We start from the raw sequence: 71,827 nt of genomic DNA, 5'->3' as shown, positions 1-71,827 counted from the left end.
TGCAGACGATGTGATTCTCGTGTTTTCATCATCATCCGGGTTTTACTGGAGCAGTGTGACGAGAATCTGCATCTCCAGATCTGAGACCGTCTCCTTCCGAAGTCCCGACCCGAGTGAAGGAGTTCAAGTATCTTGGGAACGAGAGAAAAATGATCGACGGAAAGGATTTCACCAACTTCCCACTCCCTCTCTCAATTTTTCTGCGCCTTAATATTTAGCAGCGGTTCAAAGAGCTGAACTCCTCACACCGCTTTTTGTTTCCCCCCTCTTTGTCACCTCTAAGTGGCAGCTTCAAGCGCTAACTGGAAAAGCACAGGAATTTAATAAGCCTTTTTAATAGTCCTCTTTATTTGCTTTAATCCTCACCCATGCATCGTTTTCCCCCCTTCAGCTGAACGCCCTCCACCCGCCCGCCCCAGCCCCATGCACGCGTTCATGCATGACAGTCTTAACTTCATAGACATACAAAGGCCATCAACGAGCGAGCTTTATATGCGTGGATACGTACGCGGGTGATGAATGTGTGGTCTCCTGATTGGTGTTTTTTTTCTCCCCCGTCTCCCGTCTTTTACATATTACGTTTCCACACATATGCGGCGGCGTTCAGATGTTGCCCCGCTTTCATCTCCCGCGCTCGTTTTATTCCCATCTACAGCAAAGAATGTGTTAGTTTTATGGGAAGTCAGCGCAAATGCCAACAGACTTGTGATGTGCCTGCCAAACTATGACGACTCTATTGACGCTGTATAGCTGTCAGGCATCGGCTCAGAATTGATTAGACCAGGCATTTGTGAGGAGGTGAGGAGCTGCGGGGAGAGGGATGGGGAGCCGGGGTGTCTGGGCTGTCACAGCTTAATGAAAGTCCTGGTTATCCCTGCAAGGGTGGGGGCAAAAAGATGAATGCAAAGTGTGTAATTTAGGTGGAGGTATTTTTAATGAGGGGTTGATCTCGGCAGGTAACTTCCTCCAATCCCCAAACCCTAAGCCACCCCCCAAACCTCCTGTTCCCCTCCAGTCCTCCCAGGTTTCCTCGGTATATGGGGGAAGAATCCCCATCTGGTTGGACTAAACAGCAGATTAGCACATTAGCACTGGAAGAGGCAGGCAGGCTCTGCAGGAAAAGACTCGGGCTTACACATGGGGCTGGCGCACATGCCGAACGACTCATTAGAAGCAAACATAAAAGTTGCACTAAATTAAAGGCAAACTCCGTGCACCTTCATTAACAGATGGTAAAAGTTTGACTCATGATTGGAGTATTTATATGCTGTGCACAGCCATCCCCGGAGCTGCACACATCTGAAACTTTGTCTTTTGTTTTTTTGTGTGTTTTTTCCAGCAAAATTATATCAACTTATTGCTTTTTTTGTCTTCTTCTTTTTTCAAAGAGGCCCTGCAGTGTTTGGGTTCTCTTATCCTTTTTTTTTTTGCCCCGGTTGAGACTTTCTTAGAAAAGTATAGGATTATTTCTTTCTGACAGTCGTGGACAGTTCTGGTTCGATTTTGCATTTGTAGAAATATTAATCGAAAGCATCTTGCAGAAATGCTGAACTTTTTCGCCTTTTGTCTCGTTACGACCACAAACGGTGTTTTTGCTCTGAATCACTAATGCAAAAACATGCGGACACAATACATTGTTTTACAAATTCTGCTCCTCTCTTAAAGGACAATGTGCAAAAAGTGACATTCTTACTCTGATAAGCCAAAATATCGTCCATTTGTCTTCTGAAGTATTGCTAACAGGATTCACATATGTGTAGCCTTACCTCCGGTTGTTCTGAAGTTTGTTAGAGAACATTAGTGGACAAATAGCTTCATGAACACCACCGCAGGCAGGTCAGGGAGAAAGTTGCGGAGAGGTTTATAGCTGGGTTGGGCTATAAAAACTATTCTGAGCCTCGAAGAGCTCCCAGAGATCTATTGGAATGGAAAAAAAAACAAGATAGTGCCAAACTGTAAACCTACCAATAAACTGGCAGACTTGAGAGGAAAACTTTGATCAGAAAAGCACCCGAGAGCTCCACCGGTAATGCTGGAGGAGCAGCAGAGATCCACAGCTCATGTGGGAGAATGTCAACGTTGGAACTATTATTCGTCCAGTCCGCAAATTTGCTCTTTATGTATCACAAAGAAAGCCATGAGACGCCCACGCCTGTCACAAACCAGGTTGGGAACACAGCAAGCATGTGGTCGAATGTGCTCTGGTAAGAACCAACCAAAATGCACATCACCCTGAACACACCATCTACATTTACTGAGGGAAAGCTGCTGAAACGCTTTCCTTCAATAGTGGAATGGTTTAGCAGGAAGAAAATTTGTGTGTTGGAATGGCCCAGTTAAAATTCACTCCACAATAAGACTGAGGATCTATTGGCAAGAGTTGAAAATTAACGTTCAAAGACACTTTTAATATTAAGACACTTGGAGAATTAGCTTGACCGAGGTCAAGCTACTTTGACCTCAGGCTAATTTGAACATCAACACACTTTCAAAGACACTTGAAAATTAGCTTGCAAAGCAGACTTGCTTGAATACAACTGCACACCACACATTTAAGATTTATTTTCAGAGACAAAATGCACTGTTTCGTCTTGGTCTGCCACGTAAAATCCTAGCAAAAATACATTCAAGTTTGTGGTTTTCATTTGGCAAAAGGGGTCAAAGTCCAAAGGTTACCAAGAGTTTCTCAAAACAGTGCATGTGATCCAGTTTGAATTGTCGTAGCATACATTCAAAATGTTCTTTAATGTTTCGTACCTCAAAAAGTAAGGTACAGTACAGTAAAAATGTGACACACTTTTTCTTTTTCATCTACACAAAAACCCTACGACCTCTACAGCGCCGACGGAAAAATTCAACAAAACCCGGGAGCACTGTTGAACCTTTTCCTTGTGTAAAATCTATGCATAGCATCTACGCTCTTGAGGTTAAGAAAATCCGAGGTTCAGCGAAAGCAGAACAAAACAAAATAATAAAAAGAAAGTAAGAAAGCAAACATACGGCACTGGAGCGTGATGACTTGGTAACTCCGGTCCGGTGGAGCCAGCCAGATGTGTTTGCTTTGGAAGTAGGTCATTGGATGCGGCATCGTCCAGGGTGGGTGTTGTTTTAGGAGATACCGAAGGTGCTTTTCGCAATGTGCCCTTTAACTTTTCCACATTTTGTTACATTAAAGCCACAAACTTCGAAGAATTTTTTTTATTGGGGTTTTATGTGATTGGCCAATAGACTGCGGCACATTATTCTGAAGGAATAGGGAAGCGATACGTGGTTTTCAGATTGTTTTTCCCCGAACAAAAAAAAATCTGAAAAGTGAAAGTTTCTATTTCGATTTAAGCCGCTCAAACTTAAACCCGGTGTTGGTCTCATTTGACCAAAACTCCGTCTCCTACATGGATTGTGTGACAAACTGCAAATTGGATGCTTTATTGCCTTCTTTCCTCCTCTGTCACGACACTGTGTGCTTAGCTAATATTTGATATTAACTCCTCCTGGCTGTTTTTCTGATGGACGTTTTTCTAGACCATTTTGTGTGTTTAGGGAAAAGGCCATGTTTTGGCAGGTTTGCAGTCGTGACATTATTTTCTTTTTCAGATGACGAACTTTACGAGACGTTCAAAGATGGTATTTTATGTCCTAACCCAGCTTTGTCCCAAACTGTCTGAAAAAGCTCACGTGGTATGAATGCTTTAGGGAGGCAAAATTAAATCTTTACCTCGATTATCTTCCACCTGACCTTTTAAGAACGGCTTATTAGTCATCCTCGCTCCCTATCCTTTCAAAAGACAGATTGGTTGAAGCTGGTCACAGGTTCCCAGGTTTTTTGTTTTGTTTTTTTCTAACCTCCTCTTTTAATGATTCCAGAATCAAGCTGTGAGAAACCACAAAGTTGCCAGTCATGGCAGGAAGGGGGTGCTGGGTGTGCACATGCCTGTGCGCTGGCGGTAATAAAGTGTATCCCATTGTGAAGTGCTGAGTTAGAAGTTGCTAAAATTTCCACTTCTGAGAAAACAGCTGGGGGAAACACGAGGTTATGTGTGGAGAAACTCCTCCTGATGCCCCGGTTCCTAGTACATCAGGACGACACACGGTCCGATTTGGGTATGACTCGCCAATTGACACCAAACTGGAGGATTATCGAGAATAAAAAGTGTAAGTCGATCGCCCGTTTCACATGCTACCCATCTCTCTTTTACTATCTTTGATTGAATTTAATTTCCTTTTGGGATTTGTAAAGTATTTTTTTATTCTTTTTAAATTGAATCTGAATTGAATTCGTTCACTAACAAAGGCCCGTCTGTCTACACAAACACGGTTTAACAGCCTCGTTTTGTCGAGCCAGCAAGGTGTGTTGTTAACAGCATAACACATGCCTAATGGAGACACACACACACACACACACACACACACACACACACACACACACACACACACACACTGGAGGCCAAGTTCATGCTGCCTCCACACACCTAATTAACAAACACAGTTGTTATTGCCTGCACCTAAACACACACACTAACTCTAAATAGTTTGGCCACACACTAATGAATGGGGAACAGACTTTAACAACTCTCTTTACCGAACAATAATCCACCTAATCATGTTCCCACATATTTTCTAACATGTATGACTCTTGAGACCGACTAAATATACAAACCAGATATTTACATACATTGCACAAAAAGATGCGCCGTGTTTTTCTCTCTTTCTATGTGACCTGAAACTTTTCCAAGCCACTCTTTAAAATTGGAAATAAGGAGATTTAGTTTTTATTAAGGAATGAATGATCGACTCTCTCACTAGTTTTCTGAGTTTCTTCTTGTTTCCTGCCCCCACCACACACCTACAGGCATTTGTTAATAACCCACCTGTTCCTCATCCAGTAATCACCCCCCCTCCTCGTACCAGGATGTATACCTCCATGTTTAGTCGCTCCTTTGTCGGATCCATCTGTTGGAGGTCTTTGCAGGGTGGCAATGGTGGACCCCCTTGGTGAAGTATGTGAAATAGTCTAATTAGACTATTTCACATACTAAATATATATATATATATATATATATATATATATATATATATATATATATATATATATACACTGCTCAAAAAAATAAAGGGAACACTCAAATAACACATCCTAGATCTGAATGAATGAAATATTCTCATTGAATACTTTGTTCTGTACAAAGTTGAATGTGCTGACAACAAAATCACACAAAAATCATCAATGGTAATCAAATTTATTAACCAATGGAGGCCTGGATTTGGAGCCACACACAAAATTAAAGTGAAATGTTCCCTTTATTTTTTTTGAGCAGTGTGTATATATATATATATATATATATATATATATATATATATATATATATAGAAACATTTACTAACTCAACTTGACTCAGTCTAGCTTCCTGGTTGCTTTCACTCAGTTAGGTTGTATTTAACTGTCAAGTTGCTACAACTTAAATTAAGTTGACTTAACAGTCTTTAGCAATTGCATGAAACTAAAAATGATTAGTTAAGAGAAATTAAAAAAAAAAAAGGTTTCCCCCATTTGTTTAAGTTTTCACATTACATTAAGTTGACTTACAACAAAAAGTCCATAAAACACTAAGAAAAATTTAATTGTCTCTTCCAAAGCAAGACAAATGTAGGTATAAAAGTCCTTTGTAATTTAATTAATTTATACTTGTTACTTATTTGTATTATTTTTTAATATTTGTCTTTTAAAATACCAGAATTTGCTCTCAACTTTCTACTTTTTTGGTGTGATTAAACAGGCACTCGTTATCTGAGCAGTTTCTTTTTAACACTTGCTTTTTTTTTTTGTTACACTCGAGTAATTTCTTAGACGGATACTTTTTACTTTTACTTGAGTAAAAATATGTTGAGGTTGTGCTACTTCTACCTGAGAGCAATTCTTGGTTAATTATTATTTATTTTGAAGGCTATAAAATACTTCTGGATATAAAAAAAAAAGAGTTTCATTTTCATAAGTGTGATTTGAAGGACATAAAATCAGAGGGGGCAGCTTGGCCCCCGCTTGCCCCTCCGTAGATCCGCCCCTCCTCTCTATCCTTTAGAAGAACACTATAACAGATGTGCAAAAACATTTATTTCACAACACTTTAACAAGCAGCTTGAAAAATTTTTGGTCCACATTTCAAACAAAAACACTCCTCACTCATCGGGCAGCCATGCGATGATGATTTGGGAAAAACATTCTGACCGGCGGCTTTTAAGGAGACAGAACGTAAAAAACGGAGAATGTAGCTCCGGGAGTTTGGGAATAAACGTTAACATGAAGTGGTCACGAAATCAAGGCGGGTGGAGCCCCCCGGGGATTTAATTGTCCCAATTAAAACAGCAGAAATCACCACAACAATTGAGAACAGATTTTCACCAAGGTGTCTTAATGACACTCTCACCATACACACATAAACACAAACAGCAATAATGGTCCATCTTTAAGGTTTAGAGCTCTTCCATCAGTTTAAAGATTATTACTCATAACCGTTTTAGTCGGGTTTGCACTGGGTAAATGTGTGTTTATGCCTGCGCAGCGCAGCATTTGCTAATGTGGTGCATGTTGTAGGCATCCAAATACACACCCCTGCTGTTCCAGTCTGTTTCCTCCCCATAAAAAGCAACAGTTAGCACTTCATTCTCAAGCAGTTCTGACAACATTATACAGGTTGGTTTAGGAAAAGAGGGTTTGTGGAACAAAGTCGTAGGATTAAAAAAAAAAAAGAGAGAGAGAGGAGGAAGAAGAGGTTGGGGTGAGGGGAAACGGAAGCCTGGTCACATAGCTGGGAATATTCACTGAATTGTTTTTAACGAGTTTAATAAATTTCACCACAAATGAGGTGAGGGAAGCAGAGCGGGGCAGGGGAAAATGGAGAGAGGTAGATTAGTTTGGGAGAAGGAGGTGAAACTGAAGCAGGCGCGCTTGGCTTAGTGTTAGGAATATTTTACAAGCTGCATTAATGGCTGTTCTTAAAACATGGCTATTACCAAACAACCGTGGCGTTGTATATCACAGGCAATTATGTTTGCTTGCACAGCTAAACACTTTGTCGTTGCGCTCGCAAGAAATGCAGTGCTGCTCTGACACCTTTTGAGTAAACAGCAGCCTGCAGCTCCTGCTGGAACAAACTGCACTTCATCTGAAGAATGCACAGTCCGGCTATTTCAAACCCATTAAGACGGATTTGTGGGACTGAAAATATTACATTGACTATTTGAGACACAGGCTCAGGCAAGAAGCTTTGACAAACTCAGAATAACAAAAATTTGCTTAATTTAGGACCGTTAGCTTGCTACGTTAACTTCATGTATAACAGAAAATATTTTGCTTATTTCTTGGGCACCAGCAACACTGACACACACACGCATACACAAGCGCTCACACACACACACACACACACACAAGGCACACACTCCTGCCCACAAGGGGTAGCGATGTGCCTAAAGTTAATACGCCAGCCATCAAGAAGATGCCCAGCCTCGAGGTTAGCATTCCATGTAGCTACATACAAACATTAAGAGAAAGTTGCCAATATAAAATATTTTACCAGAACTTCTGATGGTTTATTTCACATTAAGTTGTTACTCATACATAGTACTATTTGTTACCATAGTACTCTGATGTTTGAGTAGATGAAACAGAGAGAAATATATAGGCTTATATTGCTACTAGCATTAAAGACATCAAAGACTCTGAAGTGATTATTTAGTATTTGAATGGCCAAACAAAATTAATTTGAACTGAAAAACTTTCCTTAAATGTTACTATTTGATTTTTTTTAAAAAAGGTATTTATAAAAAAAAATAACCACAAAATCTCCAGCTAATTAAGTAATTTAATTTAAAGTCTCACATATAGTGGATTTACAGTGCTAACTTTAAGGTTAGCAACAGTTAGCTAATGTTTGCTTCTAGACCTAAGCAGTAAACATTGGTGTTACTTATTGAAGATTTTTTAATACTAATGGGTCCTTACTGAGTAATGGATAATGACCTAATTATAATTCTATGCAAAAAAAAAAAAACTGTAGAAATGATGGATATTAGCTGACTATGTTTGCTGTTTGGCATGGTTTCCTTTTAGCATGGATTTCCCTCGTATATTTGTTTAAGAACCACTAAAAACTCCTCCACTGCATAGCTTATAGGTGGGAAAAAATTAGACAGGAACCAATAGAAAGACTGGCACTGATTCACTCAATTTTTTTAAAATAAATATTAATTTGTGTCAGTAACTTAAACTTTGCGTGAATCGAGACTTGGTGAAGCGAATCTTTGGTGCCCCATTATGATCCTTTGGTGCTTTATTGTGGTAATATGCATCTTTAAAATATTTTCTAAACTCTAATTTTGTGTTTGTATGAAGTTAATTAGTAAAACACAAAATACAAAATAACATCAGCCTTGAAACAGCCCAAGGCTGAATCCCAAACTTGAATTTGGGATTCAGGTACCAAAATCAAAGGATCGTCATGTAACAAGGCCACTCTTGAAATTAAAAGCCAGAAGTATTTGTACATCAGGGGGAAAGGAAGGATTAGCAAATACACCACAGGGGATGAGCCCAAACCAAAGCCTGCCACTGCTCAACGTATCTTACCAATTTTCCACTACATAAAAGTCCTTGTTTCCACTGAGCAGCATGGCATGGGTCAGTGCTTTGGGCACGCTATTTTATGGTCGAAAATATTCAAGAGTATGTGTTCAATGCCAGTTGGACTCTCAGTGGACAGGTGGCGCTAAACCAGAACTTCTACGTTACTCACTAATGCGTCTCATGCTTGTCGCAAGCAGTGATGTTTTTCTGTCCCCTAATCAATGGATTGTGTTTGTGTATGAAGCCAGCAGGTCCACTCTAATCGTACCATTATCCTTTGGCCCTACAATTGAAGAAGGCCTAGGAATGGTGTGGTACGGTTCGGGTTTATGGGTCGCTTTTATGATGGAAGCAGAAAAAATAGTGTAGCGAACCCTAACCGTACTGATCAGTCGAAGCGAGGCATTGGACAATTGGACAAAGGTTTGGTGAGGTAAACAACCGTAGTGGTAGCTGTATTTCAAAAAGTCACTGAGGTTCCAATCTGTGCATTTACCGTCTTTCCACTGAAAAACACAAAGAGCAAACAATGACTGCACTACATTATTTCCTCACTCAGTAAGCGTCCTCGAATTGGCAAAAACAATACGAAGCAAGATCAAAATGTATTTTTCAGTCGTGATTCATGAGTCATGCATGTGTGTACATGTGAACGGAGGGACTTGGAAATATTAGACAACATAAAGCTGAATATTTCTCTTTGTTATTCCAGGCGCCAGGCCTTGCTACGAGAGGAAGTGGCAGACATTGTGGTCAGAGGGTGAATACAGTATGAAATAAATCTAGTGTGTGTTTCTGTGTGGCGATTAGAGGTGTGGCATCAATCTGTCTGGCTTTCTCCTCGTGTCTCCTTCATGTCTTTCTGGTCCAATTAGATCGAGCGTCGGCGGCTGAGGCGCGCGCGAAGGCAAACAGCACACGTAATTTGTGTGCGGACAGGTAAGCACGCGCTCCGAAAAACAGCTCCCTCACTTCCTGCCCCGCCATCTTCCCTCCTCCGCCCGGCTGAATAACCTGGTTATTAGGCAGCAATGTGCCGCGGATTTTCTGAGGCTCTGTGTGCGACACATCTGGCCCGGGCCTTCAGGAAATGACTGGTTCACTTCACTCTTGTCATCACCTTCCAACACGTTTCTTTCACATTTCAATTTGGGAGCGGCACAGCAGGCCACTACAGCACATAAACACACATCTGCGCATTGCAGACACACACACACACGCAGCCACACAAGGACGCACATCTGGGCACAGACACACACCAGGTCCAAATTAGGAGCGGCGGGGCCGTCGGAGAGCTCCGTTTTCAGCCTCGCGACTCAGAAAGGTGGGCTTATTCTTATTTCTGTGGCGTTTCACCGGAGGATTTCGATGTTTTTTATGGTTTGGTTTTGAGCCACAGCACAAGGTTAAAAGGCAGCGCAACTGAACTTTATAGGCAGTGAAAAATGAAATCTGTGCTTTAATGTCAGAAGGTTTCAAACCTTCTGACATTAAAATCATAATTATTGGGTCTTTATATCAGTCTGTGCATAACTGTAGTGGAAGGCAACTGCTGTAACATTTTAGTAGGAATCTGAAAAGTGTGCCATGAGAATGTATTCAACCTCTTTTAATTCTGATGCCCGTTAATAAAATCAGACGTTACCTGATCGGTGAACGGAGATGAATTTGGTGTGGAATTTAAATCCGGCTGCTCTGGAGGAACTGTGGAGATCCAGAGCTCAAGTGGAAAAATCAGCTGAAAGAACAGCCACTTTGTTGTTCCCGCCACTGATTCTGAACACATCATCATTAAACATGGTGGTGGAAGCATCATGATGTGGGGTTACTCTTCTTCAGCAAGGACGGAGAAGCTGCTCAAAATTCCTGGAAGGACAAAGGGAACTAAATGCAGGGTGATCCTGAGGAAAAACTCGGAAGAAAAAGCTGCTTTAGCTCAAACCGTGTTCATGTTGGGACAGCCTAGTCAAAGTCCAGGCCTAAACATAAGTGAGAATCTGTAACAAGGCTTTTAATTTGATTCGATTAGGACGGTGCACATTAGTCAACATTGCCGCAATTCATGGCGGCGTGAATATGCAGGAGTTAGCACGTTAGCTAAATTTCATCATTTGTTCTAAGACGAGTAACAAAACGCCTCACCGCACAATTCAGTTCACTTTGAAAATCGACATCCTCACATGTGCTTTTTCTGTTTAGTCTAATTGGACTTGAACCATTTTGCAAAGAAGAATGGCCAATTTTTTTTTTAGTAAGACGCAAGAAACTGATGGAGAACTTCCCCCAAAAACGTGACATCATGGCAGTGAAAAGTGTTTTTATTGGACTTTAATTCAAATCTACACGTTTTGAGATTTGATTAACTATTTAGACATTGCACCAAGTACAATTTAAAATGTGTTAGCTTGTTGAAAGGCGTTTCGATGCCCCCAAAGAGACACAATGTGGGCAGAAAATACAAAAGCATACTTCTTTAGTTTCAAATTAAATATTTAATGATTAAGTGCGATCAATGTTGAGCAGAATGGCTTCTCTCTTGCATTTTTAAATATTCCCTCCTCCCCCTAACAAAAAGGCGTGTTTTAACAATCCAATTAGTGTTGCTGAATTGTTTATACCTCAGTTTATGTCAGAACATGATGTTTTCACCAGACCCACATCCTCCTGCTGTTTCCAGACGGACTCGGCTCCGTTTCTGGTGGATCTCAGCGCTGAAGCAGCCTGACTTTAGCAGAAGGTTTCTGCGGGCAGCAGCGATGGTTTTGGGCCGCATCCTGTTGCCACGGCGTCTAACGCTGGAGACGGACCCCGAGATCGGCTCGCTGTTTGTCTGTCTAAAAAAAAAAAAAGAATAAAATAACCAACAGAACCATATCTAATCAACAACACGGCAGCCGAGACCACAAAACACAAAGATCTCAACCACAGGAACATGCAGGCAAACGACTCTGACAACTGCTGCCCGGCCCGGCCGCCCGGCCCGGTTCTAACTGATGATGACACGGTTAAGTCCTCGGCGGTGAGTGCGGCTGACTGATTGGGGACTTGCGAAGGAGGCCGCAGCCTCCGATAAGGTCTCCGGGGAGCGAGGGGTCGACCACATCCAGGCAGAACGACAAAACTAGAGCCGTGGTGATTTACGGAGAGATAGTGAGATCAGCAAAGATTAGCAGAGTTTAATCCAAGAAAAGGGAAACGTCTTTGTTGAGGCAGTAATTGAACACATACGAAGGAGCGCTTGTTTTCACTGTATCCGTGTGTCGTCTGTTCAATCACATTAAGCAGGAGGTTTTGCTGAAGCTGCAGCGTTAAGCTGAGTTCCGTCACGTTATCAAATCGCTTCTGAATCTGAACGATGACCTGACGACACGACAACTCCAAATATTCCGTACGCTTCGTTTTGGCTGTGGGATGGTGACGAACCTGGCTGCTATGGTTTTCGGTTTTTTTGGTCTGGCCCTTTACATTTTGCAAGGAAATTGTGGGAACAACGAGGACCTTTGGAAGGTCCGTGAAAAGCTGTGGGGGAAAAAAAAAGAACAGAAAGGTTAAATAAAGACGCAAACACAAAGGCCTTTTATTTTCACCTTCAACCTGCTGCCTTTTTGATTGTATTTATTTATTTATTTTTTTTGCAGAATTAAACTTGCAGTGTTATATTTTATCCACCAGAGGGCAGGAAGTGACAGCTGCCGCGGAGAAAACATCAGAGAGATTACAATGTTTTCACCACAACGTTTTATGTAAAGGCTGAAACTCTGCTTTCCTTCTTCGTGAACCACTTAGGAAATTTCTAAGTCAAGAGAATTGAGCATAAATCTGTTTCCTATCTGCAAATCTGGAACATTTCTGCCAGTGTTGTTTGTTCCGTATCTAATATGGAGACACAGCACAACCGCAAGCTTTGTAGGATATTTTTTCTTGTTAAACTGTTGGCTTACTAAACCATAATAGACAAAAAATAAATAAAAATGCTGCAATTAAAGCTGCATTGTGGTATTGTTTAAACTTCTAGAAACTGACATTTGTGCATGTTATTCTTTCGCAAAGTAGCTCAAGTTTGTCACAAATTCTCAATTGCCTTTCTATCTGGACTTTGATAAAATACTTTATCTTATCTGCTCCATTGTAACTCTGGTTGTTTGATTGTGGTTTGTTTCCCACTGGAAAGTCAAACTTTTTCCCCTGCTTAAAGTATTTTGCTGGTTCCAACATCTTCCAACTAATCGAGGTGAATCACTGCAGCTCCTCCAGAGCTGTCCGATACGTTAGCTTTAAGTAGATGGCCGAGTTTTGTGATAATTTTGAAAACCTGTGCCTCTATTAGGCTACTATTCATAGTAGCCTAAGATCAGCCACATAAAACCAAGAAAGCAGATCTACATTTAAGATTGAGGTTGAAACAGAACAAAAAGAAAAAACTGTGTCACTATTTCTAGATTGGTCTGAATATGTAAATCTGGTTACTCTGGTTCTTTTGGAAGTACTGGGAAATACTTTGTTTTGTAAATTCTCATCTACAAAACAGATTTATTTTTAGATATGGAATTATTTATACTAAAAAAAAAAATCCAAACCTTTAATCTCTTATTGCCGTTTTACACAACCATACATCTCTTTGTTTTTAGTGCCAGTCTTATCAGAACACTCACTTGTTCCTAGCAAATATTCTCTTTTTTTATCATCAGAAGTAATGAGTTAAAGACTTCAGGTTGTGATTAATAACTTCTTCCACTCTCATTAGTTGCGTGCAAGAGCAAAGAAAGACCTCAAAACACTTAAAGGAGATACTGTTTTGTTTTACAGCCTTTCTTTATTTTTCTTTTTTTTGTTGCAAATCTGTGTAAAAACCATTCCACCATTGAGCCGTGCCATTAAAAGAACCTTTAATTTTCATATTTGATCCCTTTTTTTCTTTTTCTTCTTCTTTTGAGCTAAATGACAGGAAAGTAGTGGAAACGAGAGCAAAGGGGCTGGTTGGAGGCCCGGGGTCGGCCAAGTCTGCCTTAGTGTGGTTTCGGGGAGTTATTTGGTGTTAAAATATGCCTTAATGGTTGCTGGGGATCCATTTATTACAGGCAGGAAGCAGAAGGGGGTTTCTCTTCTCATTTAATGCGACCGCCGAGAAGCTCGCCAAGTCCTACAAGGCTGGCCAGCATTCTTCTCTGCGTGCACACACGCCGAATATGTGCAAGCTCATAATTATATTTCTTGAATCATTCAAAAGAAGATTTTTTTCTTTTTTTTTCTTTTTTTTTTATGCATGCGTATCGATGGAAAAACATCATCTCGACAACAAACACGGACCGCAGAGCCGTAGGAAACAGTTTACAAATATATGTGCAGGCATGAAAGCTGCTCACACAAATAGACTGTGGTCTCTGGCAGTGAGAATGACCTTTTCTGAACCATGGAAACAGAGAGAGAGAGAGAGACTGAACAACCCCTGCAAAACATTTAAGCGAGGAAAAGCTGGGGTTATATATATATGTAAAAAACATCTCCTGAGGTCTTATTAATTCACATTTGTTTTGCAGTTGCAAAGCTCGGTTTCTCTCCTTCTCACTCGGCATGCCGATCACATTACTGGACTTGTTTTTCACTTTCCTCCATCTGATCGTCCCTCGCCCTGGATGCAGCAGGCGACTTCTGCCTCATCCAGCACACTCTCTCTCTTTCTCTTCTTCTCTCTCTCTACCCTCTTATTTCCTTCCTTTCTTCCTGTGTCTGTCCGGTGTGGACCCCAGGTAAAGCCTGACACCCTTCCGCGGCATTAGGGTGGATCTGTTAACACCTTCTCCCACATGGACGGCAGCAGAGGCGTGCACAGGCATTTGGGTGATTGAGTATTAAAAAGAAGAAAAAAAAAGGGCACCTTGTGTGCCACTTGGAACTCAGTGTGAGATTTACTGCAGGAAACACACAACGCTGTAAAAAATAAATAAATACAAATAGATTATTTCTGAAGGGGACCAGAGGAAAAAAGGCCAGATGCTCTCTAGCACCACCTACTGTCCACCTGTGGATGTCCCTGGGCTTTAACACACCTGTGACTCCCAACCTGCATTCAAGAGCAATTAAATTTTTCTGGAAATAAACCCACGGCTATAATTTTTTTTTATTTCTTTTCCTTTTCCAACACCAACAGATCTCGGTTGGTCTGTTTCTCATCTGAAACGTGTTTGGATTTCGATTCGGCTGCTGCTAAAGTCTAACTGAAGAGTGCGACCGTCCTCTAAACACGGTGACTTCAGGACTCGGCCGGCAGCTGCAGTGGCTTGTTTGCACGTTTTCTTTTTTTTATGCTCCCATTTCCGTCTCAACTGCTTCTAAAAATGACACAAGCGCTTCAAAAAACACCCAGACATTTTATTTGGCAATAAATAAATGTTTTTTGGTATCTGGAAAATGATCCTTTTCAAAAGCTTCCCGGTTGTTAAGTCCCAAATCCGCAGGCACTGCCACTCACCTAACAACACCAGTGAAGCCCCGCCCGTCACCTAGCAACCCAAGCGGAGCTCTAGCACATTTAGCCAGCTGATTTTACCACAGTATGTTCTGTACAATGGCTGCTGGAAAAGTTGTTGTGCAGAAACTCCTTGTTGCTTTCTTGTCGGTTGTGCAGGAGGCTCTACTTCTGCCTTTCAAAGATGAACCGTTGTAAAATTCCGAAACTGACCGGACCAAAATCTCATTATCCAAAGAATGATTTTGTGCAAATGTAGCGAACAAGTTTTGCATAGCCCATTCTAACCTGCTCAACGAAGAATAATAGGTCACCTTTAAAGGTTGTGTAAGAGAGAGTGTGTGTATGTGTGTGTGTGTGTGTGTGTGTGCATGTGCGTGTGTGTGTGTGTGTGTGAATGTATTGGGTTACATGCAGGATACAGGGCTCTGTCCTTCCTTTCATCAGCTGAGCGAGGGAAAAGCGCCCTCCAGCGTGGTGCAATCTGAGCCTCAGGTCCACACAGACATGGGAGCAAAACAGACGACACACTTCAGTACTGAGAGGTTCGGGGTATTATTGGCTCTGGCAAGGGCAGCGTTATTTAGAGAATCAGTGGAGGAGCTGCACAGATCTATAACTCTGGTGGGTTGAGGGGACAACTATTAGCTTGCACTCCACAAATCCTCTAGAAACCTTAACCCTAACCCTACCTTTATGAATGAGTGGCAGTAACAGAGCGTCTGCTGAAAGAAAGCCTGAAGACGAGTAGAGCTGCAGTTTGATTCGCCACTTGGGGTCACAAACACAAACTACTTATTCTTATTACTTAGAGAAACTCCTGTTAGGTTATAATTGTGAAGTACTTTGTTGTCATTTTGTTTTTCTTCTGTTTTTTGTTTTGTTTGTATTTACTCCAGTTCATGTAAAGCACTTTTAAATGCCTTGTTGCTGAAAATATGCTATATAAATTAAATTACCTTACCTTACAAAACAAAAGGGTGAGGTCCTGACATCATCCTCAGAAATCAAACTAATTAAATTGATAACAGAAATGCATGTTAGAAACCACAAATGACAATACTTACAAATACGTGAGTTAAAATGAATGTGTTTGCTGTTGTTGCTGCCTGTGTTAAGCAGAAATGTTAACTATTGTAGGGGACACAGCATGCATGTGGTCAGAAAACCACCAGGAGACTGGTGGCCAGGTTAAGTTTATGAAATAAAGATAAAAATGTGACCTGAACCTCCAGAGCCACATAAAGACTGTTACAAAGTCGGCCTTCTATCACCTGAAGAACGTTTCCAGGATCAACGGACTAATGTCTAAGCAAGATCTAGAGAAACTCATTCATGCATTTATCTTTAGTCGCATTGTTAACTGCAACAGTGTCGTCACAGATTCACTGATCCAGAGCGCTGCCGCCGGCATCCTCACTAAAACCAGGAGGATAGGGCACATCACAGCAGTTGTAAAGTCCTTCCACTGGCTCCCAGCAGCTCAAAGAATAGACTTTAAAATGCTGTTTCCAGTTTGTGAGTCATAAACTAACAACGATGTGGATACGGACAATAAGCGACGCCTCAGGGCGCCATGCTACAGAGGGCGCCAAAATGATGGCAGAATACTTATTCCTAGTTGGCTTTTATTTTTTATTTTATTATTTATTTATTTTTTTTACTTTTTGTGCATTAAAATCCCTCAGAGGGTTTTCAGTTAAAAAGTGTCACCAAAAGACACTTTTCAAAGTTTTATTTGTAAAAAAAAAAAAAAGAAAAGAAAAAAACTTAAAACTGAGGCACCATCTTGCTTCCTCTTCACATTGAAGATCTTCAATGTATTACGCAAAACCATAACAAAATACACTGAAGTTTTTGGTTGTAACATGACAAAAGTATGAAACTGTTTAAGCTAAAAATACATTTATAATCCATCCTTGTGTAAAAAAAAAAAAAAAAAAAAGTGGCCTCAGGAAGTAAATGAAGCCGTTACAAATGGTTACTGTGTAACTGTGCGTACCTGTGTGTGTGTGTGGGTGTGCGTGTGTGTACTGTCGCTGGGGCAGGGAGGAGGGTGATTAGGGTGTAGAATGTCCATCTCATCACCAGAGCTGACCTGAGAACACTCCGGTTAATCATCCACTAACCGGTAGAGAGACAGGACGGATCCGCCACCTGAAGAAACCAGCGGTTGAGTCAAAGCTGAATAATGTGAGGAAGGATCCACTGGGCAGTTCGGATTTGGGGACCTACACCTGAGCGTGGATCACACACATATCTGTGTCCGAGGCCTGAAACTCCTGAAACTCCTCCTGTCTTTCGGGGTTTGTTTGTTTTCTTTGGTGATATGCACCCTCTGCAAGAGCCGTTCTGCTTGTGGACCCAACCATGGCTGTGAGAGGGAGCCGCGCGGGGGCCCGGCCTCACCTGGGATGCCAGCTGCAGCAGTGAAGCCCACTCTGGAGGAGATAGTCCCAGAAGGAGGGGGGGTCGGCGAGTCCCGGCGGGAAGCCTCGGGGCTGCCCCTGCCCTCCCTGACGTTCACCAGGGAGCTGCTGAGGAGCTTCCCTCACACCAAGCGGGTCGGGTCCTACCTGATCGGGAAGATGATCAACAAAGGCTCCTTCGCCAAGGTGATGGAGGGGCTGCACATCGGCACCGGCGAGAAGGTGGGTGCTTTACTAGTGGTGTGGAAGCCGCACACTCTGGCAGGGTGGCACCCTGTCTAATGAAAGATCTCACACACTTTAAAATGATGATTACATGGTATCACCCAGAGTCTGGTGGCAGATAATTACACACAGAAGAGTCTGAAGGGAGTCAGTGGCCTGTTATTATAGCCTTGTAATGTTTGCAGAAATGTGTCAGATCCATCAACACTTGGCTATTTTATGAACAACTGCTCAATCAGCAGAGTTAATAGATCTGTGCTGTACTTCTATAGCATGTATATTGTTACATGTTAAAAATAACATTATATTAGTACAAAAACATTAACTAAAGAACTGATTTACCATCTGTTTTTTATCAAATGTTGTGATAAGAGAACAGAAACAAAGATTTTAGCCGAGTTTCCTTTGTCAATATTCCGCTAATGTGAAAAAAACCCACAATTTTGCAATTGCCATGTTTCCGTTACATAAGAAACGCAATTACAATCACTCAATAATACATTTGTTCATGCAATACACTGTTTAAAAAACACACTGCGCTTTCTTCCACTTCCTGTTGTCTTCTTCATCTTTTCCTCCAGCAGCAACATCCGGTTGTTGATCACGGGATTGGCCGACAAAAAGAGCTTTTGCATTGGTGAAATACACTCATTCTGATGCCAACTCAAAGTTGGGCAATAACTTTGTAGTGAAATCCGTGTGCATATCTCTTGTAATTTCAGTTTGCGCAATTTTAAGGCCAATGAAAATGCAGTTAGCATGTTAAAATAATCTAAATACCCATTCTCCTTGCAGTTTAATGCCAACACTGAGTGAACGCAAAGACATGTAGATTTTAAGGTTGGTTTATGTACTTCTTATTCTGTAGTGTTATTTATTATTGTGCTTTATCATCAACCTGCCAATGGGGCTTAGAGATGGAAATTCTCATGTATTTACATGTTAATGTTCATTCATACAAATTGTCCCGCTTTTAAAAATCAATTTGAGCTTGAAATTGAGCAACTTTACATGTGCTAATTTTGCTCTTCTTGTAGTCTTGCAAAAGTAGCAATGCTCCTTGAATATAACCACAGACTTGAATGAGTTTTATGTGGATTACATGTAATAACCAGACACAACATAATGCCTAAATGTAACATTGCCAACATTTTTCAGACTTTATTGACAAATAAAATCCTAGTGTCATTATTATGACACTTTTAATAACAATGACACTTTTAAAGACATTCATAAAGACTCCTTCATGTTCATGACAGGTGTTATGTCATGTTTATGACAGTGTCATGTGAGTCTTATGCACACCCCTTCAAATAAGGTATTATAAATTTTTAAAAAATCAAATTCCCTGCAATTTTTTATTTGCTTTTCTTTGTTTACATTTCAGAGGCCTTTGGATATCAAAATGTAATCTTGGTTGCATCTTAGAAACTGCTTATATTGCCAAGACATAAACAAAAACATCTCCTTTAAATCTGAAGAGTAACAAAAAGTTGCATGTTCTACTTTGGAGCATTAATTGTGTCCTCACTCACTTTTTGGCTCACTTTTCACCCAATAACTCATATAAACTTTGAAAGATAAGGGACTATGAATGCAACTGTGTTGAAAGTGTTGTCTAACTGTTTGCCATCATGTGTGCAGGTGGCCATTAAGGTGATAGACAAGAAAAAAGCACGCCAAGACTCCTACGTGCTGAAAAACATGAAAAGGGAACCTCGAATCCATCAAATGGTCCGACACCCTCACATTGTGGTTCTTCTGGAGGTAAAAGGAAAAAAACGCTCCTAAAAACAACACCTTCTTGTTAATAAGTGTCTGAACGTTAATGTACCGTGTAAATCCTGCGTGTCAGACCCTGGAGACGGAGAATAGTTACTACATGGCCATGGAGCTGTGTGCGGGAGGAGACCTGATGGACAGGATCTGCGACCGGAGGAGGCTGGGAGAGAGGGAGGTGCGGCGCTACACCCGCCAGATCCTCTCCGCGGTGGAGCACCTGCACAGACACGGCATTGTGCACAGGTCACTACACACACACACACACGCACCCACACACACTTGGAGAAACACAATGTGTCTGACATCCAGTCTACTTTTAAAGAGGCAGTATTATGTAAAATGTACTTTTTTTTTAGCTTTACATCATGTTATAAAGTGATTCCCTCACCAAAAACATACCTGGAGTTTTGCTTTAATCCTTTTGTGCATGTTTGAGAAATCCTTTAATCTCCCATGGCAACCATTCAGCTGTGCAGAACGCCTGGATGGACTTAGCTCCGCCTTCGAGAATGAAGCTCCTCCTCCAAGCTTCCGGGCATCTGCATTTTAAAGCAGGCCTCCCCTGTGACTGACTCTGTGAGCTCCTTCAGACTAGCCAGCAACAAGTAGCAAACACCTGGTGGAACTGTGCATCTACTTTTCAGTGAAATTCTTTTAAAAACTTTGTTAAAGAGTTAATAGACGTTGTGATGACTTCCTGAACGTGGAACTGCAGAAAGAGCAGGAGTTTCTTAAAGAGACAGATGCCCAATTTCAAGGCATTAAATTACAAAGTAAAATTACTTTTAAGTCATATTTGACTCATACGGCATTTTCATAACAACTGAAGGCAACATAGTTACCTGATAGTGCTATAAAATGGCACGATGTGTCTGGAAAACACACAATACTGCCTCTTTAACACAACTTATTCAGGTTAAAAATATATACAATAAAAAACAAAATCATAAAAATTTCCATATAAACTAACATCACAAGAATTTTTCACATTATTTTCATTCAAATTAAAAATATATCTTAAAGATTTACAAAACCCATTGGAAAAATTAAGTTGAATATAATTGAAAAGCTCATTTATTTTATATTTATTTTATGACAAAGTGAATCCCATTGTGCAGATTTCTATTGCATGTAGTGTAAATTAATACAGTATATCAATGCACATCATATAGGTTGTCAAACATGGCGGAGGTAGTCTCATGGTCTTGGACTATTTTGTTGCTTCCAGTTTTGGACAAAGTTTTGGTTTGATGGAGCCATAAAGTGCTGAAGGTGAATGTTGAGCCTTTGTAGCAGAAACAAAATGGTTTTGGAGTGACCTAGTCAAAGTCTGGATATAAATCTGACCAAGATCTAATTGAGAAGTCGAGAGAAATGGTAAAATATTTCTGTCCTTTTAATTTGGAACAGAGGTAAATCAAGAGGAAGGAAAACAAATTCTCCCCTTCCCTTAATTTGACTGGTTTTAACTATGAGTCCCGTGATAAACTATGGGACCAATCTGCTAACTTATGTACATAACTTAACTACAATGTCACTGTGAAGATGTGATATTTTACTTAAGGTTATCATAAAGACAAGATCACAGTGGAACAAACCTGTTAAGTCATATTTGTCAGAAAACACACATACACACACACACACATCGTAGTAGTTTGCAGGGCATTAACAGCCTTCAGAGTAAGACATGGAGTCGGTGTCAGGTAACCATTACTCTCACACTTTCACATCCACACACACATTTTGCTTCAGTTTGGATCCTTGGCTCTTCTCAAGGTGGGAATGTGATTACCAGGCGGTGACTTCATCATCCTGATCCGGCGCCATGATTCACACATCATCACAACATCATGGACTTCCTCTCTAATGAAGTCCCCGAACGACATCGCTTTCAACTCCTGAACAGCACCTCTCCCTGTCAAACCCACCCACGCATCCACACACATGCACACGCACACACACACGCACACACACTCTCTCTCTCGACACTACAGTGCTGTAGAGATGATCACACTGGAAATGGAGGGAAATTTTGCACTTAAACACACCTCCTGCCACCCACATTCAATAAGTTCACCACATACATTTTTCTGCTTTACGACATTGTGCGATCTCGCTCCTTCTCCTTCTCCTTCTTGCTGGTTTTCTTTCTCTCTTTTTTTCTCTCTTTCTTCCTCTTATTCTCTTTGAACCTCCCTCGAGCTGCTCAAGCAAGGATTTCTGGATTTTTGAGTGTCTGCTGCTTAGATGAAGGCAGATGAAAGAAACATGGCAGATTCCCAGGCTACAGTTTATGGGGTCTCTCTCACTCCTAACCGCAGATTTTCATTTAGCCAGTAGTTTTATAGCTCGAAGCCTTGCCTGATGGCGACGAGGCTGGGGCACAATGAGGGGAGTAATACAACTTTTTATCAACTAGATGCAGAGACCATTCTCTGCTGATGGTTGAAAATAAATCCAGAACATCAGCTGGTTATCCCAACTTGAAAATCGCTCAGTTTGGAGGGTTTTTTAAAAAGCGATTTAACGGTTTGAGCAAACTAATTTCCTAAATTACCAAATGGGAAAATAGACCTGAGTTCTACCCAAGACCCAAATTTAGCAGCTTAGCTTTCTTGCTGCTGCTGCTAACAGTCCTGTTCAATCAGATCTCCATAAATACACAGATAAAGTTGAGTAAGGCCAAACCAGTGTCGTCAGACTGGTTCCTTTAGCAGAAAATACTGACGGAAAACTCCAGAATTTTACTCCAGAAATCAGAATTTAGTGGCTGATTTCCAATCTTCTAAAGTTTAACATGTCAACACAGATCCTAACCGATTCCAGTTCAGAAATGTAGCATAAGAAACAGGAACAGTGTATTAGTAATGTTTCAAACATAGGCAAAAACATTGTAGAGACTGTTGCTAGCATCATGTCTTAGCAATTTGAGCAGCTTAGCACAACCAGTACTACCACACCAGGACTCACCATGTGTGTTCCCAAGAAAAGTAGACTCCTGAGAGAAGACAGAGGAGCTGAATTTATTTTAGCAGATTGTCTGATATTACACAGTCAAGACACAGTGACAGTTTTAGAAATGGATTTCTATAAACATCATAAGCTTTAAGCTGAAAATTGTCTCATCATAAACCGTTATTTCCTTGCGTCTTCCCAACAAAATTATGGACAAACCGTTTCAAAAAATACAATAATATATAAATGTATTCTTTTGATTCCTTAAAAAAACAGTGTGTTTTTTTTTCTTCTTCTTCTTTTCTAGAGATTTAAAGATTGAAAACTTCCTCCTGGACGAGCATAACAACATAAAAATTGTAGGTATGTTGAAACGTGTTCACGTCCCACATCCAGAAATTGAACTCTTTGTTTACTGCATCGCTGCATAAATACCGATTCCCCACAGACTTTGGCCTGAGCAACACTCTGAAGTCGGACTCTTTATCCCTGGAGCTCCTCAACACGCAGTGCGGAAGTCCTGCCTACGCCGCGCCTGAGCTGCTGGCTCACAAGAAGTACGACTCCAAAGTGGACGTCTGGTCCATGTATGTGACAAATTCTCACTGTGTTTGTCCCAACCGTGTCAAAACCAGCTCACTTTTCCTTCTGCTGTCATAGAAACAATAATGTTATCTCGTATTTTTGTTTCGCCTTGCTGTCGTACAGAGGCGTGAGCATGTTTGCGATGCTAACGGGAACCCTGCCCTTCACTGTCGAACCTTTCAACATCAAGCAGCTGCACCAGAAGATGGTCAATAAGGACATTAGCAACGTCCCTGGTGACATCAGCAAAGGTCAGAGCATTACTGCCTTCTGAAATAATAATTGTTTCTGATATTAATTAAAATCAAATTAAGCCATTCTTTTTATGCTCTTCATTCAATATTACATAAGTTTGACTTCTACACCTGCAGTGCTTTATTAGTTTGCTGTAATTATTTTTTTTCTTCATTTTTATTAAACAAATTCTATGACCAAAGTTTTTTTTTGTTTGTTTGTTTTTTTCACTCATTGTATAACATTTAAGCTCATGATATTCCTCTTTGAGTGATGGAGTTCAGCATGGCTCAGATCTTTTATTGTGACGAGATCAAATCAGTGACGTTGTAGAGGTAAACACAGGAAGCCCAGACATGTAATTTACTTTTTAAACCTCATCTTGTTCATTTTTTTTCTTAGCTGACTGAAATTTCTAAGTACTGTATAATTTGATTAAAGCAATAAATCTTTGCTCTCTTTCTCTTGAACTATTGAAAAGTAATAATTACTATTCGAGTTTTCTCTTTATAACTGAGCAAGTTATTTTGTTAAATTGCAGGGTTACCCTTCTGCTGTTTCTCATCCAGAACAAAAAAAAAATTAAAAAATACTTTTGTGATATTTAATCAAAGGTTCTGATTTGACTTTGCTCATGCTGCAGACGCCGTGTCATTCATGATGCTTCTCCTGGAGCCAGACCCAGATAAGAGACCCAGCATCAGAGAGGCGATGGAAGAGAGATGGATCAGCGAGGGATATGCCAAGAAACCGCTATACACACTCTCACATAAAAACAGGTAGTCGTACCACACGGCATCAGTTACCCTTAGAGTTGACTTAAACCTAACTGCGAAGTGTTTAACTCCTTTTCTAAATGTGACCGAGAAAAGGGAAAACACGAGTTCTCTCTTTTAGCTCTGGAAATGTTTTGCAGCAGTGTTTGGATGTGGGCAGAGGAACCAATAAGAAGAACTGAATGTATTCCAACAAATTGAACTTTTAAAAAAAAAATTTTATGGTCTGCATTGTGACAGCTCTGAATATTATAGCATGACTAAAACCCTTTTGTCACTTTACGCATTGTGGAAATGCAATCATGTATGGCTGCGGCTGGGAATAATCCGTTCTCTCTGGCCCACTTGAGTAACAGAAGCCTTCCAGTTCTGGTCTGCGCTCAACCAACATCCTCCAGTGACATGTCCTTCCTTACCAGTCCCAGTGGACCCATGGCTGCTCTCTCTCCTTTGTTTTTCAGGACGGTTTTCAACCCTTCTACGCTCTTATTTTCCCAGGTTGTGTCCGGAAGACCTTAACTCATCTGTGCTGGCTCACATGACAGAGACACTGGGTTATTCCCTCTCTGAAGTCATCAACACGGTCACCAGCAACAGACCCTCTGCTGTCATGGCCTCCTATCACCTGCTGCTCAACAAGTTCAACAGGAGTCACAAGGGGGCCAAGGCTAGCAAGGTTAATGCTTCACAACACATGGACACAAAAACACACCGGTCTGTGGACATGTCATGAAAATTTAGCTGAGTTAAGCTACCAAAGACTTTTCATCATGACAGATTTTAGGGATTTTGTTATGGTGTTTTTTTGTTTTTTTTTGTTTTTTTTTAGATGATGGTGAAATTAGGGAACACAATTGCTTCTTGATGTTCTATTATTGTTCATAGACTTATCAGGTTCAGAACGTTTTTAAACATTATTCTGAGAGATTAAAACGGTCCATACAACCAACCCATAACATGGCATTCCGGGGCCGCCTTCACTTATATGCCCATGGCTAGCTGGCTAGCTTGTCGTCGTCTTAGCTGTCGCACCAGCATGACGCAGTGTTGTGCGGGCCGTGAAATGGCGCGCTAAACCACACAGGCCCATGCCGTACCGCTCAGCGGAAACGAGGTAAAAGAGCCGGATTGGGTCGTACTGTACGTTCTGTCACAGGCTGTGGGACGGTCGGGTGGTTCCAGCTGAATGGATGGGTGCACAGTGAGAACAAATTACTCATGGTAAGGGAGAGACACTCTAGATTCGTTTTACTGGGTTCGGCCCCAGGTTTGTCTCCATGGTTCATAGAGGAAGAGAGTCTAAATGAATCATTTAATGATTCAACAAACCAAACTAACCAGACCTCGTTGCCATGAATTCCCTGTTCCTTGCACCCCGTCCTGCTGGCTGCTGATTGCTCCCACCTGTTCTGCTGACTGTATAAACTCCTGCTCTGCACTCACTCAGTGTGAGATTGTCTGTTGTCATCCCAGCCTTTGAGCGCTTCATATCTTTGTTGTGCATGACCCTTTCTGATGACACCCTGGGCAACTGCCTACATGGCCCATAATGAAATCTACCACTGGGAAAACATTGTTTCTATTGGTAAATACTTTGACTTCGCTCCCTTGGGTAATTTGAACAATTATCCATCTGGTGTTGGATAAACAGTTTGGGTCAATGAACTTAGACCTGTTGCATAGAATGATATATCCTATCTAAATTGAAGATTTGTTGACATTTCCGATGCCTTTTGTTTGACTTTGCAGAAGCTCGAGAACAACGACAGGACACCTCCAAGCAAAATGACATGGAGAAACAGAAGCAACACTGAAACCAAGACTCAGCAACAGGTGAAGCTGGTATCAGAGCTGTCCCTGTGGGGTGTTGGGGTAAATACATCTAAGCAAGTTGTTTGTCAGGAGACATTTCAAAAGACGACATTGCCTTCTCTCTAAATAACTTGTTATTGTGGTTGAAAGATGAAAATTAAAGAAATAGAATAGAAACTGAAAAGAAACCCCGTCAGAACAGATAAAAAAAGAAAAAAAACGAGCAACAAAATTTGCACTCAACAAGGTCCACTTAACACCTTTAAAGTCACATAAGTGAAGAATAATAAGTTTTAAAAAACATGCTTGTCACATGCATTAAAAAACACTCAAAATATTAAGTCACACCGAGTTTAAAAGCCTGATATAGCCTGCAGATAAAAACCATTTTTCAGGCTGTTTGTCCTTGTTTTCTGTAACGACTACCAGAAGGCAGAAGTGAGAACAAGTTGTGCTGTGGGTGAGTTTCAGTCCCAGATGAAGTTTTTAGCTCTGTTTCTGACCCGGGTGATGTAGATGTCCTGCAGTGAGTGAAGAGAGGTTCCGCAGATGATATGTGCTGTTTTTTAATGACATGCTGGAGAGCTTTCCTGTCCTGAACAGTGCTGTTCCCAAACCACTGATAGAGTTCGCCAGTTTGTGAGGTTGTGTACTAATGACCAGTTGTGGTAGAAATGTTGTTCAGACGGGCTAACTAAGCCTGCCTCTTAACATCTTTATTTAGGCTAAATTATGACCATCACACGGTCACAATTCCATGTCACGCAATTTGATTGAAATCTGAACAGTACATTTGTTTGCGTTGTCTACTCGTTTGTTTCCCTTCTTCATTGACTTCTGACCACAGAGTTTGACAATCATCTCCTTCCCATTGGCAGAACTCACCAAAAATGGAGAAGAGCTTGAAGCAATTCAACAAGTCGCCGAAGGTCCAGCAGACAAGCAGAAGTCAGAACAAGAGGAAGACCATGGATTTGCACAGGAAGGGCCACCGTGAGGATGACGAGAACTGTCCACCCTCTCCCGGTCTGCCCCACCTTCCCCGCTCTACTTCACCCCCTTCGCCCTCTGACCCTCCCTCCCCCGAACCTCTGTCCGCAGAAGACGGGACGACTGATGAGGAGGTGACCATTTCTATCAACACCAGGGATACGTTGTTTCCTGAAGGTAAAGAGTTCTGTGAAAGTATTCAAACCCGTTTAGCTTTTTACTAACATATATTTTAGGGTATCTTGTTAGGACTTGGTCATTATTGTGAGGTGGCAGCAACATTCTGCATGGTTTTCATTGACGTATATTAGAACTTGAAAAGTGTGTTGACATAGTCCTTTCCTAACTTGTTCTAGAAAGCACAATAGGTCACCTTTAGAATATCAACAAAATATGCCAAATGGTTGTGACATGACATGAGAATATTTTAGGGCTGTGAATCCTTTTGCTAGACACTATACTCAGTGGCCTTCTGTGTGTGCATGTCTGTTCCAGTGTCGGTGTTTGGAGACAGGGAACTCGTCCACGCTTCCCCTCCGAAAAGCTCAACATCGCAGCTCTGTGACTCCGCTCCCTGCCATGTCCCCTTACCAGCCGAGCCAACCAGAGACGGTGTCGCGTCCAGACCGATCCGACACTCCCACCCGCTCAGGACAACGCAGTCGGACGGCGCGGCAGACCCAGGGTCGGACTGCTTCCGGGAGAAGTGCCACCAGGACAACTCCCACCGCCTCAGCGTCAACGAGCGGCTGGAGAAGCTGCAGGCGTTTTACTCTGCCGAGAAAAATACCGTCTCTCCGGGAATCCTCCTGGAGACCGGACCCATACTCTCTGTGGACAGAGGGCAGCCGGGTTCCACCAAGACCGCACAGGCGACCCCCTCCGCTCGCCTGCCTCGCCTGCGCAACGTCGGGCCTAAAGACGGCCGAGGCAGGAAGGTGACGTGGACGGGCCTGAGTCGGCCTGGACCGCCTAGGCTTCTGGTGAATGGGTCGAAACCACCGGTTTTCCCTTCGCAGAGACAACACACGTTGATCATAAAGAGCCTCAGGCAGGAGAGGGGAAGGAGGAAAGAGCTCGCCTCGGTGGGGGAAGGTGAACCGGTGGGAGAAGGGATTGACGGCGACAAGAGGAACTCTGTTCAGTTGCGTTCTGAACAACGGCGGGTGGCGGACCTGAACCTGCCACTGCTTCCTGTGGCGCTGCAGGGGAAAGACATCAGGAAGAACCAGCTTCATAGCATGGACTACTGAGACTCAGTCCGGCTGGAGCGGCAGAGTCATGGACAGTTCAAGGAGAGCTGGTGGAAGTCAAAACAGTAGTCAATAGCAGTACAGCCAGAGACAACTGCAACAAACTACCATAAATGGCAGCTATAGAAGTGTACAGCCTTAAAGCTATGTTCTTGTTATACTGTTCTATTCATGCCACACTCAGAGGAGCCCATCCTAGATAAACACCATTCCGTTTGTTTGTCTTCAGCTGCAGTGCCAAAAATACTTCAGCTCATACCTCAACTGCTGCGTTCAGTCTCTAAAAGACCGGGTTCGATTTAAATCATGGGAAACGTCTCCAACATTTCCATTCCCTCTTCCCATCAGACTGCAGTTCAGTTTGTTCTGACCTTTTGGTTTCCTTACACAGAATCAGAAGCTAAGAAAGTAGATGACAAAAGAAAAATAAAGAATGTCAAGTCGCCTAAAACATTTCCTATCAGAATGGCATCATCCATCCACTTTCTGAAGCTGTTCTAACCATTTCAGGGGAAGGTGTCCATCTCCAGGGGTCAAAGGGTGAGTTTCCACAGCCACCTCAGTATCTCCGTTTTCTTTTAAAGGGGCAGTGTTATTTGTTTCCCAGCCACATAGAATAATTTTACAGCACAATCAAGTAATTGCTACCTTCAGTTGTCATAAAAATCTTGCATATATGAAATATGACTTAATGGCTTGAAATTGAGCCTGTGTCGCTTTAAGAATGTCCTCCTCTTTCCAACGCTCCACCTTCAGGAAGTCATCACAAAAAAAAAAAAAACACAACTTAATTGATTTCAAGCCACTACATTTGTCACAATTATGCGAATATAACATATGATTTGCAAAAATGGTAATTAAATAAGTAAGTAAACTTGTTAGTTTTGAGAAAGCTTGGAGTTTTATTTTTTCATAAATCTTTCATGTTAGCAGTTTGGTGCTCAGTTTGAGCATTTCTCAGTTTTCATATTATTATTATTATTTATTTATTTTTATTAAACCTTTATTTAACAAGATAAAATCCCACTGAGATTGATATCTCTTTCACTTGGGTGACCTGGTCAAGAAAGGCAGCAGCACAAATCATGACAAGACAAGTAAACAGAAATAACAAAAATACACATTATAAATATATAAACAACAATCTGAGAACGAAAGGCAATAGTTGTGACAATTCTAATAAAAAAACAATTTAAATTTAAAACTTAAAAATACTGTTGACATGACATCCATTCTCTTTATTTTAATTATTCAATCTTACAAAAAAGCGTTCAGTGAAACAACTTCAGTTGTTGTTTCAGTTTTAGTTCAGTTTTGCTCATGAAATCTCTAAAGTCATCAGATGGGTGTTATGTGACGTAACATAAAAACAGGCATGTTGCTCCCCTTAAATCTCATTTCAGTCACTTCCCCCTCCCTTCAAGTGGAGCTCTATGGATCATCAATATTTAGACACAAAGATGAGAAAGAATCTGGTAGCTGCTTTGTGGCAGTCATCACATTGGCTGAATAATTCACCTTCTGTTACATGACACCATGTTTTCAGTTGTGTGTGTGTGTGTGTGTGTGTGTGTTTTGGTGAGGCGCTTGCCCGATGAGGACAGATTGAACCCACTCAGGTGGATATATCTCCCACTCCAGTTACCACTTCGGCTACTTAACACTGATATGAACCGCTAAGCTCTGATACTATATCAGACATGAACACAAGCCATATAGCACAATGCTATCAGTAAGCATGTCATGATAAGTAGCTCTCTAAAGAGTACGAGGCAGCCATTTTTAATTAAAGTACACTTAAAGAGAAGTCAGCCTCTATCTGCTGCTAGCATCTTGCATTTACTAAATGTATTTAGTTTGTAATCTGGAGATGTCGGCCGGTGTTAATGACCCTTCCTCCGTGCCTCCGTCCTGCAATCGAGAACTAAGATCAGCCTTAATCTGAACTGAACATGCATGAAAGAAAAAAAAAGGTTTGGAAAATCAATTAATAATGCAGGTTGCGCATAAAGATCTGTCCATGACTGCTAGAACATTGTGTGCACGCTACATTGATTATTGTTCTCCCCGGACGTGATGTGCTTTCAACACTGACTTATCAACCTTTTAAAATGTGTCAGTGGGTTGACCTGCTGCCCTGATGCTAGCTAGGCCTAAGATGTTGCTTCAGTTAGTTTAATATTTCTATGAACACGTAGAAAAGTAATAATCATCTTGCTCATGCTGTCCTAATCCATTTTAGTCGTTCTGACAGGACGGTAGGGAAATGGTGTCAAATTGAGATGAAATTTTACTATGAAAATTTCAAGATGTACCTCTCCTCCGCGACAGGAACCACTGCCACCCAGACAGGAGTAATCAGATACAGGAAGCAGATAGATTGGTACATTTAGAAAATGACGTCAAACTAAAAAAAAAGTCATGGGTTCTCCCAACAAATGTCATTTTTTTAGATGATATTCTACATATAATCCTCATCTGTACCATTTATCTTCAAGCAACCTCAGTTTTGGAGCTTTAGGTGGAGATACTTCAACAGGATTAATGGTGTTCCACTTTGTCAAACACAGACAAAGGCTGTTAGTAAAGTTACTAAATTGTGTTTGCTCTGTCACACTAAACATGCCCGGACTCGTCTACTGGTAACTGATTGGTTTCATGTTAGATTAGCTTGGATTTAGTTATAACTTATTACTTATTAGAACAAGCCCAGAAAAACTTCGAGGTAGAAGTTCAGCTGTTTTGTTGAGTTTGGTAAAAGATCCTGTTGTTTAATCAAATATGCCCCACAAAGAGTAGTAAAGTGTATTCAGATATAAAGTTATGTTATTTTTGTGGTAAATGTACTATAAACTGGTACTCCAGTTCCCCATCTTAACTAGTGAACTATAATTGCCTTCAATTTGAGTCTTTGTTACTCTTTTAGGACCTTTCTTGCCATAACAACTAACCCTCTGAAGAAAGATATGCCTTATGGATCAACAACTTTGAAGTTAGGACCAATGTTGGAATTGAGTTTATCTTCAGGTTAGTGGTGTATTGGTTAATGTTATGTGTATGGGCTACACATAAACACGATCAGTCAAATGAAAGGAAGTTAATACTACGTCCCAATAAAGATAGACATACAAGCTTGTGTGTGCTGGGTCGGTCCGAGAGTGTTGGCCCCTGTCATCATCAGCTTAATCCTTGTGTTGATGGCCGTTGAGAGACGTCCTCTGTCTGCACTCACACCTGGAACATATGCAGGGTTAAAGGGTGATTCAACATGGCACATGCCCTCATCATCACCCTTCACATCTAATGAGATTAGCCCATTGTCTCAGTGATATAAAAGTATTCACACCCACTAAACATTTTTACGTATCCCATTCCAAGAATGAGTGTCAATGTGTTTTGAGCATTTTGTGTGACAGACCAACACATGATTAGGATGTGTTTGTATTTTCTAAATAAAATCCAATGCAACCAATTACTCGTGGAAGCTAGCTTTCAGGCCCAGCTTCCAATTCTTAGATTGATGTAGGCCTAGACATCTAAACCCTGCTAGTGAGGCTCTGGCTGTAGGGTTGCCATCGGCATTTTGCAGCTTCCATCCATCCATCGTCTTTACACCCTTGTCCCTCAGTGGGGTCGGGAGGGGTGTCTATCTCCAGCTAACGTTCCAGGTGAGAGGCGGGGTCACCCTGGACAGGTCACCAGTCTGTCGCAGGGCAACACAGAAACAAACAACCATGCACACACACACACACCTAGGGACAATTTGGAGAGGCCAATTAACCTGACATGTTTTTGGACTGTGGGAGGAAACTGGAGTACCCAGAGAAAACCCACACATGCACAGGGAGAACATGCAAACTCCATGCAGAAAGACTGGGACTCGAACCCAGAACCTTCTTGCTGCAAGGCAACAGTTCTACCAACTGCGCCACTGTGCAGCCCATTTTGCAGCTTCTAACAGGTTTTCTTCCACTGTCAGCCTGCTTTAAAAACAGCTTTCCCACATCATGATATTCCCACCACCATGTTTCGCTGTGGGGATGTTGTAATCAAGGCAATGTACAGTGCTGGTTTTTCTTCACACAGATGACCTTACTGATTGGATGACTTCTGAAAGCAGAGCATTTTATTCAAGGTTGTCATAGCAGTCGCTTTTCAGATTCTTTGTATTAAAGTTTGCAAGGCATGAGTTATTATCCTTCCACTACACAATTATGTGCTACTTTGTGTTGGTTTAACACAAATAAAGATCTGACCATGTTTTCCAGGCAATGTAAGCACAGATATATATTAACAGAAGGAAGATTTTATTTTTGTAGCACACAGTCTGGTGGTCATCTGAAGGTTACAGGAGCAGCGGCAGAATGAAACTGAAGCTGTTACTCTATTAGCACTCCAATAGTCTTGTCTCTGGGAATAATCGCCGTGCCCATCGCATTGTTTGCATGGGCATGTGTCTGTGTGGCCAAGCGTGTGTTGGCGAGTGTCTGGTTTCTAATGATGGTCATCCATAATTGAGTTCGGCCTCACAGCGTGGAGTGGGATGGCATTTAACCGGGCTTCGGCGGGACGGTGCGTTTGCGTCAGGGGGGTCAGCGGCGCACAAAACGTTCGGCAGCACTGGACAGTAACCCGAGCCCAGCGCTGTTTAATAGATGCCACGTCTGATTAACTGTCAGTTCAGGATCAACACCAGCCAATTCATTAAAAAGACGGCCTGACCAAGGGTGGGACGCGAGCGCTTGAAGCCCAACACATGACTGCTCAAAGCACTCAACTGGGTGGTGAGCAAAAAGAAAAGCAAGCTGGCAGAGAACAAAGGTGTGTATCTTCCTTTAAACCACCAAACACAGCAGAGTTCATAACATGCAGCACAGATTGGACTTTGGCGTCTAAATAAGACAAAACTAACTTATAAGGGACTTTCCAGAAAGATATAGGAGCTTGTTATAACATGGGAAAAGCGTCTTTCTATGAGTGAAATAATCAGACACATTTTTGTAAATGTTAAGGAATTACTTACTTAATACGAGCTTCTATATGTTGGTAAAAAATTACTTGTTAGTTAGTTTTGTTTTAATTCAAGTGTACTAAGACATTTGCATTACAAACTACACCAGAAACACTTGGTGTAGTTTGTAGTTGGTAGGATTTTGTTTTTGTTGTGAAGAAAAAGTGAGAGAGTCAGTGGACATCAATTCTCAAGTCTTTCCAATAGATTTAGATCTAGACTTTGACTAGACCATTCTAACCTAAACTGTATAAGATATGCTTTCTTTTGCATCTTCTAATAAGTTCCAGAACAGTCCTGTATTCAACGCCTTGAGCCTTCCTGTCCACTCTAACCAGCTTTCCTGTCCCTGCAGAAGAAAAGCACATCCTTTTACCACCACAGTGTCATTTTGATGAATTCTGGTTTCGGCTGACCAAAGCATCTTCTTCCACACGTTGATAATGTTCCCCAAATGGCCTGTAGCAAACTTCAAATGGGACTTTACCATGTTTTTCTTGCTACTTCTCCATTAAGGCCACGTTTGTGGAGAAGACAAAAAGTTGTCCTTCTGGAAAATCTCCTTTACTCTGGATCTCTCTGCTGCTATCAGCTATTGGCAGCTTCTCTGACAAATACTGTCCATGCCTTGATGGGGTTGCAATTGTGCTACACATGTTCTACTTTTAATCATCATGTAACGTAACTCTCCTTTAAACATCTCCACAACCTGCTGTGCTTCTTGATCTTCATCATACTGTTTGTTTCCTAATGCCAGAATATGGATGGATGGACTTTGTGTGAGAGGAAGTCTAAGGGTTATGGATACTCCTTAGACGCAATGACGCATTAGCCCCTTCTCTGAAAATCAATCCAACACACACACACACACACACACACACACACACACACACACACACACACACACACACACACACGCACACACACACACACACACACACACACACACACACACACACACACAGGAACCTCCTGGCTTGATCACAACTTTTGGTTTGGATGAATCCGCAAACAAACGAAGCATTTCTGAATGCTAATAATAAAAACCCTAATGAGATGTTATTTACATCAAACCCGCAAGTCATCTACCGCCAGTTTCTCTTCATTGTTCTTCGGGATGACTCCAACTCTCTCCTCTCTATCTGAATCGTATTCATCTTCACATCGACTTTCTCTGCTGGCCTTTCATATCTTCCCAGTGAGGCTGATTTAAACGTTTCTGTATGAGGACAATAAAAAGAAAAAAAGGGGGGAAAAAATTGGGATGGGGGAGGGAGGGAGAATAAATGTTTGCTGCCAGACAAGCTTGCAGGCACAAATACATATCAATTACTAATGAAGTCTGTAAAAGAGAGCAGAGCCACATGAGTCAGAGGTGTTAAGTTCAGCACATGTTGTTCATACTGTGAAGAAGATTGTAAAAATGCCAACGGCTGCATTATCTGTGAAACTCGTTCAGTGGAGGGGAAACGGTGCTGAAAAGACTTTAATGGTTTCCACTTTAAAGCGCTCGGCTTCAGTTATCAAAAATCTGCTGATCTGAAGCGCCATCTGCTGGACGTTCTCATAAGTGCAGGTTTTATTTTCAATCAGCAATGACTTTTTTTTTCTTGTTTTACGCATTATAACATCCTGATTATCACTCACGTATAATTTCTGCAGTATATCTAGTTTTGTTTTTATTTTCGTCAGTGTTTTTAGTAGTCTGTAGTAAAATATGAAGTTAACAAAAGAAAAAGAAAAAAATGCAGATATATTTGGATCCTTCCTAATGTCATCAATGACAACTTCAAGTAGAGACTAAAGTCCTGAATGATGATGAGACTGATAAAAAAATGTGGGGAAAAACAATGACTGTAATACAATGCCGTCGAAAGGTTGGATCAAAATACTGTTCATAAGCAACTTTTGCTAGCAACCTAGGTATTATTCGGTGATAATTGTTGGATTTTCCAGCATTATGAAACACCGTACGGTAAAAAGAAAAAAAGAAAAAAAAACTGCTAAACAATGGCTCAAAAATCAGACAATTTTGACTTGATGCCAGGAAACCTACGTAAGAGCTGAACTGTAGTGACTCACTCCAAAAAGCAGTAAGATGCGTCATCATCAACCGTGAATCCACTTTTCACATAAAAACCCTTCAGTATTATTTCAGTTGTTCCTCATAAAACCATGTTTTTATGTTTGTTGTGACAAAAGTTTATGACGCCACACAAACTTTTGACCTTGATCCCGTGTTAGTTTTCTGCAAAATAGCATTAGGGTAATACAATCGGCTGAGGTCTTATCTTACACTGACGACAACTCTCTGCAGCAGTAGAGTCCAAACCTTTTGTCACATGGGCCAAAATCATAAAGTCAAAAGGACTGGATGTTTTCCCTCTCCTTACTCAACCGTAAAATAACTATTGAATACTTTAATTAAACAAAAAAAAGTAGTCAGATTTGTTGGTGGAGAGGGATGTGTAAATTATCATAGACGTAAAATTTTAAAAGGGTTTTGCATGTTTGTCTTATTGAAATAAATTTCACAATTTTTCTAGGCATCAGTTGGGAAAAAAAAATCAGGATTTAGGTCTTTCTTGGAAAATGCTTGCTGTATTTAGAAACGTTTAATAAATAAATTAAAAGCAGGTTTGAGTGCACAACAACTTGCTTATTTTAAGTTAAAGTCACTGGATTACAATGGGAAATGCAAAAAATAAAAATCTGGTTATTTAAAGGGAGTCTGAACACTGTGAAATGGATTTTGGGTGCCTGCCTACATGTGGAATTGGTGTTGTTGCTAGCATTTTCTTTTGTAAGAATATTTGATTTTGTGTATAATAATTTCGTTCTCATTAAAAATATTAACTCTCCATCTACATCAAACACCTGTGCTGAGGGGACAAATTTGATTCATTCTTGAAGTATAGCCGGGAGACCACACACAATCAGTTCAGAAGCTGCAAATGGCCCCTGGGCCACACTTTGAACACCCCTACACTGCGGTGTTCCCCACAGAGAAGTATATAAATTTCAATATAGTTTCCTATTAAAATGTAACTAAATCATGGCTATATTTCAAAATAGATGCACATTAAATTTTTTTTCCCAGTATTTTTGATGGATGCCTCTCTGTCTTCTTTCAGAAACAAACTGAATATGAATCTAGTAATTTTGGACTTAACTGTAAATTTGATACATCCTCACCGTAGTATAATCAGACTGCAAACTTATAGCAACTAGCTCACTGCAGCCCTCTGCTGCCCACATGTGGAGACAAAAGGAAATACAAGTGGTCTAGAGGTGCAGTTCTATCTGAGAAGAATAGATCAAAAATGTTTTTAATAAAAACGATATTTTATTTGTGTTTGAGCAATCCCATCCTTCACTGGTTAACTACACCACCACCAAAAAAAAAAAAAAAAAAAAAAAAAAAAAAAAAGTCACAATGACACTGGAGTGTTTGCTTGAGCTGCAGTACACAACAGCCCAGGGTGTGATGAGACTTTTTTTTTCTTTTTTCAAGCAAAACAAAGCAAAGCTTACATAAAGGAACATTAGAGCAAGGACTGTAACTGCATGAAAATTTCATTTTTGTTTTATTGAATGGCACAGTTGTTCTCTCCCAGGTGATCCCTCACTGCATCCAAGCAGTGCTTGTAGTGTTCATACAAAGCAGGAATTCCCACCATTTCCCCCCCAGAAAATTCCACAGGAGGGAAAAAAACAACAAAAAAATGGATTTGATCCAATCAGTTGGTAACTCAGAAAAATAATAATAATAATAATAATGAAACATTCAAACAAACCAAAACAAAGTACATAGACAGTGTTAAGTGCTGCAGTGTAGACAGCTTTGTGGATTGCAGTACTGATTGGCATTGAGTCCAAGTTACAGGAGAAAATCTGCCTACCGTTAAACACTTGGTTTTAAAAATAAAATTAAATAATAAAACAGGTATTTACACACACACTCAAACATACAATCGTACTTCCTGAATAGACATGTAGACACGGAGCTGTACAGAGCAGACAGTGCATTTACCCATTACATCACGACGGCCGTTAGCGTCCCCACAGCGGGGGTTCGTTAAAGGACTACAGATTTCCCACAATACAGTGCAGCAGCTCTGTAAACCAAAACGAGCTGCTTGGCGTTGCTTAGTAACCGTTTAGTCACCTGCAAACATGAGCTATTAGCTATTTCTCTCGTTCAAAGCAATATTTCCTATGGCGCTTTTCCCTAAACGTGACCACAGACGGCTGTATGGGAACGGCTCGGGTTTTTCTTTTTGGAAGGTCACAGTTATTCCGTCAAACCAAACCTAGCGTTTAAAGTCATTTTTATGATAGCAAACGGCTGGAGTTTTCGGCTGGTATGTGAAGCCCCTTTCTCACCTGCTGCTGCCGCACGTTTGAGGTAAAAAAAAAAAAGAAAGCTAAATCGGCAGTTTGCTAATATTTCCGGTCACAAAACCTGCAGCCATGAGAAAGATGGCGGTTAAGCAGCTAGCAACAGGCTAGCTACTCGAGATTACCTCTTAAAAAATTTACATGACAATATCAGATTTTTATTGTCCATTTAAAAAACAAAAACAAAAAAACACAGAACAAATAAAATTCATTGAAATAATCAGTTAAAAACCACTAAATTTAGAGTGCGACTCTACTAAATTTCTGTATTGCATCAAAATATAAAAAAGGCTTATATATAATGGCATAATATTTTTTTATATTATAACACTAGATGCCTGAGCAGTTAGTAGATGAAGGGAAATTTTTGCTTTTCTGTTTTAAATAAAACAATCATGGTATATACTTTTGTTTATAACTTTTAACTGTATGAATCATGCAATATTTGCTCCCAGATTTAAAAGAGAAATGTATAACATTACTCAATTTCTATTTTAAACTCCACAAAAGAGCAAAAATGATTTCTATATGACACAACGTACAGATTACTAATGTCAAAACAGTGTAACATACATTTGTTTATAATTTCTTGGATTCTGATACACAGATCTGAGCTGAAAATTTTTAATAAAACCGCCTCTAAATTTAGCTGTAGTTTTCAAGTGCTAATTTCACAAAATATTCCTTTTCTTATCTGCTTTTCATGGACAAATGCAGATAAAACAAGATGCAAGCAGCTGGTTAATTAGTAAGGCTACCTGTTCAGGTAGCTACTTCCCAACATCCAAATCTGTACATCTTACATGTGCACAGCAACAGGTGGGGGAAGGGCCATTCTTTATACAACTGGAGAAAATTCTAACCGTTCCGGCATGTTGGGAAAAGAAAATAACTCTTTACGTATGGGATGACGGAAGGACATTTTAAAAACCCGGCATCCCGGTACCCAGCCTACACTCAGTATAGATAAACTGAACCGTGGATGGGTATTTGTATTCAGCTGCATTAATCACAAGTATTGAGACAATGTTAATAATATTCTAATTTTGTGATTCTAACTGATTCTGACACAGACACACATTAAATGATGCTACGTTGCTGACTTTTCAGCCCGTCAGAGACAAGTTGCATGTACAGATGCACCGATCGATCACACAGCATTAGGAACTGGGACGATTCTTCCCCAACTGGATCCGATCCGATTTTTTTTTTACCCCCTGTCCTTTAAGCGCATCAAAGCTATGAAATGCCCACAGTTTCAGGTAATAAACATAAACTTTGAGACACATTAGAGAAATGAAAGGAAAATGCCACTGATATTCCTTTATGCTCCGTTAAATTCGAAACTACCATCTCTATTAGAGAACCTGTGGAAGACATTTCTGCTTTATTCCTTAGAAGAAAGCGTAGCAATCAAACCTCCAAGAAAAAAAAAGAAAAAATATATATATTAAAAAAAAAAATCGGTATCGGCCAGGGAAGCCCCGACTGGTGCATCTTCAGTTGTGAGAAATGTCCGCCTCAACAAACTTAAACCGTGTTTTGTGAAAAAGTCAAACATAAAAACCCCGCCAACTTGGAGACAAAAAGACGGGTGGCGTTAAACATCCTGAAAAACAACAAAAGCGACGCTAGCTCTACGCCACATTGTAGAAAAAGAAATGAAAAGAAAACCCAAGACAACCAGCGGCGTTCAGAGGTTTTGCGCTGTCCTGTGCGGAGGCTTGGTCCCTCAGAGTGAGTCCGCTCCGCTGGCGGTTTTTGGACGCACTCTTCATTCAAGCGCTGCGCAACATAACAACTACCGCAGAGAGAAGCATAGCCAAAACGGATTAAAAAAAAAACATGAAATGAAAAAAAAAAAAAATGAAATAAAGAAGAAGTAGAAGAACGAATCAGCGTGAAAACACGACACCTCAGAGGGAAGGGAGAGCTGGTACTCGAGTAAAAACTAAGAAAGGGTTAGTAGAGGTCAACCTGATTTGAGTCTCGCCCCAGTTAGTCAATAATTAGTTAGAAGGGAAATGTTTACACTTTTTTAGGCTTCGTTACAGAAATTTCACCCCAAACAATGTTTTTAGAATATATACAAGAAGTTAACATTTACCACAGATGAGTCACTGGAAGATTGAAAAAAAAAAAAAAAAGGGGGTGGGAGGGGGAATTGACCAAACGTTTAAATTCTGGACAAAACTGGAGCTACAGTTTCCCAGTGTTCCCAGGTTTGATCAACAACACTCCGTCAGACATTCCTGTTCAGACATTTAAACTGAAATGGCGTTTTCCCAGGGCATTACTATACATTCATAATACTATGTGGCTTCAGAGATTACCCATATAATCTGTGTTTAGCTCACATGTCCGTCTTTGCGAGCCGACCCGATGGAGCAGACAGTTAAAGGTCTTGACTCGGAAAACTAGCTTCAGTTTAATTATTGAGGTTTGGACGAAGAGATCCTGAATGCTCCGGGTAATGACGGGGCCCCCCGGTAAAGTCTCGTGGCTCCTGCGGGCTTCCGTCCGCCGTGACGGAAGCGCATTTCCGTAGGAAACAATAGCACCTCATTGGCTCGACAAAGTCGGCCAATCACCAGTGACAAAAGCCAGAGGCCCCGGGGCCCAACCCCGTCGCCGTGACCGGACTCTGATCGGTTCGCTTTGGGAATGTGCGTTCGAGTGTGACTGCGTTTGTCGTGTGTGTGTTAGAGGAGGCCCACTGTCCGTTTCACTTGCAGCGTCCTTTTTGTGGAGGGGGCAGGGGGCTCTGTTTCCGCGGTGAGGGTGAAGTGTCGTTAGGTGGAACAGAGGAGCAGCTTAGACCTCTGCCGCCGTCAGGCCGATTCGTTCCTCCTCATGTCAGTCCCGGCTGGGCTTCTTCAGTGAGAAGGCAAAGATGCTAAAATGGTCGCTGAGCTGCTTCACCTGCCGATGACAACAACAAACGTCAAACTCCAAATTCAAAATATTGCAAAGCTGCAACACTGCTAAACCTTACCAAAGCTTTTGATCATGTTTTTAGTGGAAATATTAGAAATAAGACAAAGAGGCACTACATTGATGGAAAAAATACTAGTTAATCTGCCAGTAGAACAGCACATTTTAACTTATCATATTCAGTGTTTCCCCCAGTGTATTATAAGCCTTACGGACCACCAGGCTTTACTTGTGCCCCCACCAGGCTAGGCATTGCTTATTTCAAATTTTTTTTTTTTATGTTTCCATTTTTTAAGACTTTATAGTTGGTGTTCAGGTATCAATCTTCCAATCTTTTAATAACACATAATTATCAAGTGATATTTTCAAATTTACTGTCAACTTTAAACACTTTTTAACTCAAAAACATGATGGACCGCTGAATGAATGACTGCCATGGCACCCCGAGCATCGGGCTTAGCAGGTTTTCTGGAGAAATCCATGATTTGCAAAAAATATCTTATTCCACTGGCAGATTATTTCACTTCCAAGCAGGAATTTTTCCATCAATATTATGGAATTATGGACTTAACACAAGCTCCTGTTTGGTCAAACGGACGAAAACTTCAACAGATTTCAGCCGAGCTAAGATGGAAATCTTGGATTTCAGCCATTTACAAGTTAAGAATGTCTTTGTTCTTTTTTCTTATCTCCATATGGACCATGAGTCAGATGAATAAATCAATCCATCATAATTTAATTCAGAGCAAAAACATTGATTGGTCACTCCAAACCCGATGCCAGACTTCTTCATCTCAACAATAAATAACGAAATAACGTCGCATTTTTATCTCTAATCCCAGCACTTGTAATGCAGTTAGTGTGTGAGTTCTTACCACCGATACGCCGTAGTGTATGTGTGTGAGGATGACCGCGGCTGTCCATAAGTAAAGCAGCAGCGTCTCGTTGGTGAAGACCCCCGTGACGGCTCCGCCCACCACCACCGTCATCGGCAGCAGCAGCCAGGTCAGCGGCTCGCAGCGGGTGTTACTCATTTGACACACGATCAGCTTACACTGGAAAACAGACACATACAATTATGATTAAACACAGAAATTTGATGGAAAAACAGAAAAACAAAAAAGCTTACGCCTGGTACTCACTGTGACATTGGCGAACGCCGTCCCCACCATGAGGCAGTAGATCCTGGGCTGCAGGTCCAGGATCTTGGACGGGGAGAAGATGACCCAGGCAATGGACAAGACGAAGAGGAGGATGGGGGACAGGAAAGGCAGGAAGGCTTCGTACAGGCTGCTGTGCTTCAGAGTGTTGCTCCTGTAAGCCCTGAAACATCCGCAAGGCCGAGACGTCGTCACGTTGTAGCAAGGCAACCGCAGAATTCAGAGGTTTCATTTGAGAGCAAGAAATAGCGAACAACTGGGAGACGGAAGATTTCGCTTCTTTCTTGTTTTTAACAAATGAAACCTGAAAAGTGTGAAGTGCATTTGGATTCAGCCTCCTGAGTCAACACTTTGCTGAACCACATTTTGATGCAATTACCAACGCAAGCCAATAGGGGGCAGGTTTCTATCAGCTTTTGACAGCTTGACAGGAAAGTTCTGACAATTCTTTGCAAATCTCGGTCTTGCCACAGATTATCATGTGGATTGAGGTCTAGACTTTGACTAGGCCAATCCAGCACATGACTGTGCTCTGGTATAAACTATTCTACTTGAGCTCTGGCTGTATATTTAAGGGTCTTTTCCAGCCTCTGACAGGTTTTTGTTCAGGACTGCATTTATGCTGCGTTCCAGTTATACTCTGAACTGGGAAATTCCGACTTCCCAGTTGGAAAAAAATATCAACTGGGAAAGTAGGAGCAACTCTGACTAAGGTTGTGTTCAAAAGCTTCCTGATCCATTTTGTTTATGGTTTTGGCTATCTGTGGTTTTTATGTACCTTCTACCCACTCTTTTTGGTTATTGTGTTTTATTTTGCATATTTAAAATGTTTTCCTGTTCCAGTGTGAAGAGTACTGCAGAAAATGAAAGTATGATTAATCTTTAAGAAGGCAATTGTGCATTATTATGCTGTTGTCAACAAAATACTTGAAAATGGTCACAAAATAAAAATATTATCGTTTATCGCAATGCTTTCTGGGACAATTCTAGCAAAATTTATCATGACAGTCAATTACATGCTACTTAGTGTTGATTACCTAAAAATCTCAATAAAATATGACGAAGTTCATGGTTGGAATGTGGGAAAGTGTGAAAAAGTTCAAGCAGCATGAATACTTTTGCATTAAATACTCACTTCAAGACGTTGTAGAGGCTCATGGGTAACGTCACAGTAAACGAACAGCCTGGAAACCAGCAGAAGATCGTGTTAAAAGCAGCCGGAGCAAAAACACAAACAATACATTTTAATGCGACCAATCAGAGCCTACCTATGATCATGAAGGTGAAGAGGTCCCTGTAGAGAAGGTTAAAGATCACTGGCTGGTACCAGGTCTCCACTCCCACCACAGCAGTCACCAAGTAAACAAGGGAGATCGTCTAGAAGGAGACGGGACAAAAAGAACAATAATCTTTTGTGAGCCCAACATACTGAATCCATAATCTCTACATATGTGTGTGTGTGTGTGTGTGTTTGGGGGTCCTCACCACTTGGCTGACGTCGTAGCCCCAGGGCAAAAACAAGATGCCCGTGTTGTATTTCTCCCAGTGGGACAGGATGAAGGAGAACAGCACCACCCACAGGATGAAGTAGAGCGTGACCACGCCCACGCCGCTCTCCCCGCGCCCGAATATGGAGTACACGGTGGCCACGAAGAAGATGCACGCCCAGCTGTCCAGGCCGTGGTCGAACAGCTCCCCCAGTGGCGTCGAGGAGTTGGTGCGGCGGGCCTGTTTCCCGTCGACGCCGTCTGGTGAAAAAGGAAAGAGAAACGTTATGTGTTTACAGACAAGTGATACAAAGAGGCACAGATATGTGACACCTCCGACCGGATAAAGCTGCTGCCCACTCCAAATAAATTCTTTAGAGTGACACACATTCCTACGTCCCACTGCTGCTGCAGCACATATGGACTTCCACCCAAGAGTCCCCTGGAAATGGGTTAATATGATTTATGGAGCTAACCTCCGGACAAAGAGGTGCTTATGGAGAAACAGTTGACTGGGTTTCCCTTTAACTTAACAGCCACAAGGCGGCGTCTTTGGGAATTAAACTCGAGAAGTTGTGACTGAAGTCAAAAGGACTAACTTGTTTCAAGTGTCATGTTTTGCAGAGCGGAATGGAAATAACACAAAAACGTTCTATGAATTATATATATATATATATATATATATATATATATATATATATATATATAAAAAGAAAGTTGAATTTGTGGTGGATTTTCTATAACCCAAACATGTAACAGTCTCACACAAGCTAAATAATACACAGACTTAGAGAAACTACATCCTTTTTTGTTGCCTTCACAATTCATAATTTTGTATAGATATTTAATCAACCCTTAAATTAGAATTGAGTTAAAATGATTGGCTTTGTGTCATTGACCTGTCTTTTAAAGTTGCAGTATGTAACGTTTACAAAATAATTTTTTTTTTTTTTTACATATTTAAAAAACGGTCACCATATTGTGACAGTGTAATATGAGAGATCATCTGTGAAAAAATACATAAATAAATCAAATTGAGCTCCTCTATCACCTCCCTGTGGTCTTACTGCCATCTGAAAAATGCAAAAACAACCAATCAGAGGCAGGAGGTCGGTCTTAGCATCGCTCAATATGCTAATGGCTGAGAAACGACAACAAAAAAAAAAAAAACTGTTTATCTAACCTTATTGGTAGCCATGCTAACTAGCCTTAGCATTCATGGTAGGCTGTGCTGTTGTGTGCCAGCTGTAGAGAGCAAGCACGTACACAAGCTTGACTGACAGCGCAAAGACCCTCCAACTGGCTCTGATTGGTTGGTTTTGACCGAGCGGTATATTGCAGATGCCAATAGGAGCTCTGGGAGAAGATAGAGATTTTCTGTCTCTGACAGTTTTGACAAATATGTAAAAAAAAACATTTCTTAATATTTTTTTTAATAAAAGCTTAAACAGTCCACAATTTCTTTCTTTGGTTAAAGTTGAAGCTAATTAAAAAAACATCCCAGAAGCTGGTTTATCCAGATCAAAACCAGTTCTAATGTCTTTCACTGTGTACAATCTACACGCTCAAGATCTCACTGTCAACTGTGAAACAGCCCCAAGGGATGCTAATCGCTGCCATGTCTGATGGCTGATACTGTATTCTTAAATCTGAAAGCCTCACCTTGAATCCTTCACGTATTTGTATCTGATTGTGTCCAGATAAGTCAATCTGCGTCTCATCTGGACATGAACATTTCATCCAGAAGGAGTTTAGCCTGTCATTGGCAGATATTTGTGTTGTGTATATTTTTGACTCTGTGCGGATTAAATGAACCCAAAATAAAGTAAAACTTGTGTGACTGAATCTAGCTCTTAAAAAATGGCTGAAGCTGTATGTTTATACTGGTCCAAACCCATCACAGAAAATCCAAAATAATGAGATTCACGCTCAAGAACAGTGGATGCAAAGTTCTCACTGACACCATCAGTAAAATGTCTTAAAAATATGTTTAAAAAATTGTCAAAATATTATTTTACCAAAAAATTGACAAACTAATATCAATTTTTGAGCATTTTCCAGGACTAGGAATTGCAATTCTCAACATGATCGATTTCTTTCTGCACCTCTAATGTTACCCGACTGCTGTGAGTTACAAACTGCCTGCTCTTCCTCACATGACCGGTTTCCATGCGCCTGCGTTACGTGTGACCCCTCGCTCTCAGCACTGCTGAGTGCCTCCTAGACTCCGAGTCAAAAATAATAAACTGACCACCAAACAGATTTTTGAGAAACGCTCCCCACCTCTGATCTTCTCAGAAAGTCAGAGAGAGGAGGGGAGGGGGAAAAAAAAAAAAAAAAATCCAGAGGTCTATGAGGTCAGAACTCACCAAGAGTGTAGGCTAAGAAGTTGAAGATCCCAGCAGCCACCCACACCCAGCTAGGCACATGCTGGTTTCCTGCAGCTGAGACATGAGTGACGTTAGCACACGACCCAAACATTTACAGTCAGAAACACACAAAATATCTGGTTTCTACTTTTCTAATTCAACATAAATCCATTTAAGATACAGTGTTTTTTGTGTGTTTTTTTTTGAGGTCAAAGTGTCTGTGGTAAGATGACACACCAAAACACAGAATGTCAACACAAACCGTGTTAGCCTTTGTTTCTGCATTACAGATACGCACCAACGTGGCAACACTGATAACATTCTCTGTGTGTGTGTGTGTGTGTGTGTGAAAGATTTAATAAGTTAAAAATTGTCCTGAGCAACACGCGTCGATCCTGTTTCCATAAGTGACGCACTTTGGCCCCACATAAACAAAGACGGAGCTGCTCCCAGCGGCTATGGTTGTGTGTCACGGTAAAATACGCCCAGCGGGAACGAAGTGATGGACCTACAAGAGGCAGTGAAGTCAAAGTCGTAGAAGGCCAACATGAGGAAGTTCAGCACGAGGAACATGAAACCAGTGAATGTGATGAGGTTCGGAGCCAGCCATGTTGGTAAAAACTGTTGGAAGAGAAAGAGAAACACAGATGATGGAGTTTGATCCATTAGAAATGAAGCACAAAAATGAAAAGAGAATGTAAAACACATTTCTGTGCATAGATGAAGCAAAGTACTTAAAAAAATTATTGTAATCAGGTCAGAGAGATAAATCTGAGTCACATTTTACTCTTGTTATTTTATTAAAACTCTTTATAAAAGTGTTGCCTCATTTTTTTTCCACTACAAGAAAGCTGGAAGTCCAAACTTTTTGGCACGGGGCCAAAAATGGTAAAGTTCCTCAAAATGTTTTGTATTTTTCTTTTTAATCACGATTGCAAAATCTTTTTATTATTATTATTATTAATACTTTTACCTCCAAAATAAACAAACAAAAACAATACTTTAATATAATAAGCAAATGTGTCAGATTCCCTTTCGAATGAATAATACTTTTCTTCAATTTGGATGATTTTGGGTCAGAAAAAATACTTTATTTTCTGCGTTGCCGGCTGGATATGGAAAATGCCTCTACCTTACCATTTACGGGCGATGATGTCACAAGGTGAAGCTTTTATTTTGTCGGTAAAAGGCGATGATTGGAAAGGTTTTTCAATTTTTTCAAGAGCATGTAACAAAACTACTTTATGTAATACAATGAATCGCAATGTTTTGTGGAAACGCAGCAAAGTCTGGTGAGACATTTTTCCAAAAACGCCACCCTCCAGAGAAAGTGGGACTAATTGGAGGTCGAAGACTTCCAACGTGTTACTACCAATAGTATGTTAATATTAAAGCATTTTAGGCTTATCGTCTTGTTTTTACTGGGAATGAAACCCGTCCTAAACGCCCCGTCTGCCCCAGTCGCGGCTCTCTGGGTGCAGCTTTAGGTGCGCCGCCTCGGTAACTCGAGCCGGAAGCCTTATAGCTTTCACCCCGCTGCGCAATCAGCCGTCAGTCGACAACCTTTGGATCGTGTTTTGATATCACTTTATCAGATTTGCTTACTCATTATTATCGTTTTTGCTAAGATATGCAGCTATAAATGACAGAAAATATGTGAGTAATGAAAGGGTTGTAAAGATAAAAAAAAAGATGAATCTACTTTCCAAATCAAATTAAAAATCGGTATTTTTTATTTTTTAGTCAGGCATATTTTGGGACGCTCTATCGAAGTCTCCCGCTGTCGCCGACGGCTGGAAACTTCATTAATGATGGAGCGCTCCACAGGTCTCACTCTTACCTTCACTAAAAAGTTCCAGAAAGGATGCATAACGTAGACGGACAGGGGATTCGTGTCCACGGCGCTGTACTGCGAAAAACAGACAAACAAAAAAATCCCGTCATTTTTTTATTTACACCTATTAGAATTCGCACTCATTTTCTATGTCATTTACACGTGTTTCGTGTTTACAGGCTCATCGAGTGAGTCTTGAGACCAAAACAAACCCGGCTCCAGTGTCTGTAACTTTATCTCGGCAAGACAAACACGCGTAAGAGATCCAGTGTAGCCGGACCCAGTGGCAGCTGTCAGGAGTACACGCTGTCCACCGCTCGTCACGTCACTATTTTGGTAAACTCTGGCCATTTCCTGTGGATTTTTAATCTATCTTTCCAATCTGTATCCCTTAAAGGAGGAGCAGGATCTTCATTTCCACTTTATTTAAAATAAATATTTCACTGGAGCCACAGCTGTGTTTACTGTCAGTAAAGAAGCAAGACAATGCAGCCACACCCCACTAATGTTACCCCATAATGTTACTACAATACAGCTGTATCAGTGTTGTGTTTTTCTTCTTCCTGTTAGTGAGAATTTCTACACTTTAATCACACTGTAAAACTTTTCTAAGTCAGATCACACTTTGCACTCTTATCTCCAAAAGAGGAAGAAAACTGCATACCAACCACAGAAGCACAGTGCACACACACACACTCATCTGTACGCCTTGGTAAATTATTTGAAAATCGATTCTCGTTATAAACAAGACGTCTGAAGGAGCTAAAATATAAATTATTTCACAAGCAGAGGCTGCAATAAAGTGCTGGGTTAAAAGAGGTTTTAAACCTCGTGGTTTAAAATAAAAACATTAAAATCTTCCCATCGTGTTGTTCTGCCTGTTGAAAGTCTTTATAAAAAGATGCAAGGAGGTGTAGAGTGACCCCCACCTGTTTCTGAATACTAGTGAGAAGCAGGCTACAAATGACTCATGAATTACAGATCTAGTTTCTACACACACACACACACACACACACACACACACACACACACACACACACACACACACACACACACACACACACACACAAAAATCAAGCCAATTTGTTTCTGTCATTAAAGTATCATGTTTAATTTATCGTCAAGCATGTAAATATAAGAAGGAGAAAATTTAAATATTTTTTTTGTGTTTGTTTTTATTTAAAACTCAAGTTTTTTGTGGGCCATATTCCACTCTACAATTCAAAGTCTGGACACCCCTCACTGAAGACGTTTTAGGTCCTTTTCAGACATTAAATATCTAAATTTAACATTACATCAATTAAGACAAACAACTGCTTATCCCTGCTTGATGTCTATGTGTTCAAACTAGAACAGTAACAATAAAAATAATCCAGAAAACATTAAACGGACAGCCATAATCAATGCATTGTTTTTATAAGAAGCACTAGGAGTATTGAGTCATTTTTCTGTTTTATATAGATGCACCACTCGGATGATATTATGTGTGTGTGTGTGTGTTTAATGAATTTCTGCAACTGTGTTGATTTTTACGCAAGTTTATAACAAAAACTGAATGCCTACTTGGAACACAGTGAGTGGACACCGCAAGTGGAGGAAGGCAATGAAAAGACAATTATTAGCAAAACGCCTCTCATGACTAACAAGAACATGACTAACAAGAAATACAATAACACAACTAAGAAAATGAAAGTGGAGCTTACAATGAAATTGTAGGAGCTAACCAACTATAAATATAGCTCATACTTTACATTAAATCATATTTTCTCTTCTTATTTTTTGAGACAAACTGCATAATCAATAAATTTGGGACAAATTCACTTCTAGTCCAAACTGGAAGTAAGAAATATCCGAACTGTGATATTTCTGCTTAGGAACTAACTAAATAGAAATATCACGACGACAAGCAAAGGAAATTGGTTGTTTTTTGATATTTTTCAACCGATTAAGTTAAAACAAAATGTAAGACAGCCCCCGGCTTTATGCTAGTGTACAATTCTCATCCCTCCCTCTGCTTCACTAGCGTATTATGACAGATATACTACAACAATTAATACCAAATGAGCCTTCCATACAAACCAAACCTCTCTGGAAACTTTGAAAAGAGCTTTTTGTCAAATCGGATAGAGAAAGAATGGCTAGCCATTAGCTTCTGCACCTTTGTAAAGCAGGAGGCTGCATGCCACTACACTTCCGGTCAATATAAAAAGGATGTTTAATTAAGAACACTGTGTTAGGTGTAGTGAGAAACACGCCTTAATGCTCAGTGGCGATAAAGGGTAAGCCACAAACAATAATTATAAGCAGTAGGGATATTCTATAAAATTAATAAAAGTTAGAATCGACAACTAAACAAAAAACATTTTTATCATGAGACGAATGAAGATACATACATCCCGATTACATTTAGTTGATAAAAAGCTTTATCAAAGCGAAAGACCTAACTAACATCCGGCAAATGTGTAATTCCCCAGCATCAGCGAACAGGATCGTGACAGCTATCAGCCCAGCATTTTCTGTCTTACCTTATATCTGTCGAACCCCGCCAGCTGCTCCTTTGTGACATATTCGTAAAGAGCCATGGCGGTACAGTTATGTTCAGTATCTCTTCCTCTGGAGGTGCAAATCCTTCACGCTAGCTGCCGATTCGGAGTACCATCTAGCTTAGCCGCTGTCTTTCACGCCGGGTGAGGTGATGTCAAGTCGAACCACCGGAGCCACTCCTTCTCCAACGAGCACTCCCAGCTCGTGGAGCTCAATACCGCCCCCTTCAGATCTGGATGATAGGTTTTTAAAAACGGCAAGAAAAGTAAATAAAATGTGTTTCTTGAATAATACGTACCAGATACATCATATTTGTAGTAATAATAATATATATATATCTATATATTTATATATAGATATATATATTTGAAAACAAAATATAAAAAATTTCTGAGACAAGGTTTTCAAATTTGTTCATTTGTGTCGAAAGTGCGTTCTATAACTAGTGAAATAAATGTGACGTGGCTTTAGGTTGCATCCCCGGAAGAAGGCAGATTTATTTGCTTATGCCGAGAGGAGCTGGAGTGTCACTTGCGATTAAAAAAGAAACCTAATTTAAAGAATAAGGTAACGACTACAGTGGATACATTTCATTTTATATTGATTATACTTGTTTACATCTATGTTTCTTCATTCAATTAGTTGCACTAGTTAGCCTACAAGCTAAGCTAACGTTAGCACTGACATTTATGTCTTTAAATGATTCAAGCTAATTTGATCATTAAGAGATGTTCTATTTAAAATATTATTTAAATTAAGTTGCGTTTTAGGATGCAGATGTGTTTTTGGATGCAGCACGAACGCTTCACCAACTTAAAGCATGTCGTGCTACAAAATGTTAAGCTTCTAACAAATAGTCATATCTCTTGGTCGCTTGAATAGAACCGAAGTTAGCTAAAACGGCACCATCACAACAATGTAATTTATAATAAGAGATCACTATCGCTATCTATCGCTGCAAAACCATACCCATTTTTTTCTTTAAGCAATTTTAACACCTTTAACTGTTCACTTATGTAACAGCATGACATATGTACATGTGGTTAAATTAAACAATAGTTTTTAAATAAATGTAAATGCATTACAAAGTGAAGTAATGCAGCGATCAAACCTGCGCTAAATCCATGGCCTGAGCTGACTTGCCGTTTCTTTTCTCCAGGATGGTGACTGACGTCCAGCTGGCCATCTTTGCCAACATGCTTGGCGTGTCGTTATTCTTGCTGGTTGTGCTCTACCATTATGTTGCTGTGAATAACCCCAAGAAGCAGGAGTAGGTTTCACTACAATGACCCGGGAAGTGAGTGTATTTCTATTTAACTTTTTCTGGAGGACCTTTTTTTGGGGTGTAAGACACACTTTCAGCATGATGTCACCTGATTTAAGTGTTTTTTTTTTTCTTTAATTCCATAAAGTGCATGATTTGAGGGAAGAGTGCAATGAAGTCTCTTAACACATTGTTTTTCTTCTCCTCAGGTGAGATAGTTGGAGTCCTAATCTTCCTCTGAAGAAGATGAAGTTCTGTTGCATGATGCTTTTTTATTTCTATTAAAAATGTCTGAATTCAATTAGTCATGATCCGTCTTTTTCCTTAAATATTCAGCTTTATTTCAAATAGTTAAAACACTAACCCTCATATGAACGAGGGCCACCAGAGGGGAAAATTAACAGAAATATCAGGGCTAAAATATGAAACCATGTTGAACTTTAACTTTCAAGTGATTTATTTGATTATACATGGAAAATAAAATTCTTTAAGTTAAAGCAGATAGAGCTACAATTTGGCAGCTATAACTGTGTCTAGGAACTTAGAGGACTATATGTTTAGAGATCCTTACATATACAGATGTTTAAGAGTGTGATCTTATCAAATTCAAAAAGCAAAATTAGTGTAGATTTATTACATGCTACAACACTTTCCTTTCACTCAACTTTCCATTAGTTTATGCATGCTGCACTGCATACAGCTAGCCAGATTCTGAAGCAATAGCCTGTTGTGGCTTTGCTGCAACATGATTGTTTTCAGGACAAAAAGAAAAAAACTGAAGTTTTCCACATTCTTCATGACTAACACTTTGTATTAAAATAATTTCTCTTGCTCTTATAATAAAATTTCCAAAGAAACTTCAACTTATTTCATTTGCGATAAGCTGCAATAAGGAACATGACATTCATGTGTATATGGAACACAACAGTGAGAAACTCTGGAGATGATATGTATATAAAAGTCACACGACCCAATGTTTATTAAAAGGACCATTGCTACAAAACAAGTTCACACGAGGGAAATATCATTTTACAAACACCACAACAAAACACACATTGCTCAATACAGTCCATTTCATAACAGTTGTCGATTTCATTCATGTTTTAAAGAATGATGCTTAAAAAGGTGCTGTTGTGCTCAGTTTTGAAAGAAAAAAAAAGAAACAAAAATAAAAAAATCAGCCATACAAGTTAAATAAACATGTAGCAATGCATAACTGTACAGGTCAGAGCATATTTAAACTTTGCTGGAAAGACAAAATAAGACAAAATATGAAATACAGTGATGGGATCTGAAGTGTTAAAGGGATCTTTCAAGTTTTTTTTTCTTGAGCAGCTTAAAAAAATCTGAAGGGGCATCATTTATGCCACAGATGCTGTTAAGAGTCAGGAGGAAAGGCACTTAATCCTCAGTTGCTCAGTGATTGTAATGCACACTTGTTAATGCTGCTCAGGTACTGGAAAAGGTCAACAAAACAGTTGTATTGCACGTTAAACACTCTAGAAATAGATGCTCTCACTTCTTAGTCTAAATGCTAGTAACTTTTTTGAAACGGAAATGTAGGCTCACAGTTGGCAAAAAAATAAAAAATACTGTACTTTAATTGCAAGTTGGTGGAGTTTCTGGGCTTCTCCACACAGGGTCACTGTCTCACACGTTCATCACCTCTGGCGGCACAACCGGCCTCTCCTCAGCCTTTACAGGAAAAGACTTGAGGTTTTAAATGTATATGCCCTTTTCTTTTCAACTTTTATTTTTTTTTTTTTACCTGAATCTTAATATGTAGCTTCTCACCTGTTCTCCAGTTTCAATCATCTCTGCTGTTGTCTCTGTGATAGCTTCTGTTTTGTAGTCTGTACTGTTGTCTCCGTTCTTCACCAGCAGCGTTGCAGAGGCCAGCTGGATGCCGCCGCCATCTTTCTTTGATAAACCTGTACGGCCAGAAAACTAATATTTTCATCTACCATTTGACTAAGGGATTAAAAACATCAATGCAAAATCTTGCAAAGTAACCATACCCATTAAAACTTTTCACCACATAATATATTTTAGAGTGATTTGTAGGGATTACATGAGAAAATTCATGAAAGTAAAAGGAAGAAAGGGCTTACAGGGGCAGTAGCCCAGGGCCACAAGTTTTGGGGGACGGCCCCAAAAATATATTTTTATGTGTACTGTGCATGTTCACACTGAAGTTATGGGCTCATTTTGCATGTGGTGTTTTATTAAAATATTGTTGGATTATTAACTGAAAGTAACACTCAAATTAAAATAATCTTTTTGGGACCAACATGGAGCCACCTGCCACATGTTTAAACCAGCCATCCATCAATTCATACCTGCAAATATGTAGACCAACTTATTAGTGTTCTGTTCTGCAATTCAAATGAGTAACTTTTTTTTTTTTTTTTTAATATGCCACCAAAACTGGCTTAACCCTTAGGAGTCTTGGGTCTAAATGGCCGTTTTGGTATAATTTATCCTATATTTTCACCATAAAAAGTATTTACCGTGCCTTATTTGGCATCATTATTTTCAGCACAACCTCAAATTTATCATTTTACAGTGTTTGTTTCATTTTGACAAAATGCATTATCACAGTGGACCAAAAATCACAAAAAAACAAAATCCGAGTAGAAAAAAATATCGATATTTTTAACTCCTAAGGCTTAATCAGAGGCCCTTAATCTTCTAAATCTGGCCCTGTTCACCAGCTTTGCACACCCAGAGACTGGAGTTGGGACTTTTTTTTTTTTGCAAAATATCTCAAGCTCATTAAGACTAAACACTTTTGTAAGACACTTCCATCTTCAGGTTTTGAAATTTACCTTTAGGCAAATGGAAGCAATTTGGATAATTTAAAAAAAACAAATTCAAAAAGTGGGTATACATGCCTGATATGGTCATATGTCGGTGCATCCCAGGAGGTTTGAACAGCTTAAACACTGTGAGGGAAGTGGACACCTCCTTGACTCCAGACATGGTGGGCGATGTATTAAGGAGTGGGAAAGTAACTTCAGCCGACACCGCTCGACGAATCGGGATGCGGCTTCCATGAGACTGAGGCTCACACCTATGCAGGCGAGAGAGAAATTACTAAAAAAAAAATAAAAAAATAGCATATATAATTTTTTTTTAAAGATGACAAATCTCCACGTAACTTCTTCGTGGCTGAAAATCCCAATTTACAAAAAGGTTGGACTTACTTGCTGAATTTGATGGATGACAGGATGTGTTCAGGCCCCACGGCTTTAAATTTCTGTGACAGATCGACACATTAAAATGTCATAAATCGAGTCTGGAACCTCACGCTGCAAGTAGACTTTTTTTTACAGTTCCTCCTCACTTTGAGGGTCTACATAAGCTAACCTCTCTACAGGTGTCTGCTGGGTGATGAGAGCCCGCAAAGCTTCGGCGGCCTCGGCCCGGCCGCCCGGCGCGTGTGTGCAGAGGGATTGTGGGCCAGCTACTTGAACTGGCTCCATAAAGCCTAAAATCTGAGGAGCTGACGCCTGTCAACAACAGGAAGGGACATGAATACATAGACATCTTCTGCACAACACTTAAAAAAAAACAAAAACATGTTCAATCTCTACAGCTATTAGCACTCTAACTCACAGCTAGCTTATTTTATTATTTTACAATAAAAGAGAGATCAGAGGACTCAACACATTTGCTTCGTAGGGAGACTTTTTTTTTTATTCCAGAAGTCAAACAGTGAGGCGGTAAAAGACAGCAGCACAGTCAAGAAAGATATTAACCAATCATTACAAGGACAAAGCACACATCTGTTTGGTGAAGGAGGTTAGCACCACATTGAGGAAAACGGCATGATTCTCACAGAGAGTATAAAGCATAAACATCTAAGTAACTAAGCTGCTTTCCTCGTTTCAAATAAAAAGGCGGGCGCACGTTAATGTTGAAACAAGTCAGACAAAGACATCAAAATTCACAGTGAGAGTAGAATAAGACTACAGTATGCTAATCCCGTTCGTTACTCACCGCACCGAACGGCTCTCCCCACTTGGTTGAACACTAGAAAATGGCTACATGAAAATAATCAGCTTAGAGATTTGAAGGGAGCATTAAATGAGACTTTTGTTCGTTCCCCAAACACCAACTTGCTTCTAGTTGTTTGCTTCATTTGCTCTTCAAAAGCTGAAACTTTGCTTCAAGCCATTTACAGATAAGGATTAAAGTTGTTATAATATGTTACCATAATTTATACACCTTCTGGATTCATTCATTGTAAAGATGTGTAAAAAGCTTTAACATAAATAATTCTTTTATTGCAGTAGTGTAACATTACAAAGAAAAGTGGAGAAAAATACAACTTTTAATTGTGGTAAATATATTCAAGTGAGGAAAAATATCCCAAAATAAGAAACAACTGATTTGACAACAACAAAAAAAATCCAACAGCAGAATTGTTGGGATATTTATGTAACCAAACCAACATTTATATTTTACTTTTTTACACTGATTACAGATTGTAGCTACTCCTGTGTGTGGCTTATTTTTGGTTCAACAAGTCTCCATAGCAACTGCTGGGTATGGTAGAGATCCTGTAATCCTGTTTGTCTTCCGAAGCCCCTGAAAACCGTGTTAAGAGTGCATGGTATCGTGACTGTTTTAAATTAAATGTATATGAAAAAAAAGTTATTTCTTAAAATGGGATTTTATTTCTCCTCCCGCTGAATAAATAAACCCAAATTAAAAGTCAGATTTTCCTAGAACCTTCATTGTAACATCGTGCGCTGCCCATCCTTTCATTTCACGTTAAGTTGTACCATGAAAACTCTGAAAAGAAGTTACCAGAAACATGAATAGAGCTTTACAAACAGTTTACAACAAAGCAAGGCACGCTAGAACTACAGTAGCTCACAGCACAGGGACCAGATGGCAGCTACAGCAAAGCCAGGTCAGAAACTACTTTGATCCAAATCAACCCATCGATGTTTCTGCTAATAAACCCTTCTAATATCACAGATACTCCACCTTGGCACCAACTAAAACACACACCACTTCTAGGTACTAGGAGGACGACACGTAAAACCAAAGTGCAGACAATCACTGTATTTATTCCACAACTGAATAAAGACGTTTATATATATGTAAATATATATTTTTTTGAAAATGGTCATCACTTATGGTGTTTCTAGCTGCTAAAAATATAGAAACATTATCCAGTGGCGGTGTATGGTGTCCTGTTTAGACCAAAAAACATTGAAAAGGCTTGAATAAATAATGACCTATATATTTTATTTACAATACTGACATCTTATAGTAAATATGTGAAACTTGATTTTTTTTCTTCTTTTTTTTTAAATTACTGAATGTTGGCATCCCTTGCTTACTTTCAAGCAACTGTATGATTGCACCACTTATGAGGATTTCAGCCAGTGACGGTCTGGATGAGGATTTTGGCATTAGGCTACTCAGTGAACATCATGTCACGACCCGTTTGGGTCCGACACTGGAATGATACAGCTTTGAGATTAATAGAAAAACAAATAATTACTTAACTGCATACACTTATATATATATATATATATAGCACATTTTTAAATCAAATTCAGATAAAACAGAGACTTGAGAGAATCCTAAAGTCTACTACAAACCAATTGCAAATGACTGTTAGGAGGCAGCCTGCACTTGTTTAACATATAAATAAGAACTAAAACACAACAGGAAAAGTTCAGTCTAACAGAAAAATAATAATAATGCTACAGTTATAAGTGCAACATGGGAACATCTCTGTTCTCTGAGTGGTAATGAGGAACTCCCTTTAAAACCCAACAGAAAGTAAAGAAAATAGAAACTGATAGATTAGCTCTTAAAAATGTAAATTACATTAATTTCTTGTAGCTTATTACTTGTTTATAAAGTGAATATTATCATATTAGAATTTCAACATTTACATTTACTGACAAAGGGACAAAAAGAAAAAAGTTAAGCACCACGACAAGCACCCCAAAGGAATGGTCCAATTTGGACATAATTTGGTACCCATGGAGACCAGGTATGGGTTACGTCAAGAATTTAATTAGCAATGAAAGGTTTTAAGAAGTTACATCTTCAAAACGACATAAACTTCCCACCATACCATTCCTACTGTTCCAAATCCTTTTAATGTTATCCATCCTTACAACAAAGTATTTTAGAACACTGCGACAACAGTTACTCTTATTTAGGAAAAGCGCCGGTTTTAAATAGAACAATTGGCAAACTACATGCAGGAAGCCCAGCTAACCATTCAGCTAACAGCTTGTCACGCTCTTAAAAGACAAAAGGAAAAAAAGATAAACTTTTCTACAATAAGCTAAAGCAACTTCAGGACTACGGTACTACTGAATTTAAATGTTTATGCAATCACCACTGTAGCCAACTATACTTGTCTGTAAGTTGCAACCTGTGGCTCATATTCAAGTACAGCTTATATCTGTGTAAATTTTTTTTCTTTTCAAAGTTATATTCAGGTGCCCTCAATAGTCTGGAAATTACAGCACTGATGAGCATAATGTTAAAACAATGTCTGACTTAGAAACATGCTGACATGTCAAGTTGATATAAATCAATACAAAAACAACCGCATTTATGGAGAAATTTTTTAGATATTTATCCTTCAGAAATGGGGAAAAAAAGTGTTTTTTTTGGGGGGGGGGTTTTCTGAAGATAATCATATATTTTACCTCCCGTAAACTGAACATGTGATCTTTGCAAAAGAAAGCACTGAAAACACCTCTCATTGTTTTGACCTTCATGTACTCTTACATCTACCTGTAACGCTCTACACTCTGTGCCAGCTTTTGCTTCTTGAAAGTCAAAGCATCACTGATCTGCATGTGGTGCCAAAACACATCTAAACCAGACCGTTCCTTCAGGGTGTTTAACATTGTTTTTGTCAGTGAGTGTATATGCACTGTTGACATTCCAAAACTTCCACAATGGAATGCAGTCGGCACTGATGTGCCTACAAAACTAGCACCGTCGATGTTTTAGCACGCGGAAACACACACACAAAGTTTTTATACGGAACTCGACACCCTTGTTTTATGATTTGCCATTCACACACAGACACACGCTCAGTCTCACTGGGGGTAGGTCAGATTTAGTCCGAGTTCGGCCCCGTCGGGGAGCTGGTGGCAGACGGCAGGCTCTGGAGGAGCAGCGGGCTCAGCTTGGAGAGCAAGCCGGGTCGAGGCAAAGCCTGGAGGGAGGGGAGCAAGGTGGACAGGCGGGGGGGCTGAAGGGTGTACAGACCTGTTATATTGACCGGAGTGGGTAGAGGACAAGAACCTGCCGCACACACCGAGGAAGAGGAGGAGGACGACGACGAGGAAGGGGGCGAGCGAGGGTGGCGGGGGGGTTTGTGGCTGTTGCTGGGAGACCGGAGAACAGAACGACTGTGGGAGGGACGTCTCTTCTCCTGAGGCTTAGAGTCTGAAGAGAGAGAGAGAGGAAGATAGAGAGAGACACACGTACACCCGGCTCAGAAACATGCAGGGAACTGTGCTCACACACACACACACAGAGGTAAAATGATTTCCAAGTTTTCTACTTGAGGAAGGGTGAAGGGGGGCCATTGTGATGATGGAAAAGAAAGAGGGGAGATGAAATCTGGATAATCACAAGAACAGGGTTTCTGTGGGTTTCATCAACTCAAATTTAAGGCCTTGTTAAGACAATTATGAGTCAAATTTACCACAACAAAAATTTACAAAAGAAAGCTGTATATTCTGTCTTGTAGTAGTGCCAAGGTTTTTTTCACAAAATGGACGTAACATCGTATGGGTTGTCCGGCGTCATCCTGCCGAGTGGCGATAAATTCACACTTTCAAATAACAGACGCAAAAGAAGCTAGCTTGCTAGCTAAAACGGGGTACATTAACAGCTAGTCAACAGTAGCCTCAACCGCCTAAAGTCAGAACAGATTGATGTCTGCGTAGAACTAAGATGTTTGCTTTGAGAGAAAAGACCATAAAGAAAAATAAACTACCTAGATTATACGATATTAAATAGTCCTGCCACAACAAAATTAAAGACTTGATTAATTTATTTAAGGCCAACTTAAATTTGTTTTTTAAAAAAAAAAAAAAGTAAGACATTTTAAAGCCTTAATTTTAGATAAATGAATTTCAGATTTTTAAGGATGCATGGACACCCTGAATAAATATCTTCATTGTGATATTCAAAGATAAAGTTGCCGTTTTGTGTTCCAATTTGTTTGAATGTATGAAATAAAAGTATTTTGTGTAGGTCAGATCGGGGCTATGAACTTAAGAAAGGGACCCTTGAAAATAAGCATGTATGCTGATTTTAAATAAATCTGACTGTAAAGAGAAAAAAAGCAAAATAACTCTTTCTCCAAAGGGAAAAATTAAATATCCTTACCCGCTTACAGAAACCAAAACTACGGAATACAAATGCAACAATTTTTTTTCTAAAACATATTTTCTTTCTCTCAATAATCCTGGATGAAAAAAACAACATAATAACTGCAAAACCAAAAACAACATGAAGGAAAACATTTAAAATGACTCATTGAATATTAATGTTGAAACTTAAAAATCCACCAAACACATCAACCAGAAATGAGCAGAAAACAAAAGGGATGAACACATGAGTCGGAGTTTATGAGGTAAAATCCCCTCCAGTGACACGGCGACATCAACTTACCTTTGACAGGTCCGAGTGACCTGTTGCCTCCACGTCCGCTGGCATGTGTGCTGTAGTGGTGTGTGTAAGGCCGGGGTGGCGGGGTGCAGCCAAAGGTGAAGCTCGGAGAGCTTTGGATTTTTGGAGAGGGAGTCTGGCTGCTGCTGCTCTGGCTGTTGTAGCGAACGCGGCCATTCGTGTTTTCTGATGTCGACCCAGACAGAAAGCTGCTGGAGATCGGGACAAACACACAAACCAGTTGGTCCAACTGTTATCTGGAAGCAGCGACGATAAACAGTCTTATGGAGAGGACTCACTTGTTGAAACTTTTCGGGGGCGACACCTTGCTGCCGTTGTTTTGTACTTTTGGGGGAGCTTGGATTTGAGTGTTGAGGCCTTTAGTGTTGCGGACGTGCTTGAGGATCCAGGCTCGGAGGTTGGTGAGACAGGTGTGCTCGGACAGCACCAGGCGCGGCCACGGGTTGCACTCCGCCATGTCCAGGGCAGAGACAGCCACGGCACGGCCCACCTGGTGCACATCAGCAAGAGTTATGGAAAACCAAACAGCTATGAACAACAGCGCCTTGGAAAAGTTTACCAGGAGTACGTTCTATGTAAAAAATAAATAAATAAATAAATAAAAGGAGGCTTCTTTTCAATGGAATACGTTGAAGTTGAATTTATTAATACTTTTGCAATGTTTCTTTCTACCTGCTCAAATATCTCTGGAGTGTATTTGGGAGGAAACGATGAGGGTGGAGGCGGAGTCGCCCGGCCGTTGTCGTGGCAGGCGGGTGGCATGGAGTTCATGGTTTTTCCTGTGTTATAGTTGCACTCCAAAGTATAACTGATGGGCACCAAAAAGAGAGAGAAGTGATTAACACCATGTCTGTTAAAAGAAATACATCAGCAGCTTTCTGCTGGTTGATTTCAGCAAGACTTCCATAAAGCTAATTATCACCACTCGACTAAAGTAACGGTGAACATAAAAGTGTTGCACTGATACATTTGAGGAAGAGTAACCTGTGAAGCACTCCTATCGCCTTGTGGACGGCCACACGACCGCTGCCTTCTTTAGACTGACCGTCCCGCTTGTCCCGCGCGTACATATTTTTTTCAGAGAAGTTACAGCCCAAGAAATCAAAGTGGGCCGAGTTGATGGCGATCAGTCTGGGATACAGCATGTTCTCCACCTGGAGAGAAAGAATCAATGAAGGGGAAATAAAGCACAGGCTTATTGGACACAAAATATTCCTTTTTTTTTTTGACAAAAATAATACAAATGGACAATGATCCTCCTACCTGCTGGTTCTCGTCAGGCAGGTTATTTCCATACATGAAGCATCCCCGTTTGGAGGCGTGGCCGTGTAAGTCCACGTAATAGGCCACGCCTCCCTCCTGCGGCGGCACAGACTCGCTTTGCTCCTCCTCCGGATCGGCTCGGTCCCCGGTTCCGGACACCACCTTCTCCACAGACTCGGCGGAGCAGTTCTGGTCCCCTTTCCCCAACTCTGTAGGGTTCCAGCTGTTCTCCTCCGTCACCATGGGAACCTCGGCCGGAGGGGGAGAGCTCCCACCTTTCTCCGCATTCCGCTGGTTCAAGCTGATCTCCAGCGGCGTCAGGGGAGGGGACTGGTGCTGGTTTGTCGGCTTGTTGTTCAGAGGGGTGGGCTGGGTCTGGAGCGTGCCTATGCTGTGTGTGGTTGGTTGTGTGGTGTGTAAGCGATTGTGTGTGTGGTGGTACAGCAGTAAAGCTTTAGCTGCATAGATGGAAGGGTGGAGTTCAGGGTTGGGGTTCAGGTACTGTCTGTTTAGGTTCACTCCTCTGGAGTCAGTTCTGTGGAGGTCAGGGGGAGAGAAAACGGCAAAACAAAAAAACATTAGTGCCGGTGTGTGGTTGTGAATACTTTGCAAGGCACTAATGTTTTTTTGTTTTGCCGTTAGGGTAGGGTTAGGGGTTAGGGTTACCCTAACCCTAACCCTATCCTTACTAAACACTGCAGAGACACAAAATCTTATTAGGTGTTTTTGCTCCAGTTTCTAGTTAAAATATCTTAGCACACTTGAAATAAAGCAAAACTGACGTACACATAAATTTGCAGAACGACATAAGAGCTTGTTTTAAGTCAGTAGTTCCTTAATATCAATGGAAAAGTACTAGTTCCACTGGCAGAAAGTTATAGGTGGGATAATTTGCCAGTGAAACTAGTACTTTTCATCAAAATTAAGGAACTACTGACTAAAAATAAGCCCCAAGATCATGTTGAAATGGTACTTGTAAGTTAACTTTATCTAATTTCAAGATATTTGCACTAGAAAGCAGACCACATATTCTTGGTAAGATTCTGTGTTTTTGCAGTGAAGAAAATGGTGGTTCTAGAACGTATTAATTCAGATCAAACTAATCATAGAAGAATGTCAAACTTTTTGTAAAAACCCTTGCAAAACGAAGCACTAGTTTGTGTTGGTCTATCACAAAAAACCCCATTGAGGTTTGTGGTTGTAATGTGGCAAAATGTGAAGAAGTTCCCAGGGCACAGATGCATTTGACAAATCATCACCTATAGTGTCCTCGGACCACACCGTCTGGGTTCAGCATGGGAATGAGCTTGAACACGAACATGCTGCGCAGCGTGTGCGCACGCGGGTCGTCTCGCCGCAAAATGAAGTTGAGGAAACCGTTGAACACGAACGAAGATGGCGTTTCTCCGGGGTGCACGCGGCTGCTGAGGAAAAACACCTGCAGGAGAAAACCACCAGACCGGGATGAGCTCCGCTCCTGTTGCAAGAACACACCAGACCAGAGCTGTGGCGCTCTTATCAAAGCTGAAAATATTACCCTCTTGTCCGGGAAGCGATGCGGTCGCGGGGTGTTGGTGTCAGGAAACAGCTTGGGTAGACGGGTTTCTCTCTCATCCCACATGCCGGCGCAGTTGGTCACAGTGAGGAGGTCCACCCTGTTGCCGTCTAGAGAGTTGCACAGCAATTCCCTGTGATAGTATATAGTGCCCGGTGCGCTGAAAATAAGACAGAAGAACAAAAGAAATTGGTGTCAAACTTTTTTTGGAGCAAAAATGTTAGTTAGTGCTGCTATAATTTTTAAGATATTACAAAAAAAAAACTTCCTGATGTCACCAGAGATCAAGCTATCCTCCACCCCCCATATTAACAAAAACAAAATAAGGGCTGCAACTAATGATTATTCTAGTAAAGAATTAATTTAATCTATTGATTATTATTGAAAATTGGCACGAAATTGGCACTCTGGCAATATCTTTCATTTTTATCTTAAAATGACATTTTTTGGAGTTTGTATATTCCAATTAATGATTAATTGATTACTAAATTAGTTGATGATTATTTCAATAATTCTATTCATTGTGATTCATCTGACTAATCGTTTCAGCCCTAAACAAAATCGATATTAAATCATTTTGCTCCGTTTGTGCAGCTAAAATTTTTGAAGCTCAAGTTAGCTGTTTTGGCAACAGTTAACTTGAGCTTGGTGACCTTTGATGACCTCTGGAAACATTTATTAATATCTTTAAAATAATAGCATTACAAACAAAAATTTTTTTCTTTGATTCAAAGAAGGCAGAGGTGAGAAGGGGTAGTCGTGGCTTCAGGTGTTCCCTGTTCATCTTCACCTGCTCGGACTGAGCTGAGCAGCGTTGGGGTAGCTCTCGTCCAGCTGCTGCAGCATCTCCTGGCTCTCGCTGTACGAGAATGGGTAGCAGAAGGAGAAGTAGGTGGTTGTTCCTCGCACATCCAGCAGCCGGTGAGTGAAAGACAGAATGAACTGGTTGTTTACAGTCTGCGAGGGAGAAAAAGAGAGAGACAGAGAGGCGTATTTTTAGCAGGATAATAATAGGCCGACTGCCTCTTTCCTAGATTGTCACACCGACAGCCTCAGAGAAGGACACGGCGGGTGCCCTCATACCTCCACTGTGGGTCTGTCCCGGATTCTCTCCCAGCGGTTCTTGACCGGTGGGGTGCGAACGAAGGGAGCCATGCCCTGGCTGTAAAGCTTCCGCTGATTGTTCATGTTCATCACGTTGATCTTCAGCAGTCTCCCGGGCACGGCACCGCGCACGCTGAAGTAAAACCACGATCTGGAAACCTCATAAACGTCAAGACAGCAAGTCGCCACACGACAACGACGACGCATTTTTATTGACGACAGCTCACCTGTTTCCATTCTCATACTCTGTGCCAGCACAGTCTGGCTGGGTCCACACGTTGAACTCATAGTCGGGGGTGAGGTGCAGCCCTGAGGGGGAACTTCCAACTTGGGCTCCATCAGACACAGGGCTTGAGTTGCCCTTCTCTACTTTCTCCACTCGGGCCAGGTTCCCAGAGTCAAACTTGGAGCTAAACACGATGTTCCCAAAGCGGACCTCCATGCCTATGAAGACAGTTTTCTTTCTGCACTCAGGCTGATTATTAAGTGCCAGTCAAATATCTGACACCGATAACCTATAAAAAAATAAATAAAATTAAAAACTGGGTGCAAAACATGCCACGTTTCCTAGATTTCACAACAATTCAACTTTAGATTCTTAACAGTATTTCTGAGACTGAATGCTCCTCCTGTTAATTATTGGCATGAATGTTACAAATGTGGTTGATTATGCTATTAAAAAAAACAAAAAAAAACACACACACCAGTGCAAGATAATTTGAGGCAAGGGCTGTTCGATTATTTGAAAATTGAATCAAATTTTCTCTTTTTGAGGATTTCATTTATTTTTCCACCAGTGCACTCTTTTTGGGTTTCCAAAGTGATGTTAACCCACCCAAAAACTGCCTTCTTGTTTCACAAGAATGTCTTACAGGTTCTGTTTGTTTTGACTTTGAATTCAGGTCAACTCACAAAATAAATTATATAAATAAAACCAGTTTTTTAAAGATATTTTCTGTCATTTGCTGTAAATTTATGACATGCAACAATGTTTTGTGCTACATAAAAACAATTTCACCCTAATGGTGTGTATTATCGTGTTCCCTAATCACACTAGTCTCTGTTAGTAGCATGAGTAGCTGTGACACAAAGCAAAATTTAATTTTGAAGCTTTCACATGGCCTCCATATTCTCCACATCTCAATTTAAAAGAGTAATTGCGAGATGGGAGAGACAAACAAGTCCAATTAGTATTCAGAGAATCTGCTATTGGGCATTGGTTTCAGTTCAAACATTCTCAAACTCCAATCGTTAAGTGCGTTTCATAAGAGAAGTGGAAATTACACTACACGCTAAAAATATTCAACAGAATATAGTAAAGCACTCCAGTCAGTCGGCACGTAACAGCGCCGCTCCGCGGCCGATCAGAGAACTACAGCAGTGTCTAGAACAAACTGGGTGCAGCCTATTCTTTAAAGACGCGCACAAAACGTTTGCTTTCTCTTCAGCAATGGTTGCTTTGTTTTCAACTCTAACAACCCGAATGCAACTGTGTACATGACGATACAGTCACGGACGGCCTTGTTTAGGTTTAGGATTAACAACATTAACAGCTGACTGACCCAGCAGAGAGTAAAGGGGGCGTCAAGCAACAGCTTTTAAAACACAAACGACGTGCCGTCCACATTATCTAAACAACTGTGTGAGCTTGCAACACAATAACGTTCCGAGCAGCAGTCGCCGTTAATGATATATTTCAGCTAGCAGGATTTCTCGAAGCTACCGAGGCTAACCTAGCAACCAAACTAGCAGCGACTGCTCGGGAAACATGCACCAATTTCGCATAAATTGTTCCTTTCTGACCGCGCATTTTCACCACAATTATTCTCCAACGGATTCCATATGTGAATAAACAACGTGTTAGTCTCACCAGGCTATTTTCGGTCGATGTCCATTTTTGTTGTCACCGTCCGTTCTAACCCTCAATACATCATTATCTGTGCTGCGTTCAGGTTTCTCCGGAGAAACTACAGCCTGCCTCGAATTTTCTGTATCGCTGGAGGCTGGAGACCTGATTGCCTAAAACGCTGCGTCTCTCCAAAATAAAAAACAAACAAAAAACAAACAAACAAAAAACCCTAATAAAATGCAGACATTGGAAAAATAAACACGCAATCGATATAAATGATTAATAAACCCGTAAATAAATTAAACGAGCGGACTCAAAAGTTTCAGTTCCCTTTAACTGAGGGTTAAAAATAAAGGATCTTTTTGTGATTTAGGTGCCATGTGATTTGTCTTTATATTGTGTGTTTAAGCTCGTAAACAAACACACTTGTTTCATTCAAGCCCAATAAGAGAATAACGTACAATAATAGTAAAAACAAATAAACACTGTAATCTGACATTTTTACTAGTTACCTGCTGGACTCAGTTTTCAAATTTGAAAAGTACTTATAAGGTATCAGAATAATTTGATTTTATCATTATTTAGTTTCGCTGATTAGTCGATTAAAAAAACATTTAAAGAATGATCTTATGATGGTGTTTTATATTTAAAGGTAAATTAACAGAAACACTGCCACCTAGTGCCCACAATTAGCCAATGCGTCTTCATCCACCTTTATACTAAATCAGGGGTCTTCACAAATCCCAAAATCACACAGAAGAAAATGTATATATCCTATTTTTGCTAAAGTGTTTTAATTTTAAAAACAAGAAAAAAACACAGAAATAAAATAATAGCTTTTTTTAATGACAACACTTCACCTAGAATAGATATTTATCAAACATTACATCCGTTTAGTTAATCCATGAACTTTCTGAACTGCTGACAAGTTTTTTGCTCCTCTATTAAGGTTATTAAGAAGTCTAGTGGCAAGCAGGCGATGTTAGCGGTTAGAAAAGGTTAAATAGAAACATGTTAGTCAAGTCAAGATTTATTTATATAGCACATCTATAACAACCTCTGCTGACCATAGTGCTTCTCAACAATCACAACACAGGTAGATCAATAATAAAAGAAAAAATAAAATTAAGTTTGATAAAAATAATAAGTCAATTATGGAATTGTCAGAAAATACCAAAAGCTAATAATATGAATGAAAACCAATACATGCCTATTTCTATTATCTACTTTTCTGATCACCTGCACCATCCAGTAAGAAAAATGTGCTACAGTTCCTCTGATCTGCTTCATAACTCATAATAACACCCTTGTAAACTGGTTTTATTAGAGACTAAGAGAGGAAAATGATCCTTGATGCAACTCTAAATCTTTATCTGTTTGGTAAAGGATCTGTCGCTGCATGTGACTTCCATTTCATGCAAATCACATATTTGATTTACCTTTGCTTACTACTTGTTGTTGGGATGTAAAACAGTCTTTCAGAACTTTTTCTAGGATTTGGTAATTTATTCAGCACTCAGCCTTGCAGCAATTCAAAAGGAGATTGTCTTTTGTTTGCAGCTGTAATGAATTTAGATTTGTACCCATTTTTGTTTAATTCTGGATGTAAATGAACGTGACAATAGATGTTCAATTTGACATCAGTTTGCTCAGGTAATGTAAGTAAGAAGTCTGTCAGTTCTTGTCTGGATTCTTGTAGGATCGACTCAGACTGTTTCTTTGTTGCATATTAAATTTTTTTTTTTTTATTAATTTGCAGACACAAATATGGAATATGGTTTCATTTCTGTTCTGAAGTGTGTTGTTAAAGGTTTGGCTAATATTTCAGCTTCCTAAGTCTTCAGATTTAATCCGGTCGTATTGTTTTGTGTTTTAGAAAATCACTTTATACTTTCTTCTGATCTCTGTTTACTTCTTTGGTTGATTTAAGACATAAATCAATCAACTCAAGCTGAATTTTCTTTGATCTGCACTTGTTGGTGATCAATGGCTGAATAACTGAAAAATCTATATATATTCAATTATTCATTAAATACATCAAAACTAAAACTTCCCACCATTTTCAGCTGATTTATCCATCAACCATCACTGTGCATTTATTCAACTTTCTTACTTAAATACAAATCAAATAATGGTTTGAAGTTGAGATAATTCTTAAAAAAAAGATTCATTAGAGAAAAAATACTTTTAGTGAACAGAAGTTATTTCCTGTGTTTTTTTTTCTCTCTCTCACATTTGCAGGTGTTACATTATGCTGGAGGCCTCTTGGGCTGATGAGAAGAAGCAGCTTGAAATATGAGTAATAACCACTTTCAAGAGTTTAATCAGCGTATTATTAGACAGCTTAATAAATTATTTCCTAAACTAACAATACTCCTTTTGGACTAATTCTCTTCGGTTTAATATGTGATTTTCACCCACCGCACTGAGTTCACCTTTCTGAATAAGGGAGTTTTAATTACTTTGCCAGGAATACAGTCCCATGGGGTCAAAGGTCAATTATGCCCATCTTTGTGGCTGTAATTCATCAGGTTACCTACAGTATTTGGCATGTGACCCTGCCTGCTTCAGAAATAAACACAAGAACAATGTGGGTGATGGGTAATTTCTTCAAATATGCTTTTCTGAAAGCATATTTGAAGAAATTACTAATTGTCACTATGCATTGTAGTGTTTTTTTTAATCAATTTAATAACTAAATTCAGAAATTCAATTTCTGCTCTATGTTTGTAATTTTTGTCTTTTACATCATGGTTGAAACCAATTCTTTGTATGAATAGGACATACGACCATTTATGTCCAGTGCATGAAAACAACAAGACAAAAAACTAACTCAAACACGTTGAGGTTTGCCATTACATTAAGAATTCTGATGTCATGTTGATGATGCTCTACTTTGGGGGATTTCATAAATGTTCTTGCACATCTGAAGAAGATCTAATGTTACCATGTGCAAGAAATGACTAAAATGGAAACCTCCCTCTTGCAAATTTATTTGAAGATACTTTGAGCTTCTTTTAGCTTATTTCTTATTGTCTTCCTCTTTTCTTTTATTTATGTGAAAGACTGACTGTAGAAGCCAGAGAGATTAGCTCCTTGTCCTAAATTACCAGAATTTAGGACAATTAGGACAGAATTATTCTATAATAGAATAATAGAATATTCTCTTCTATTATTTAGAAGAGAATAAAAGCTACTTTCAGTAGTCGTGAAGCTCTGTTTCTTAACACTCTGGTTTAATTTTTTGCAATCTGTACTTAGTACAGGCTTCAAACTGTTTTCTGGACATTTTGGAAAGAAGTTTCATACAGGTTTTTTCATTTTGATTAGCGTAATCTCTACATGTTTTCCCCCTTCAGTTACTACAGGAATCTGCGTCTGATTCCCAGTTTTCTCCCTCCATAAGGTCTTCACAGCAGAATCTCTTTCCTAATCCGGAGATCACGTAATAAACTCAACGTTGGTAATGACCCAGCCTCTCGAAAATCGTCCACAGGCGTCCAGCTAGGTCAAAAGACTTGATGATCCTGAGCGGGGGGTTATGGGGGTTGGTCATTGGGAAAGGTTTCCAGTCCATCGCAGAACTGAAAGGCCTTGCTGTCCCCTTCTGAAGGCTTCAACTACTAAACAGAAATGTACTGGCTGTCGCTAACATTCCTTAAGAGTCCTTAGTCCTTGTGACTTCAGGTATGCTGAAACTTCTTGAACTGTATTAACTTCCTTTAAAAGTTTAATGTTTACCTGAAAGGTCTCACCTTCAGTCCAACTAATCGATGTTCCTTGAACCCTGAGCGAACCCACTCCTCTTCTGAGATGTACCTTATTCCCCTTAGATCACAAACAGAAATTTTTCTGTTCCTCTGCAGGAAGGTATTCTCCCACCTTGTTTTGTCTTTCTCACAGACAACACACATGACATTCCCTGAAGGTTTGTAGCTTCATTGGGACGAATATGATATTTCCACCACAAGAGGGCAATGAAGCCTTTCTACTCAGTCATACTGGCATTTGGTCCAAACACACATTGTTCAAGGACTTGTCACTTTGGTGACAGTGAGAAACTGGTGTGGTTTAGAGGTGCTGGAGAACCTTTATGTTCATGGATCCTTTTTACAAATACATTCTGGTCTTGGAAGTAGGAAAAATGGGTTGATTTAAATTGATTCTAACAATTTTTATCTGCTGTTAAATGTTAACGTTAAATGATGACATAATCTCAGTATTTTTCACTACTTTTTTTGCTTTTTATTACTGATATGTTATAATTATTAATGTTTTTAGTTTTGTTTTTGTGCAGCACATTGTGATCTGTCTTCAAAAGCGCAGTATAAATAAAATTTCTTTAAAGAATAAGCGCATCATTGTTCTTTGATTTTCCTGGAAGCATGTTGATGATGCTAATTGTTTGCTGAACTCTTTGAGCCTTTTTGCTGTATGCAGTTTTTTTTCATGAGCTTTTTTCTCTAGCTTTCTGAAATTAATTCCAGCCTGAACTCAAATACCACTGGGATCCCCACACTTTTAAAACAACCATTGGAATTTCATTAATAAAAACTATTTTTGTCATTATTTTTTGGGGTTGAAGCTATGTAAATTTAACAACCAAAATAAACAAACTCACTAGCAAAATACTTGCTAATTATTAAGATCATGTACCGTCTCATGTTTGTCCTCTCATGTTAAAAAGAAGCAGAAAAAGAAAAAAGAAAAAAAGAAAATCAAGTTGTGATTAAGGCACTACAAAAGTAATAAAATGTTGATATTTATTTTTTTAAGGTGACTTGTTTCTGACAATCACCGCTGAAATGTGCCATTCATTGGGGTTAAGAGGCTAAACTAGTAAGGAAGATTTACCTTAGCGTTAGCGCTGTTGCTAAGCTAGCTAAAGCTTGATACAAATTTAAATCCTTGCTCCAAAATGATACATTGGTTTATTATCACACAACCTTTGTAAAAATTTCAGCCTTCCTGTTTTCTGAACAAGAGAGATTAGCTAACATTTGATTGAAACAACATGAGTAATTCTTATCAAAATAAGACAAAGTAAAGTGGCTAACGTTGGTATAATTTAACCACTAGTGACTTTTGCCCTTACACACTATTATGTTTAAATAATTTATTCTAATGATTAATAATTAATATACTCAAAAATGAATTTTTAAAGGGTATTAGTAACACCCTAGAAAGATAGCATAACAGAATTAATGGGTCTGGATTAAGATTAGCCGCGTCATGGATTCTGCCACATTTAATCATAAGCAACAAGTTTTGATCATTTACAAAAATAAGCATCAAATTTCATGCATATGATTTGATTGCGTATTGATTCTGTCCTCATTGTAGGATTCTCCTGAATGTTTTTCTGTACTGTGTCATTTAATGTATTGTAGTTCAATTATTACTTACAGCTAAATTTTTTTACACTCAAATTGTTGCAATTTACATTTAAATGATGGACAACATTAAAGCATTTATTCCCTGATTTGTCATCTTCAACTGTAATCATTCTAAAAAAAATAAAAAAAATACAAAAACAGTTTTGCTGTTTGGATAACCAAACCAAGCTGGCTATTGTTCTCTTTATTGTGCCTTATGAATGCGCAATATGTTTCATTAGGAGGAGATTTGTGCCAGACGAGACGCGCTGATACCCCGCCATAGGGAGCAGCCTCATAACATGGCCTAGTTAAAGGGTTCCTGTTGTTTGCATCCCAAGTTGGTCAAAATTTCCCAAGATGAGGCTTGTAAGCGTGTGTATGTTGTTGCTAAGGAACTGTTCCTCCTGCGTCCCCCAGTAGGGGGGTTTCTTTATGAATATCATTACATAGCCCCATTCAGAGGAGACGAGACACCTTTATCCCTAGCAGAACATGTATATCAGTGTTTTCACTCCTAGTTTTAGGGGCAGAGTCTGAGCATTCGCTGACAAATTCAGCTGCAATCCAAAGAAACAGCTCAGAGATGTCTCAGTGCTTAGTGAGACTTTCTTAAAAGTTTTAGTTTTGATCTAAACGCTACTGATTCCAGATCATAACCAGCTGATGTCTTACAGTACAGGCTCACTCATATTTGCCTCTGATTAATCATGGAAGACATTAGGACTTCATCCAGAGGTGTATCCACAGGAGGGCCAGTCTGGGCCATGGGGCACCCCTAAAGTTGTGGCCCCTCTTCCTCCTGGCGTGTGCTCTCTGTGTGGGGCGGGGGCTCCGGGCGTGGCCTCCTGTCGTC

General features: G+C 40.1%; 4 protein-coding genes across 4 annotated transcripts; 2 read left to right on the top strand and 2 right to left on the bottom strand.

Moving 5' to 3' along the window:
• The first annotated feature begins 16,230 nt into the window (after nt 1-16,230).
• Nucleotides 16,231-28,577, top strand: LOC106904970 (uncharacterized). The gene is made up of 11 exons (XM_014969534.2): nt 16,231-17,734; nt 19,382-19,504; nt 19,593-19,762; nt 22,782-22,837; nt 22,923-23,061; nt 23,183-23,310; nt 23,937-24,072; nt 24,568-24,745; nt 25,819-25,902; nt 26,760-27,048; nt 27,367-28,577. The coding sequence occupies exons 1-11, from the start codon at nt 17,498-17,500 to the stop codon at nt 28,122-28,124; spliced, it is 2,298 nt and encodes a 765-aa protein (XP_014825020.2). The 5' UTR covers nt 16,231-17,497; the 3' UTR covers nt 28,125-28,577.
• Nucleotides 28,578-36,699: 8,122 nt separating this feature from the next.
• On the bottom strand, nt 36,700-50,062 carry selenoi (selenoprotein I). Its single transcript, XM_014969539.2, has 10 exons — nt 49,846-50,062; nt 47,327-47,395; nt 45,999-46,107; nt 45,487-45,561; nt 43,116-43,378; nt 42,899-43,007; nt 42,766-42,814; nt 41,613-41,793; nt 41,346-41,525; nt 36,700-40,458 (listed from the first exon to the last, which is right to left on the bottom strand). Exons 1-10 carry the CDS (start codon nt 49,900-49,902, stop codon nt 40,351-40,353), a joined length of 1,200 nt encoding a protein of 399 aa, XP_014825025.2. The 5' UTR covers nt 49,903-50,062; the 3' UTR covers nt 36,700-40,350.
• A 363-nt stretch (nt 50,063-50,425) lies between these two features.
• On the top strand, nt 50,426-51,429 carry ost4 (oligosaccharyltransferase complex subunit 4 (non-catalytic)). The gene is made up of 3 exons (XM_014969538.2): nt 50,426-50,431; nt 51,024-51,161; nt 51,338-51,429. Exon 2 carries the CDS (start codon nt 51,025-51,027, stop codon nt 51,136-51,138), a length of 114 nt encoding a protein of 37 aa, XP_014825024.1. The 5' UTR covers nt 50,426-50,431; nt 51,024; the 3' UTR covers nt 51,139-51,161; nt 51,338-51,429.
• Nucleotides 51,430-52,072: 643 nt separating this feature from the next.
• On the bottom strand, nt 52,073-66,112 carry agbl5 (AGBL carboxypeptidase 5). The gene is made up of 17 exons (XM_014969535.2): nt 65,618-66,112; nt 63,975-64,262; nt 63,727-63,898; nt 63,434-63,600; nt 62,626-62,803; nt 62,348-62,526; nt 61,089-61,623; nt 60,810-60,979; nt 60,498-60,633; nt 60,104-60,315; nt 59,808-60,016; nt 58,392-58,571; nt 54,498-54,640; nt 54,335-54,387; nt 54,023-54,201; nt 52,923-53,059; nt 52,073-52,823 (listed from the first exon to the last, which is right to left on the bottom strand). The coding sequence occupies exons 2-17, from the start codon at nt 64,187-64,189 to the stop codon at nt 52,779-52,781; spliced, it is 2,910 nt and encodes a 969-aa protein (XP_014825021.2). The 5' UTR covers nt 64,190-64,262; nt 65,618-66,112; the 3' UTR covers nt 52,073-52,778.
• Between the last annotated feature and the right edge of the window lie 5,715 nt (nt 66,113-71,827).

Source organism: Poecilia mexicana, unplaced genomic scaffold (genome assembly GCF_051168715.1).
Source record: "Poecilia mexicana isolate PSO_F unplaced genomic scaffold, ASM5116871v1 scaffold_21, whole genome shotgun sequence".
In the NCBI taxonomy this organism is placed as follows: domain Eukaryota; kingdom Metazoa; phylum Chordata; class Actinopteri; order Cyprinodontiformes; family Poeciliidae; genus Poecilia; species Poecilia mexicana.
Note: the sequence above shows the minus strand (reverse complement) of the source record. Positions and strands in the feature narration are given on the sequence as shown.

What these genes read in the sequence shown, in the direction of transcription:
- LOC106904970 (XM_014969534.2), top strand. Translation starts at nt 17,498, where the DNA reads ATGCCAGCTGCAGCAGTGAAGCCCACTCTGGAGGAGATAGTCCCAGAA. An exon ending in ACATCGGCACCGGCGAGAAG is followed by an intron (nt 17,735 to 19,381) that starts GTGGGTGCTTTA and finishes TCATGTGTGCAG; the next exon opens with GTGGCCATTAAGGTGATAGA. An exon ending in AAACCAAGACTCAGCAACAG is followed by an intron (nt 25,903 to 26,759) that starts GTGAAGCTGGTA and finishes TCCCATTGGCAG; the next exon opens with AACTCACCAAAAATGGAGAA.
- agbl5 (XM_014969535.2), bottom strand. Translation starts at nt 64,189, where the DNA reads ATGGAGGTCCGCTTTGGGAACATCGTGTTTAGCTCCAAGTTTGACTCT. An exon ending in GCTCAGCTCAGTCCGAGCAG is followed by an intron (nt 62,804 to 63,433) that starts GTGAAGATGAAC and finishes TCTTATTTTCAG; the next exon opens with CGCACCGGGCACTATATACT. An exon ending in CCGACATATGACCATATCAG is followed by an intron (nt 53,060 to 54,022) that starts GCATGTATACCC and finishes CTGGCCGTACAG; the next exon opens with GTTTATCAAAGAAAGATGGC.
- ost4 (XM_014969538.2), top strand. Translation starts at nt 51,025, where the DNA reads ATGGTGACTGACGTCCAGCTGGCCATCTTTGCCAACATGCTTGGCGTG.